The sequence below is a fragment of the Phyllostomus hastatus genome, unplaced genomic scaffold (genome assembly GCF_019186645.2).
Source record: "Phyllostomus hastatus isolate PE091 unplaced genomic scaffold, TTU_PhHast_1.1 phas_scaffold_200, whole genome shotgun sequence".
NCBI classification, from domain to species: domain Eukaryota; kingdom Metazoa; phylum Chordata; class Mammalia; order Chiroptera; family Phyllostomidae; genus Phyllostomus; species Phyllostomus hastatus.
Window position 1 is genome coordinate 9,169,714 of NW_025334016.1, and position 70,640 is coordinate 9,240,353.

The 70,640-nt window shown below is 37.8% G+C and overlaps 1 non-coding gene and 1 pseudogene across 1 annotated transcript; both read right to left on the reverse strand.

Moving 5' to 3' along the window:
• Window positions 1-18,422: 18,422 nt before the first annotated feature.
• LOC123832865 lies at window positions 18,423-18,553 on the reverse strand. The gene has a single exon (XR_006788123.1). It is a non-coding gene; the product is annotated as a small nucleolar RNA SNORA1 (small nucleolar RNA).
• A 3,942-nt stretch (window positions 18,554-22,495) lies between these two features.
• Window positions 22,496-40,455, reverse strand: LOC123832699 (annotated as a pseudogene).
• Window positions 40,456-70,640: the final 30,185 nt, after the last annotated feature.

The following is a 70,640-nucleotide window of genomic DNA, read 5'->3' on the forward strand; positions in this document are numbered from 1 at the left end:
CTTGTTATAAGTCATTGTTGCTGTAGACCTAATATTCTTCTTGTCTTTCTTTATGTAATGAACAGTAGATTCATTGATCCTGTAATGGCGGCCTACAGCTAAGTAGCTTTTGCCTTCCTTTAACATGTTGAGAAGTTGCACCTTTTCTTTGATGGTAAGCATATTCCTTTGATGCTTGGGTTCACTGCCAGAAGCCTTAGAAGGCACAGAACATTTGGGTGGCTTTGTAGGGCTTTAAATAAATTCAAAGTTTTACAAAAATTTCACAAAAACCCAACACCACAGAGCAACACTACGCACAGCAATCAGACGTCGATGTAAAGTGGACAAGGAGAGATGCTGAACATATGGGCACAGTGTGGGAGAGCAAACAGACCGATGCTATGGTCACTGAGCCAATCAGCACCCAGGATATAGAACATAGTGCTGTGGTTGGTCACCTTCCATTCCATCAGCCAATAGTGTGCCATGTACAATCTCACATTGGCAAACTTGCACAAGTGTAGTGGCATACTGGATTTCCATTGTATACAGTACGGTGTTCATCTGCTGATGAAATACATACTGTATTTTATTTTGATTTAATATTATTTTAATATGTTTGAATTAATATTTTCATATTTTTATATTGTTTTAAATTGTTTAGGCAAAAATAATTAAAATCATAAATATTATATAAATACTTATATACTGCAAAATCCCATGATATAGGGAAAACTCTGTGATACAGAATTAGATATATATATATTTAAGAACCCGCAATAAGTGAAGCTGCAATAAGTGAACCGTGATATAGCGAGGGACAACTGTACTCATTAAGAAAATAACAGGGTCCCTATGAAAATGATAACTAATTGTATATTCAAATTTGACTGAATTGGATGAACAAAATTGTTCCATTGCTTTTTCCTCTGAATCCACCACACCGTCTACAAACACACTCTCCCCATGCTATCACTATCCCCAGGAATCTCCAGTTTACAATGCATACTTTAGAAGCATAGCACTACAGTACTTTAGTTTAATTTTCTCATTTTTCTTTTATGCTTTAAAGTCTTAAAATATTTTATTTATTTATTTTGAGAGAGAGGGGAAGGGAAGGAGAAAGAGGTAGAGAAACATCAGTGTGTGGTTGCCTCTCACATGCCCCACATTGGGGACCTGGCCCACAACCCAGGCACGTGCCCTGACTGGGAATCGAACTGGTGACCCTTCGGTTTGCAGGCTGGCTCTCAATCCACTGAGCCACACCAGCCATGGCTTTTCTTCCTTTTTTAAAGGTTGATAATACTGAGCATAAAGAGATATTTGGGGAGACTATGTTAAGGAATTATGAAGGTGAGCTGCAGAGGAAAGCTCATAGAGTGCACCTTACTTCTGTTTCCCAATCACAAGTGGTAGCAGGACCTCAGAGTTAACTCTGGTCTATCTCTTCTTTTACAAATGAAGGACCTAATTTTCAGTGGGTTTTTAAAAGTCATATGATGAATACAATAGATTGTTCCATTGATGGCCCCAGTGAATCATACCTCCTGGTATCCAGGCCCTAGTATTGTCTCCTTTCATATTTACTCTGGGTTTGACCAGGTGACTTGTTTTGACCAAATTAGCAAATTAGACATGAGCAGAGGCTTAATAAGCCCTCATGCACTCATGCTAGCTTTCTTGAAACCCTGATACCCTTGTGCCAAATACTTATGCTATGAAGAAGCCAGGATGAAAGACCACATGGAGGTGTGTCCTGGAGCTCCAGTCCAGAGCCTGCACCAAGGGCTTGACATGTAAATGAGGCCATCTTGGACACTGCAGCCGCAGTTGACCCTTCAGTTGACTGCAGTAGCAGGACTGACTCAGGCCACACCAATGGAAAAACTGGTCAGCCACTGAATTAGGAAAAATCATAAACTGTGACAGGACATACTGTGCAGTAGCTATTCCCAGATAGCAGCTGGACAGCAGCCAGTCCCAGATAAGCAGTTATCTCAAGGTCATATGCTAACCCTGCTTTCTGCTCCTGTATGCCTGCTTTCAGCAGCTGCATTCCTCCCCCCTCCTCCTCTGCCTTGTAACAAGAATATAAATCAGCCCCAGTCTAAAACTCAGTGCCCAGAATTTGGAATTTATCTCCTCTGGGTCTGCATGCGTGAATAAACTCCACTTCGTAAACTCCCAGGCTGTCTGAGTCGTCTTTCCCGTAAAAAAATCATTATTGTTTTAATCCATTAAGTTTTGGGTGATTTGCTTTCCAGCAATAGATAACTAATACAGTGAGTTTCTGGCAGAGTGAAGATGACCCAAAGCCAGTTCAGAGAGCATAAACTTTGAATTCAGACAAACATGAGTTAAACCTTAACTTATTAACTTACTTAACCATATAACCTTGTGTAAGCTCCTGAATTTTCTGAGCCTCAGTTTTTCTTTCATAAAATGGGAATAATTGTAACTGCCTCATGGCATTGTCATGAGTGACAAGAGTTCCCCAGCTTACATGTATGGGGGGAGGTAAGAGATGAGCAACTCAATGGGATAATTAGAACGTGGGCTTATAAAACATCTTAACAAAGAACAATAGTATTTGGGGAAGTGATAAGACAAATGAAGAGTTTTAAGCTTCCAAGTGCAGTAAACCATGCGAAGGTAAATATATGGGGAACACTAGTGGAAGCAGAAGATCATTTCAGTCAGGTCTGTTTTGGAGACTCTTCTTGGGTCAGTGTCTGGGCTGAAAAGAATCTCCGTATCCATCTCTCTCTCTCTCTCTCCTCTCTTCTCTCTGTCTTTTGAGCACACATGCACCTTTTTGCCCTCTTCTTCACTCAAGGTACATACCTTTGTTCTCTCTCCTGAGCTCCAAAGCCATTCTTTTGCCTGTAACTTGTTTCCTGGGCCCATGCAGCCCAACTGGCTAATTTTTTCTACTTCTGTGACTTTCCAAATAACCTTTTACTTGTATTTGGAAAAAAAAGAGTCTTTTCTCAGGTGATTAATAGTCTCAGCCTACTTTAAGGCAGGAAACTTATGGAAGACAGAGAAGAGAGCTTTTTGTGGTGTCTGGTGTTTCTAATTGTCTTCAGCTCAAAATAATCACAATCTTTATGCCAAAATGGCATATTTGGTGGTATGTGTTGATCCCTTACACATGCATTATGCTTAGAATACTGCCTGGCACATATTAAATATCCAATTTATATCTGTGGGTATTTGTATTAGAGTATTAGTATTAATAATCACCATTGTAAGGTATGTGGCACATAAATAATATTCAATAAATAGATGGTGGCTATCATGATGACTTCTCTCCTGAACATTTATGGGACCCCTCTTGTTTCTGTGTTTCTTGTAGTTATCATTATGTTGCCATTAGTTATACATATCCTCTTGTCTCTAGATTATAAATATCTTCAGGGCAGGGTGCATCTTACTCCTATTTATGTTTCCCATTGTGTAAGCCCTCCATACAAGTGTACTAAATGACTACATGTTAGTAAAACTAGGCTACTGATCATGGGATTACACTTTCTGTAAAAGACTGTACTATTACACTATGAGCAAATATTAACAGCAGCCTTCCTTACAAGAGGGAATGCAATAGGTCCTGGCATTCCTTAAAGAAAATACTGTACTTAGTTAAGTAGTTGTCCACTGAAACAATAGCAGGTCCAACCAACAGATTTTTCCCCTTACCAGAAAATTAAAGATTTATTAAATAATTGTTCTCTTTTTCACAGTAGTACTATGTTCAAATTCAAACTATTTATAATGTGGTGTGATGCTTTTTATATTTCTCTGACTAATCCAACTTATATAAGGAATAATTCAAATATCAGTAGGTGAAAATTTATTTCTCTTTTCTCTAGAAATGATTATACTACCATATTAATGAAAAAAGTTAAAAATATATAATGCTAAATCAGGGGGCTAAGATGGTGTCAGAGTAGGAAGGAGCAGAATCGGCTTCCCTCTGCTCAGGGGAGAAAATCCTGGCCGATCTATGGAGTAGAGAAGCAACCAACCTATGGAGTAGAGAAGCAAGCAACTAACATACTTCAGCATTTATGAAAATAGGGGACCAAGGATTGTGGCAGAACTGAAAAACCGGACCCTAAGAAGAGTGCTGCAGCAAGGTAGGGTCCCGGGGACCAGCATGTCATCCGGGGGCTGCAGCCCCAGGCCCAGGGCCCACTGCTGGGTTTTCCACAGAGTCCTTGGGAGAGAGCCGGGACAACTGCTCCCTCCCCAGCCAAACAAGTTCTGAGCGGCACTGGGAGGAATCCAGGTGCTAGCAAACACACAAGGGCTGTGAGCACCTTTGGAAGCTGTGGACAACAGAGGGGCTGGGTCGTACAGCAGGCCCTGATGCCCACAGTCACCAGTCTGGCTGAAGAGTTTGGCTGCAGGAGAAATCAAGCCATTGTGTGGAGAGGGAGGTTTGAACAGGAGGAATTTCTCAAGAGGAAGGAGTGAAAAGACAGACACTGTTTGGGGAATTCTCCTAAAGTGCTCAATTGCTCCAGCCTCCCAGCCACCCAGCCGAAGGCACACAGGCATGCACTTGCGAGGGGAGAGCATCCCCGCACCCCAGTCCACAGCAGTAACCCTGGGGAAAGGCGTGACTCCCACACCCAGGGTGCAAGGCTGAGAAGCCACATTAGCTTCCCAGACAGTGCGGGAGCCAGTGCTCGTACCACTGACAGAGGAAGAAAAGCCATACCAATCACCCCTCAGCCTGCTGAAGCTAGCAAGGGCACAAAAACCAGTTTGGCCATTTTGAAACGAAGAAAATTTTTAATGTAATTTTATTTTTTAACAATTCTTAATTTTTTAATTTTTATAGTTTTTATTCTCTCTTAATTTCATTTTCCTCTTTCCTGCTTTCTTGTTTTATTCCTTCTTCCTTTCCTCCAATTTTATCTCTTCTTCCTTCCTTCATCTGCCTTTTCTATTTTTACGTCTTTAAATTTTTTCTAAACACCTACAAGTGAGACAAAATCCTGGATCTGTGAAAAGACCAAAGTTGAACCCAAAGAAGGGGCATCACAACAGCTGGGACAGTGAGACAAATTTCATTTTGCTATTACAGAGAACCTGCAAGCTATTGTATATTTGTATTATTATTATTTTTTCCAGTATTCCTACATCTTTTTTAAATAGTATTTTTCTTGCCCTCTTCTTTTTGTATAGTCTGCTTTGCTAGGCTGGATATATTGTATGATCTGACAGCTTTCCCCTGATATCTCTTTCCATACTGTATTCCTAACCTACTGTCCTTTAATTCATCTGTATCCCATTAGCACACTACTTGAGGTTCTGTACTCCCTATTCTTCTTACCTAGATCTCATACATTCTGTCATATGATTCTTGCCATAATATTATTGTAAATAACTGCTGTTCCATGCAATTCTAGTTACTTCACAACAGCCCCCCACAAGATCTTAGCCCATTTCAAAGTTTCCTGAACTCTATTACTGTAGTGGTTAACTCTATTCTCTCACACACTACACCTATTTACTATCCTTTACTCTCACCTTACCTCAGAATCTGACCTCCCACAACCTCCCTGCTTTATAGATCCAACTCACAATCCTTCCTTCCCGAACAAGAGTCTCATCTTCTTTCCATCATTTCTAAAACTCAGCTAGCTGAGTGGAAGATCACAGTTCACACTATACACAGTCAAAGAATCTCCTATCTCTTCCCTCCTTGCTACTACTGTAAATAGCATAGAATTCTCTGTTGCTGTCTTAAACCATTTTGCCTTACCCCTCCAACTGATGACAAAAAAGAATAGGTGGAGGTGGTGAACACCAGGATACCCACTGGAAAAAGAAAGCCAACAACAAAGGAACCACTAACAGATAACAACAGAAGAAGGTAAAGCAGAGAGTAGTAACCACACGAACCTCAATCCAGGACCTATCTGGAAATACAAATAAACAGTAGAGACAGTACTCAATATAAAAAAACTGAACAAGAGCAAGAGAGAATTCTTTAAACCTTATACACATGGAAGAACCAGCTTCAACAGAACCTTCCCTCACCAGCACAACAAAATACAAGAGGTGGTGGTCAGAGTGACCCTCATTTAACCAGCTGGTGGGAAGGAACCACCAAAGAAAGACTCAACAACAATCAAAACCCAAAGGCAATCACAAAGCCAACTTAAATGACAGCCCAAGACCAGTGAGCTTGTGAGTCAAGGAAACTGCAATACTGAAACTCACTGCTATTCGACTAAAGACGTTCACACCACAAACCCAGGGAACCAGAACAGATCAATTTAAGAAACTGAGGCTAACAAGAAGAGTCTCACAAACAATGGGAAGACAAAGAAACAATCCCCAAATGAAAGGAAAGGAGGAAGCCTCAAAAAGAATGCCAAATGAAGTAGAGGGAATTCAACTATCAGATATTGAGTTAAAAGCAATGATCATCAGGAAGCTCAATGAGCTCACAATGAGCTACCAGAAACTACAGGGAAGCTTCAATGAACTCACTGAAAACTACATCAGCATGAAAAAGGAAATAGAAACTATCAACAAGAGCCAAGAGGAAATGAAGAATACAATTTCTGAACTGAAGAACACAGTAGAAGGAATCAAAAGCAGGACTGATGAAGCAGATCAGATCAGCAAGCTAGAGGACAAAGTAGAAGAAAACACCCAGAAAGAGCAAGACAAGGAAAAGAGGCTCAGAAAAAATGAAGAGGGATTAAGAGAAATGCAAGACAATATGAAACGTAATAATATCCGTATAATAGGGATACCAGAGGGAGAAGAAGAAGAACAAGGGATACAAAACCTATTTGAAAAAGTAATGATGGAAAACTTCCCTAATTTGATAAGAGAAAAAGTCACACAAATCCAGGAAACACAGAGAGTCCCAATCAAGAGGAATCCAAAGAGACCCACCTCAAGACACATCATAATTAAAATGGCAAAATTTCAAGACAAAAGGAGAATCTTAAAGGCAGCAAGGGAGAAACAGGAAGTAACATACAAGGGAGCCCCAATAAGGCTAACAGCTGACTTCTCAATGGAAACACTCCAAGCCAGAAGAGAATGGTAAGAAATATTCCGGTAATGAGAACCAGAGGTCTGCAACCAAGGCTACTTTACCCAGCATGGCTCTCAATCAAGACAGAAGGCCAAATAAGAAGCTTCTCAGACAAAAGAAGTCTAAAAGAATACACATCCACTAAACCAGCTGTGGAAGAGATGCTAAAGGAACTGCTTTAAGGAAAGAAAGTAAAAGAAAGAGTGAGAGAGGAACACACATACATAAAAGGCAATGAATAAGTACCTATCAATAATAACCTTAAATGTATATGGATTAAATGCTCCAATCAAAAGACATAGAAGAGCTGATTGGATAAGAAAACATGACCCACATATCTGCTGTCTACAAGAGAGCCAACTCAGGATAAAAGAACTGCACAGGCTGAAAGTGAAGAGCTGGAAACAAACCTTCCAAGCAAATGGACAGGAAAAAAAAGTTGCAGTAGCAATACTCATATCTGACAAAATAGACTTCCAAAAAGGGACCGTAAAGAGAGACCCAGAAGGTCATTTCATAATACTCAAAGGAAGAATCCACCAAGGAGACATAAATATTGTAAATATATATGCACCCAACATAGGAGCACCCAAATACATAAAGAAAATCTTAGAGGACTTCAAGAAAGATATTGACAGCAGCACAATTATTGTGGGGGATTTTAACACCCCACTATCAAAAATGGACAGATATTCGAAACAAAGAATCAACAAAGATATTGTGGCATTAAACAATACCCTAGATGAAATGGGCTTTACTGATATATACAGAACCCTCGATCCCAAAGAAGCTAAATACACGTTCTTTTCAAATGTACATGGAACATTTTCAAAGATTCATCACATGATAGGACACAAAACAAGCCTCAACAATTTCAAAAAAAATGAAATCATACCAAGCATTTTCCTGGATCACAAGGGACTGGAGCTAGAAACCAACCCCAAGGAAAAAAAACAAAACACTCAAAATCATGGAGATTAAATTGCATGCTATTAAACTATGAATGGGTCAAGAATCATATTACGGAAGATATCAAAAGGTTTCTGGAAACAAATGAAAATGAACTCACAACAATCCAAAACTTATGGGACACAGCCAAAGCAGTCCTAAGAGGGAATTTCATGGTGATACAGGCCCACCTAAAAAAGTTAGAAACATTCCAAACAAACACCTAATCCTACGTCTACAAGAACTCTAGGAACAACAACAAAGACAGCCCAGAGCAAGCAGAAGGAAGGAAATAACCAGGATCGGAGCAGAATTAAATGACATAGAGACTAAAAGCACAATCCTAAGGATCAATGAATCCAAGAGCTGGTTCTTAGAAAAGATAAACAAAATGGACAAGCCTTTAAGCAGACTCATCAAGAAAAAAAGAGAGAAAACCCAAGTAAACACATCAGAAGTGAAAGAGGAGAGATTACAACAGATACCTCAGAAATACAAAGGATTGTAAGAAATTACTAGGAAGAACTGTATGCCAAAAAATTTGAAAACCTAGATGAAATGAACAAATTTCTAGAAAAATATAACCTTCCAAAACTCAATGGAAAAGAAGCAGAAAGCCTGAACAAACGAATAGCAGCAAAAGAAATTGAAGCAGTAATCAAAAAACTCCCAACACACAAAAGCCCTGGACCAGGTGGTCTCACAGGAGAATTCTACAAAGCATTTAAGGAAGAGCTAATGCCTATCCTTCACAGACTATTTCAAAAAATCCAAAAAGATGGAAGACTCCCAAACGCTTTTTATGAGGCCAACATCATTGTAATTCCAAAACCAGATAAAGACACAACAAAGAAAGAAAACTTCAGGCCAATATCGCTGATGAACATTTACACTAAAAACCTCCACAAAATACTGGCAAACCTCATCCAACAGTACATGAAAAAGATCATACACCACGACCAAGTGGGATTCATTCCAGGGATGCAAGGATGGTACAATATTCGCCCAAGTCTCTACAGTCAATTAATATTTGACAAAGGAAGGAGCAACATAAAATGGAATAAAAATAGCCTCTTCAACAAATGGTGTTGGGAGAACTGAACAGCTACGTGCAAAAAAATGAAACTCGAGCACCAACTTACACCTTATACAAAAATAAATTCAAAGTGGATAAAAGACTAAATATAAACCGTGACACCATTAAAGTCCTAGAAGAGAACGTAGGTAGGACAATCTCAGATGTTTGACGCAGAAACTTTTTTACTGACATGTCTCCTAGAGCAAGGGACATACAGGAAAGAATAAACAAATGGGACCTCATCAAAATAAAAAGCTTTTGCACAGCTAAAGAAAACAGTATCAAAATAAAAAGAGAACCAACTGTATGGGAAAACATATTTGCCAATGACACCTCACACAAGGGTTTAATCTCCAAAATATATAAATAACTTACTCGAGTCCACTCTAAGACAAGTAACCCAATTAAAAAATGGGCAAAGGACTTGAACAGACAATTCTCCAAGGAGGACATACAGAAGATCCAAAGACATATGAAACAATGTTCAATATCGCTAGCTATCAGAGAGATGCAAATTAAAACCCCAATGAGATACCACTTCACACCAGACAGAATGGCCATCATAAAGCAACAAACAACAAGTGTTGGAGAGGTTGTGGAGAAAAGGGGACCCTAGTGCACTGTTGATGGGACTGCAGACTGGTACAACCACTATGGAAAGCAGTATGGAACTTCCTCAGAAAACTAAAAATGGATCTGCCTTTTGACCCAGCAATTCCACTGATGAGACTATATCCTAAGAACACTAAAACACCAATACAAAAGAACCTATGCACCCCAATGTTCATAGCCACACAATTTACTATAGCCAAGTGTTGGAAGCATCCTAGATGCCCGTCAGTAAATGAATGGATCAAAAAACTATGGTACATCTACACAATGGAATTCTATGCAGCAGAAAGAAAGAAGGAGCTCCTACCCTTTGGAACAGCATGGATGGAGCTGGAAAGCATTATGCTAAGCGAAACAAGCCAGGCAATGAAAGACAAATACCGTATGATCTCACCTTTTACAGGAACCTTATCAACAAAACAAAGAAACAAGCAAAATATAACCAAAGAGACTGAAATTGGGGACAGACTGACATGGCCAGAGGGGAGAGAAGAGGGAATTTCAGGGGAGAATGGGAAGGGTTTACAGGAATGAATTTAAAGGACACATGGACAAAATGTAGGGGGAGGGTGGTAATGGGAGGGAAGTGGGGAGGGTTGGGTTGGTGGGCTGGAAGGGGAGTAAAAGGGAGAAAACTGTACTTGAACAGTGATTAAAATAAAAAAATATATAATGCTAAATCAGAACTGATATCATATGCCATGTTGTTTTGCTTTTAATGCAAAAAAGATGTTTGTGTTATCAATAAATGCAGAATGCATTATGACCACAGATGTAGTACACATAATAAATACAAAGATTCATTTAGTCAATGTGAGTTTCAGATTATAAACAAATTAAAAGAATGCTGTATTTTGCTCTTGAGAAGGCAACAGTAACACTTTGCTTATTAGGATGAAGAATTTCATACCTGTCCAAAAGAATAATGAAGTTAAAACTCAAATACAATGACAAAATTCATATAAAACTGGTTCTAAATTTTATACCAATTCATGTAGAAATTTACACATAGCTATAACCATAATCCAGGCAGCATCTGCAAAATTTGGGAGTCAAGAGGCTGAAAGGAATTATAGAAACCCATCTAAAATAAAGGTTGTTTTACAGGATCACCTACTGAAAGATGACTTAATTTAACAATACAGCAATGAAAACACAAGGAAACAAAGATGGCCCCCACCCTGAAAGGATTAGAGTCTGAAAAATGCAAACTGATATGTCTCAGGCATTATTAATAACTATATTAGAAATTTAAACTAAACCTTGTACCATCATAAAAGATGACCTCCTAAACAGCAATAGCTGATGATGTAAGACTTTTTAAAATTAACATACATAAAAGGTTTATAGTTTCTATTGGATATGCTTCTAGTTTTTCATTCTAACAACATTTAAGGTGCTTCATATTGTTTGTACACTGTATATTGTTGTTCAGTTTCCTTCTTATGTTTTTTGTAAATATAAGAAGAAAATCTTTAAAGATAAAGTTTAAGGTTTTTTTGTTTCTCACCCCACTTGTGGCAGGAAGACAGTAGGATGCACCTCTGTATCCCCACCCCCTGTATATGTCCCTGCCCTTGAGTGTGGATGGCACCTGTGACTTTCTTACTAATAGAATATGGCAGAAGTGATGGGATGTTACTCCTGTGATTACATTACATCATATAACTCTATCTTGTAGTGAGTGCTCTAGACCAGTGATTTTCAACCCTCTTCATCTCATGGCATACATAAAGTAATTACTAAAATTCTGTGGCATGCCAGAAAAGATGTTTTTTACCAATCTGACAAAAAATGGGTGTAATTTTGATTCATTCACACTAGACAGTTATTGTTCTGTTGGCTGTTGTCATTTTTTTATTTGGGTAAATACCTAAGAATGGTGTTGCTGGGTCATAAGGTAGGTATAGGTTCAAACCACAGGTAGCACACAAGACTGCGGACAAAATCCAGCCCTCCACTTTTTATTCTCCAGCCCGGCACCTTGTTTCTACAGCACAAAGCTCTCACTTAACTATTAAAGAGTACCATAGTTACATTTATGCAGTCTTAAAATTACATTTGGCCTTTTGAAGACAACCACAAGGCTGATGTGGCCCCTGGTGAAAATGAGTTTGACACCCCTGGTTTAAACTATTTTCCAAAGTGGTTGTACAATTCAAAATTTCCCCTAGCAGTGTATGAAAGTTCCAGTGGTCCCTCATCCTTGCCAATAATATGGTCAGGTTTTTTTTACATGTTAGACATTCCAATACGTGTATAGTGATATCTCATTGTGATTTAACTCACATTTCTCTAATGATTAATCATTTTCAGCATCTTTTCATGTGTTTTTTTGCCATGAAATGTTGTATTTCTTTTTTTTAAATTTTATTTATTTATTTATTTATTTATTTATAAAGAGCCTCATTATTTTTTGTTTTTAAATTTATCCTTGTCCTTTTTTTGGTTGTTAAAGGAAGCAAAATATACCTACCTGTACTTCCATCTTCGCCAGCTATAATTTTTTTCAATGAGTTTATATTCAATATTATTTTATATTAGTTTGAGGAGTACAATATAGTGGTTAGATAATTACATACTTTACACAGTGTTCCCTCTGATATTTCCAGTACCTACCTGGCACTGTACATAGTTATTACACTATTATTGACTATATTCCCTATGCTGTACTTTACAACTCCATGACTATTTTGTAACTACTAATCTGCAGAAGTTCTTAATTTTGATGTCGTACAATGTATCACTATTTTTCTTTGTTGGATTTGTGCTTTTGGTACTATATCTTAGAAATCTTTCCCTAATCAAAGATCACAAATATATTCTCCTGTTTAAGTTAAATGAGGTTTCTAAGTTTTACTAATACAACGACTGTATATTCTTGTGTATTATTATTTGTATATGTGAATGAAAACTTTAGGTTTCTTTCAATGAAGGGAATTTGTAAGATCAGACAGCATGTGCATATTGTATGTGCACTAGAAATTGCCAAAGTGGTTGTACTCATTTACAGGTTTATTGACAAAGAATGAAAATTTCTATTTTATCATAACCTTACTTGGTATTGTCAAATTGTTTAACTTTTATCAACTTTATGGTTATGAATATACTCATTTGATTTTACATATTAAGCATCTTTTCATACCCTTTCACATTTTAATTGATTATTCAGTTTTCCTTATCTATAAAAAGCTTTTTGTTCCCTTTTATTTTTATTCTTCCTTGGATTTATAAGAATTCTTTATATATCTGTATACTGATCTTCAATCAGTTATATAGATTGTAAATAGCTTTTCCTTAGTCTCTTACTTTTTTCATTGTTTATGATCTTTCTTGTATATATTTTTGAAAGCTGGAATGGGAGTAAGTGGGAGAAAACTGTACTTGAACAATGATTAAAATAAAATTAAAAAAAAGTTTAATGAAGTCAAATTTATTGGTCTTCTCTTTGATGATTTGTATTTAATTTTTTATGTCTTGCTGAAGAAACTCTACATTCTATAGGGTTTTCTTCCCATATTTAAGCCTTTAATTCATCTGGAATTCATTTTTGTTAAAGGATCAGATGGTTTATTTCTATTCGCCCCAGTTGACCCAGTATCAGGTAAGCCTTTTGCTGTTGATTTATAATGCTGTCTCTGCTATACATCAACTTTTCATAATTGTTCGTGTCTTTTTGTAAATTTTTTACTATGTTAATCTATTTATCTGTCTCTGAACTATTAGCACAATGGTTTGTTTTACTGTAACCTTAGAATAAGTCTTTATTTGGTAAGCAAATTTCACCTCCTTCTTCAGGAGATTTTTGGGTATTCTACAACATTTCTTTACACTGCAGACAGAATGATTTATTCTTTCTATTGCAATTTTACCATAAATGAGCACTAACTAGCTTTAAAAGCATTAATCAGTTCTCACCACACTTAGAAATATGTCTAAATTCCTATTTGACTCACGAAGTCCTCTGTAATCTATCTCTTTTACCTTCCTTCCATCCTGTACTTCTACTGCTTCACAGGAGTTTCCAAAATGGGTTATCAACTTTGAAGGAAATTCACAATTGTTTGCTTTTTGGGATTGCATCACATTTGTAAATTTCATCTATTCTACCATGCTATAGATTGTAAGACTCATCATTATTTTATGTGTCACTAAAGAAAAAATTACTGCCCATTAAACTATGACATTATGTTTTTTATTACTTAGAAGTTTTATTTTATACTGTTTGTAAAAGCTCCTTTGGACTTATTTAGATATATGCTTTTATCATATATTTTTCTTGTGTGTCCATAAAAATGAAAATATAAGTGAAATAAATTGGTTAAGATATCCCTAAAATTTCTTGACATTCAGAGTCTGACTTTTCTGAATTACTATAAAATTTTATTATCTGTGTTTTCCACATGGTAATAAACTGTGTGTCATCAAGGATATTGGTAATGTGGCATTTATTATAATAGTCCATCCATCCACTACTGTCTCTGAAATGTTCTTCCCAGCCACAGCACCAAAACATAATTCAGTTTCACCTACTTGTCACTATCTTCTTTTCTTGGTTTCTTGAATGTTCTTTACAAGAAAATATGCACTTTCAGTCATTCTTCTCATAAAAAAGATTTGTTTCTTTGATACTAGAAATTTATGGTCCTTATTCTGTTTCTGTGCCTTTCTGCACACACAGTACATTTTCATTTGAATGCTATATCATAGAGGCATTTTAATGCTATATCATAAAGACATTTTATTTTCTTAAAGAAATTTTGTAATGTATTTTAATCCTTTATCTAACTAAAATTTCTTATTAGCATATGCATTTTAAAATTCTTTTTAAATTATATTGTATTGATTATGCTATTATAGTTGTCTCAACTTTCCCCCTTTATTCTCCTCCACCCAGCACCCCCACTCCCTCAGGCAACCCCCTCATTGTTCATGGGTCATGGGTAGGTTCTTTGGCTACTCTATTTCCTACACTGTACTTTATATTCCCATGGTTATTATGTAACCACCTAGTTGTACTTCTTAATCCCCTCACCTCTTTACCCATTTCCCCATAACCCTCTCCCATCTAGCAACCACCAAAACACTCTCCATATCCATGATTCTGTCTCTGTTAGCTTACTTTGTTTTTTAGAGTCAATTGTTGATTGATATGTATTTATTGCCATTTTATTGTTCGTACTTTTGATCTTCCTTTTCTTAAGTCCCTTTAATATTTCATATGATAATGATTTGGTGATGATGAATTCCTTTAGTTTTTTTTCTTCTCTGAGAAGTTTTTATCTTCTCTTCAATTGTAAATGATAGCTTTTCTGAGTAGAGCAACTTGGCTGTAGGTTCTTGCTTTTCATGACTTTGAATATTTCTTGCCAATCCCTTCCACCCTACAAAGTTGCCTTTGAGAAATCGACTGACAGTCTTATGGGAACTCCCCTGTAGGTGGCTAACTGATTTTCTCTTGGTGCTTTTAAGATTCTTTTTTTTTTATCTTTAACCTTTGGCATTTTAAGTATGATATGTGTTGGAGTGGACCTCTTTGCATCCATCTTTGTTTGTGACTCTCTGTGCTTCCTGGACTTGCATGTCTATTTCCTTCACCAAGTTAGGGAAGTTTTCTTTCATTATTTTTTCAAAGAGATTTCCAATTTCTTGCTCTTTCTCTTCTCCTTCTGGCACCCCTGTGATGTGAATGTGATCTCGTGAAGTTGTCCCAGAGGCTGCGTATACCATCTTTGTTTTGTCTTTTTTTTTTTTGTGAAGGGATTCTTTTTTCTTCTTGTTTTTTGATTGTTTTTTTTTCCTTATGTTCCAAATTATTGATTTGGTTCTTGACTTTGTCCACTGTACTGTTGTTTCCCTGTAAATTGTTCTTTATTTTAATTAGTGAATCCTTCATTTCTTAATGGATCTTTATTATGCTGTTGAGGTCCTCACTAAGTTTCTTGAACATCATTATAACCAGTATTTTGAACTTGCATCTGATAGATTGCTTATCTCCACTTTGTTCAGTTCTTTTTCTGGAGCTTTGGTCTGTTCTTCCATTTGGGCTGTGTTTCTTTGTGTCCACATTTTAGCAGCCTCCCTGTGTTTGTTTCTATGTATTAGGTAGAGTTTCTATGGCTCCCTCTCTTGGTAGTGTGGCCTAAAGTAGTAGGTGTCTTGTAAGATTCAGTGGCACAGTCTCCCCTGTCACCCAAGCTGGGTACTTGTGGTGTGCCTTTCATGTAGGCTGAGTACCCTCTTCTTGTAGTTGAGCTTTGATTGCTGTTGGCAGGTCAATGGGAGGGATTTACCCAGGCCAGTCAGCTGCAAGGACTGATTGTGATCACTGACCACCAACCTCCACCCTCCATGGAGGATCAACTGTGGGGGGGCAGGATGGTGGTGCTCCAATATGGTCTGTAGCTCTCCACTGGAGGCACAGACCCTGGGGTTTCCTGTGTGGTGCAAGTCAAGGTCAGCCACCACCTGTGTTTTGCTCAGGGTCACCCTGCCTGAGCTGTAAAGCAATCTGAGATGGTTGTTACTTGTGCTGAGCTTGAAGATTCCCAGGTAAAGCCAAACTGTGAACCTAGGTTGGCTGCTGCTAGTGCTTGGCCTAGGGTCATTTAGCAAGAAGTATGGGGGCTGGGGGTTCATTGAGGCTGGCTGTTGCTTGTTTGAAAAGATTTAGGAAGTTGTGAAGCATGAGCCAACACCAGCCATTCATATGGAAAAGCAGGTTGGGTGGCCCATAAGTTGGGTGGGATGGTGTCTCTGGGGATCTCCAGGACAGGGCAAACAGTGTTAGCCAGGTTGATGGAGTCTTAAATATGCCATCAGCCTGCTGGCCCTGTGCCTTGTAAGGGGAGAATTCGGGAAAAGAACAATGACCTCTGCCAGACCATTCAGTTCCCTTCTGTAGGCCACTGGTGCTTTTCAAGCAGCTACCCTGGTTCTGGAGCTCAGAGGGAGTGAATCTGAGTAAGTCTGTGTGTGGTTTTTTTAAGAGGAACTGCTTGAAACTCCAGAAGTTTCTTCCACCAACTCAATCCCCACTGGTTTTTGCAGCTAGAAGTTATGGGGACTTACCTTCCTGGCACTGGAACCCTGGGCTGGGGGTCCTGGTGTGGAGCTAGGACTCCTCACTTCCAAGGTATACTGCCTGAATTTTTATCTACCACAGGTGATGTGGGACCCACACATTCCACATCTGTGTCCCTCGTACCAGTCTGGATGGATGTGTTTTTTTAAGACATTTTAAACAGTCCATTAAACTCAACATGTAGTCCAAAAATGAACAGAACTCAAGTGAAGTATCATGAACAGCTATGACCAAAAGTTTACCCATGGTCAGGCAATGACAGCTACATCACAATCTATGCTTGGAGGCAAGAAGAAGCCATTGGTTGTAAGACACATCTTAATCTTAGAGATGCTTTAAAAATACATTATAATGACCCTGGCTGGTGTAGCTCAGTGGATTGAGCTTGGGCTGAGAACCAAAGCATCACAGGCTTGATTCCCAGTCAGGGCACATGCCTGGGTTGCAGGCCACTGCCCCCAGCAACTGCACATTGATGTTTCTCTCTCTCTCTCTTTCTCCCTCCCTTCCCTCTCTAAAAATAAATAAATAAATAAAATATTTTTTTAAAAATACATTATAATGCATTAAAGGTTGTATTTGTAGCAGATTGTTATTTTTTAAATGGAGTTATATAATTTTTAATATCATAAGAAGAGATTTTAAATGGGTTTACTTTTTGTCTTTTAATAATGTTTAGTATTTTCTCTTATATTTTTCATTATTACAAATGTTATATTTATACAAATTGCATTTTATAATTGATTATCAGACTTAGGAGTATTACTGTTGTTTATATATTGATCTTGTGTTTAAGAATCCTGCTAAACTTTTTTACTAATTCTCAGATTTTCTTAGATTTTCTATCTAGACATCATGTTGTTGCCAAATGACAGCACCATGTCTCCCTTGGCAATCTGTGCTTCCTAATTACTTTCCCTTTCTTCTTTCATTGGTTAGGACTCAATACAATTTGGAGTAGATGTGATGATAATGGGCTTATTTGTCCTGTGTAAAAATTAATGCTTCTTAAATTTTACCATTAAATAGAAAATTTGCCCTAGGTTTATTCAAGTTAAGGCCATTCCCTTATATTCCCAGTTTGCTGTAAATTTCAATCCTGAATCAGTGCTGAATTTTATCACTTGCCTTTTCAATCTACTAACAGGAACACATAGTTCTAATTCACTCTGTTAATGTGCTGAATGCTGTTGTTAAAATTTTCTGATTCTGGACAACACTTGCACTCCTGGCATAAACTCTTCCTAGTCAAAATATATTATTTTTTTAATGCAGGGTTGCAGTTAAGTTGCTAATATTTTATTTAGGATCCACAGTTAGATGGAAGATTAGCCTATAATTTTTCTTGTACCTCATAAAAATAAGGTGACTGTCTTTCTCTATTCTCTGATGCAGCTTGCATAAAATGAATTTTGGGGATTTCATAAAATCACCTGTAAAACTACCTTAACCTGGGACATTGGTAGGAGAATATATATTTTTTATTAATAATTACATTACTATTTATTGTAAGTAGCCTGCTCATGTTTTCTATTTCATCTTGAATCAACTTTGTATATCTATCTATCTATATATCTTAAATTATACATTGTATGTGTTGTTTAACTTATTGGCACACACTTATTAATAGTATTATCTTCTTTTTTTAATGTTACAAGTCTCATTGTCACCACTGCAATAATCACTGTGATAAAAGCATAACCTGTGTTTCAATGTAGCCACAGTAATAATTTCTGGACACCAGTATTATCTTCTTATTTTTAAATTTCTTCAGTCACTTAATAATAATTACTTTTTATTCTGAATTTTCTTTCACTTATTTTTTTCTTGACCAGTCTTTCTAGAGCTTGGTCTTTTTTAATTTGTGAAAAAAATTTTCATAAGTGTTCTGCAGAAAAATATTGTCTGTTTCTTTCGTGGAAATTAATTTTGTTATTATTTTTAGTATCTTTATTGTTGTTTTCTTCTTTTTTTGGCTCTGCTACTGTTGTTTTCTAATTCAAAAAGTAATATTTGCTTAACATTTAAAATTTCAAAAGTAGCCCTTTATGGTGTGGCTCAGTGGATTGAGTGCCAGCCTGCGAACCAAAGTGTTGCTGGTTTGATTACCAGTCTAGGGCACGTGCCTGGATTATGGGCCAAGTCCCCAGTTGAGGGCACATGAGGGGCAACCATACATCACTGTTTCTCTCCCTCTCTTTCTCCCTCCCTTCCCCTTTTTATAAAAGAAAGAAATAAAATCTTTTTAAAAAAGAGAATAGCTCTGGCTGGTGTGGCTCAGTACATTGAGTGCTGGCCTGTGAACCAAAGGGTCACTGGTTCTATTCCCAGTCAGGGTACATGCCTGGCTTGTGGGCCAGGTCCCCAGTAAGGGGCACATGAGAGGCAACCACACATTGATGTTTCTCTCCCTCTCTTTCTCCATCCCCTCCCCTCTCTCTAAAAATAAATAAACAAAATCTTTTTTAAAAAGAGTATAAATGTTTTTTTTTAATTTCAAAAGTAATTGATGCATTGAATATAGCAAGTGACCTATTTGCATATTTATTATTAGCTTTAAAAACATGATTTTAGCACTGGCTTGTGTGGCTCAGTGGATTGAGTGCCAGCCTGTGAACCAAAGGGTCACTGGTTCTATTACCAGTCAGGGCACATGCCTGGGTTGCAGGCCAGGTCCCCAGTAGCGGGTGTGCAAGAGGCAACCACACATTGGTATTTCTCTCCATCTCTTTCTTCCTCCTTCCTCCTCCCTCTAAAAGTAAATAAATAAAATCTCAAAAAAAATAAAATAAAAACATGATTTTATAGTACATATTGTTTTACCACTTGTTATTACCTTATTTGATATTTTTTTCAAATAGGTATATTTTACTTAGAGCCAGGTAATTATTAACCTTAATGGTAGCTTTTTTATTTATTTATTTATTTATTTATTTATTTATTTATTTATTTTCTAAGCACTTTACTGTGATAAATGCATTTAATGCTCATGAAAACTATATCAGGCAGACTGTTATTATCACCATTTTACAGACAAGAAAACTGAGCCACAGAGCACCTAAGACACACAGCCACTTAGGGACAGCCTGTTGGTTCCAGTGGGGAAGAAGAAAGAACTGCCAAGGTTGCTGGGGATGGCCCTGAAGGAGCAGCTGGTGTCCTCGGAGAGTGTATCTTCATGGCCTTGGACTCCATTTTTCTTGGCATCTTGCATGTGTACTGGGATCCACTATACTGCCTAGGGGAGGCTGAGGACAAAAAAGGCCAGGGTCAGGAGGTGTTGGCATTGGGAAGATTGCAGGTCTGGCTTAGCATCCTGGGCAGGAGCCCATTACATTCAGGCACCCCTGTTCCTTCAGACTTCATCATAGCCATGGCTGTGCTAGACTTCATGCTCATGCACCTCAACCCCTACCCCTTCACGTGTACCATCTACAACTAGATCTTCAATGTCTGCAAGAGCAGGCAAGCCCTCAGACTCAGTCAGGCCATGGCTGCCCACCCTGGTGTGCGGACAGAAAAGGAAGAGGGACAGAGGCCTGGGTGCCTAAGTAATGTGCTATGACCTATTCATGGGATGGGAGAGAAGTAGAATGCAGACTTCACCCAGCTTCTAATGAGCCTTCTGTCACCTACTAGGATTAATCTCTTCATTTTCTAGAGAGGGGTTGGGGCTGTCCCAAGTCACTAGCAAATGAGGGATCTCCTGCTTTCAGTGTCAGCTCTGGTTCCTGACACAATTCTAACCACTGCTGAATCAGCTTCCCTCTCAACATCTGCCCACAGCTTCCTAACCATCCTCCAGGAAGTGACTGGAACCCTAGCAGAGACCTGGCCCCTGTGAGCCAGGCTTGGCCCCAAATGGCCAATCTTCTTCTCTGGTGCCCCAGGCACTGTTCCACTAATCTGACCTCAAGCACTTCCAGAACACCATTTTCATCCTCTTCACCTTGCTCACCCTGGACAACTGGTCCCTCATCTATATAGGACAGTGGAGCCCAGGGTATGTTAAGGCCCAGGCTGACTGGAGGACAGGAAGCTGGCTAGGTGGACAGACCCTGTGGGATTTTTTATCCCATCTGCAAAGTAGGGCTTCCGAGAGTCAGCAAGGAACTCACAGGTCAAGCAACTCCCTCCTTCCCAGGAACCTGGTACATTAACAATAGCAATTTCAACTTAAACAAAATTAATGAATTTGCTAACTGTTATTTTGCCTACAGGCATTAATCTACCTTCTGCCATATACATTAATTTCAAGATAAATATTGCCTGTAAAAATTTAACTCTGCTGTTTTAACTTGCAGGCATGTATATTAAAAGGTTTCTCTTGTTCTTTTGGATTGGCTTAATAACAGCTCACATTCACTCTTTACTATATTGGTTCTGAATTTAATCATTTTTAAAGTAATTACTTTGTTTTTATCTTTAAAATATTTGGATTTCTCTTTTGTGTTTTAGAAACCTAATATACTCTCCATGTACATCTGTCCTAGCTTCTCCAGAGCAAGGGCATTGGATCTTCCTGTTTATGAGTCTCAAGCTTCAGGCACAGTGCCTAGACCAAGACAATGGCATTACTGATAATCACCATTTGTCAAACATGTGCTGTTTTCTAGGCATTGTGCCCAACATTTTATGTGCATCATCAAAATTTATTCAGACAAAATTTTTAAAGCAATAATTACTTTCTGAAAAGTCATCCCTTTTAAATCAAAACTATAATGAGATACTACTTCATATCCATTATGATGGCCACTATAAAAAAATGAAATAAGACGTGTTGGTGAGGGTGTGGAGAAATTGAACCTCTTTGGCACTGTTAATAGGAATATAAAATAGTGCATCTGCTATGGAAAACAGTATGGAAGTTCCTTAAAACATTAAAAATAAAACTACCATATAATCCAGCAATCCAACTTCTGGATATATATCCAATAGAATTGAGAGCAAGGTCTTGAAGAGATATTTGCATACTCATATTCATAGAAGCATTACTCACAAAAGCCAAGGGGTGAAGCAACCCAAGTGTCCATGATAAAGTCTTTGTATGACAGAATGCATCTTCTTCACCTTCTAGCTCTTTATAAATAATCAACTGCACAAAAGAGATATGAGAGACCAGGGCTGGAAGCAACTCCTTCTGCCCTTTTGTTCTGCTCAAGGAACACAGAGAACATTTGTTATAGTTTTGCAATTCATATACTGTAATACCATGATAAACAAACTGTGATGTATTTATTGGAATATTTTATTTAAGTTTTATTTATTTATATCCAGAGAGAGGGGAAGGGATGTAAAAAGAGAGGGAGAGAAACATCAATATGTGGTTGCCTCTCATCTACCCCCAACTTGGGTCCTGGTCTGCAACCCAGGCATGTGCTCCAACTGGGAATCAAACTGGCAATCCCTGGCTTAAAGGCTGGCACCCAATCCACTGAGCCACACCAGCCAGGGCTGGAATATTTTGTTTATTCAGCTTTAGAAAAGAAGGAAATCCTGTCACATGCTATAATATGGATGAAACTTGAGGACATTATACTAAGTGAAGTAAACCACTCACAAAAGGACAAATACTCTGTGATTCCAGAGTCATCAAACTTTTTTTTAAGGACACAAAAGTCTCTTTAAATATTTTGGGGGAAGAAAGGGATACCACACTTCTACTCAGGAGAAACATTTTTATCACTACAGAGATTTTTTTATTATTTTTTTACACTTATCATGCCATAAATTCCTAGGGAATGGGCTCCATCAGCTCAGGTTCCTTCCCATTGGTTCTCACACAGTGTGCTTCTCTGGGCAGAACAGGCTGTTGCTTCAGCTGAACCCAGATACCTTTCTCTTTGGCTTCATTCTTTTTCTGATCATTTTCTTTAAAACCAAAAAAGATTTTATTTATTTATTTATTTTTAGAGAGAAGGGAAGGGAGGGAGAAACAGAGAAAGAGAAACATCAATGTGTGGTTAACTCTCACATGCCTGCTACTGAGGATCTGGCTCACAACCCAGGTGTGTGCCCTGACTGGGAATTGAACCAGCAACCCTTTGGTTGGCAGGCCAGCACTTAACCCACTGAGCTACACCAGCCAGGGCTGATCATTTTCCTTCACATGCTATAGGAAGCTATCTTGGCTCTTAGAGTGCTTAATATGCTCAATAAGTACATTAATTCTCTTGGCGAGAATCTTGCTCATAACTTGTTTGTAACAATACCCACCACATGCTAGGTGACATTGTCAAGTCTTCCAGTTTTACCCTGGGAACATTTGTGGGGCTTTCCTTTTTGAACAGTGTGCATTCCCTTGATGTCTACAATATCACCTTTCTTGTAAATTTGCATGTATATGGCCAAACGGACAGCTCCCTGTTTTCTAAAAAACTTAGAGAACATAAATAATGTGCCTCTTCTCTTCCCTTTGTGTTAGTCATTTTGTGAATTACTGGAAGATGGCAGATCCTCACCAAAAAGGTAAAGTAGTCAAACTCTTAGAAACAGAATGAAGAAGGGTGGTGGCCAGGGGCTAAGGGGGTGAGTAATTGTGGGGTGTTCAATGGATATAGTTATAAATTTGCAAGATGAAAAATTCTGGAGATGTGTTGTATAACAATATGAACATAATTAACATAAAAGAACTGTAAAAAACAGGTTAGGATGGTCAACTTTCTGTTATGTGTTTTTTTACTACAATAAAAAATAAAAATTAAAAAAAAATCAGGCTCTCTCACGTTAAGGATTAAGAAACTAAGACTCAGAGGGTTATGTATCTCATCCAAGTTGTCAAAGAGCCAACATCAAAGCACTGCTTTGAGGCCTGAGAATACTTGTGCCACAAAATGTTTTAACTTACTTTAAATTTAGATTTATTTCCCTTGGAATTTAACAGAATTTGGTGCATTTGGAAATTTTCTCTTAAATATTTTAAAGGGGGAAGTATACCTTTTTATTCCTATTTTTAGTAAGCATGACAACGGTTTGTCTTTCTACAATGGTTCACCTTTGAACAAAGGCAAAATGTGGATGTTTCAAAACCCAACATTCACTTTCACATAAAATGATAGGATAAAAATTAGTGGATGAGATCATTTAAACCTTCAAGTATGGTATATGGTGAATTTTTTATGATATAATTGACATATAACTTTATTTTTCAAGTGTACAACATAATAATTCAGTATTTTTATATATTGGGAGACAGTCACCATGATTAGCCTAGTTAACATCCAGGGTGATATTTTTTATATTAAAGTCTAATGTTTAAACTAGCTGACCCAGAATATATGAGTTGTGCTGAGGAAATCAAAATATGTTCCTCAAGCAGAACTTCAATCTCATTGAGTTTATATTAGCCTCTCTTCATTGACTGCAAAGAATTACTACTTTCTTCTTCCTCAATTAATTTTTAAATCATTTTACTCCTTCCATTATAAGAATTTTTATAACTGGATTTTTCTAAATAGTTTTAACTCTAGTGTGACAGAGAAAGGGATTAATTCATCTGTATTGTAGTAGGTTGACTAACTTTCACCCAAGGATAGATATCAAAAATTCTGATCTCTGGAATTTATAAATGTTACCTAATTTGGAAAAAGGATCTTGGCAGATGTGGTTAAATTCAAGATTTTGAGAGGAGTCAATAACCCTGGATTATCAGGCAGGACCTAAAGGCCATCATATGTGTCCTTATAAGTGAGAGCTAAGTCCTTATAAGGGAGATACATACATACAGAGGAGTAGATAACATGAAGACAAAGGCAGAGATTGGAGTGATGTGGCCACAAACCCAGGAGCTCTGGCAGCCACCAGGAATTGGAAAAAAAAAGGAACAGATTTTTCTTTGGAGCCTTCTGAAGACGTATAGCCCAATTTCAGACTTCTGGTCTCCAAACTGTGGGAGAATAAGTTTCTATTGTTTTACATCAGTAAATTTGTGGTAATCTGTTACAGCATCCTCAGGAAACTAATAAAGGCATATTAATGTATACCCTGTTCACATTATTAACTGAAATTGACTACAAATAAGCAGTAGGAATATAAAGCTTATCTATAAAACAATTTATAAAACATATGCATGACTAGAGTCTGGGAAATTTAGTAAAAATTCATAATCAGAATATCAAAAATCAATGCATGACATATTAAATGCATTTCCCTGGCCTCTCAAAAGTTCCTGTAACAATGTGAAACCACAGGAGTTATGCTCAGAAGAAAGTTCTATGAAGAAATTACTATGGCTTTGATTCTGTTGGGATCTATCAATAAAGGACATGAGTAGCCAGAAAATTATGGCAGATTCCATTGTTACTGTTATCAGAATTTCTGAGGCCAAGTACCAGCTTTGGTCAGGTCCTAAGATTGCAGATTGCCTATCTATTCTCAGGGCCTATGGACCTAGGCCTCAGTCCTGAAAGCATTGAGTTCATTAAAGCTGATCCACATGGTCTCATTAAAGCTGATCCACATTATTGTTCTGGAACCCCTGAATTAGACCAGAACCATACCCCTTCACAGATAATAGCCTTAGAACTTCAGAGATAAATTAGGCCTGGAGTTGCCAGGTTTAGCAAATAAACATACAGACCACCCAGTTAAATTTGACGTACAGATACACAATGAATAATTTTTTTAGTGTATGTCCAATGTAATATTTGAGACATATTTAGACTAAAAATGTATATTAGTTAACCAAAATTCACGTTGAATAAGATGTTCTAATATGGAACATAGCAACAGAAATCAGGAACAACCTCTGCCCTTACAGACTTTACACTCTGGTCAGGGTGAAATAAGTACATGAAAGACATGCAGTGTAGGCCATAGGCTGAGTCTTGAGAGAGGTACTATCCAAATACTAAAGACCCACTGAGGCAGGAAGTTACTCATGTGTCATTTCAAAAATTTATTGAAGATGAGTAGGTGTCTTGTTTGTGCTGTCAGTAGGGAGGCCATATGTTAGCATAGCCATATGTGGGTATATGTTTTTATGCTTTTAAGAGTTCAAAAAAGGGCATCTTCCAAGAAGCCTTACTTGCTCATCCAAGTACAATGTAAGAGCAAAACAAGAACTGAAATCCTAGCCATGCCACCTTTCTATTTATTTCATATATTTCCAAACATTAAGTTTAGAGTGTAAAATCTAAGCAAAATAAAACAAAGCAGAAACTAATTTTGTTATGCAGCCAGAACTGTATAATTTGGTGCCTAAGAATACTATGCCTGAATGTTCTGAGCATAATAACCACTCTTAAAGTCTAATCAAACTCTACACTAGTACAGCAGTCAGACCCCCCAAATATTATTTCCCTTAAAAAAAAAGAGGGGAAAACTGAGAAGTGTTTAATGTTCTTTGATTTAATAACAGGTTTTATCTTTGATACTACTTATAAATGTATATAGTAACCTTCCCAAGGTAAAGGCTGAATTGAAATAAAAAATAATGAAAAGTATTTTTCATAACACAAGAAGTCATTTCTTTTAAAACTAGAAGCCTATTCCCTTGAGTATTTTTCAAACTAGATTATTCTGATTCTTTACTTCTCCCTTTCCAAAACACTTCTTCTTTACCCTTTAAAAAGAAACTATGGGTGAAACTGGAGACAATTGTAATTGAACAACAATAAAAACAGAAATAATGCATCTGCTGTTTTGAAACCACAGGGTCCAGCAGAAGTAAGACCTGCTAGAGTATAGTTGGTAGGGTAATAATGTGGGTGCAATAATTTATAGTTTTAATTTGAACATTTCACCTAAAATGTCATATGGTGTGCGTGAGTGTGATATTGTTATGTTACAGCATGACATGCTTATGATTTTGTAATAAAAGATTTTATAATAAAAAGGGGCATTATTTGTGCTAGACCCTGTATTTCAAGGTCTTCTTGGAAATACACATATTATATTCTCAAATCTTGAAATAGCTGGAGTTCTGGAATATATACCAGAATTATTTACTTCTGAAGATCATAAACCCTTTAATTTCCTCAATTTTTGCATGTTTTCAGTTTTTATGGTCCTGGGTTTCTGAATACTATATTCTAAGCCATCATTTTCCTCCTTCAGTGTATCAGGTTGTGATACTCCCAAGGTAGAGTCACTGGAAAACATCTTCTATGTTAAGTACTTGTCTTAAGCCTTTGTCATGCTGAGGCTAAGGTTCCTCTGGACTCATTAAAAGATCAGAAGTCTATAGGGTGGAGGCAGAGATTAATATGAGGGAGTCTTACATTAGTATTACTTTTCTGTCATTAATTTCCTGAAAATGGTTGAAACTCCTAAATCTCCACACATGATGCCTACTTGTTGATGTAATTTAGAGGGATTTAATGTTTCCAAAGGAATTTACTCAAGAATATGCAGCTCTATGTGTTTGGAATATCTGCTGCTGATCAGTATCCCTTGAGTGGCTGTTCAGTGATTTATTCAATCTGCTCCCTATTGATGAACATATGGGTTACTCCCAAACTTTTTGTGTTCAAATAATGCTCAATAAATAATCCTGTGCATTTTTCAAATCTATTAAAGTGTAGTTCAAATTTGATTCTTAAAAGTAGGATTCCTGGGTTAATCTATAAATATATTTGCATTTTTGCTAGGTATTGCATTCCCCACCCCTCAACACATACACACTTTAAAAAATATATTGTATTGTTGTTCAATTATAGTTGTCTGCATTTTCACCCCACCACTCTCCCCTACACCAGCCAAACCCACCTCCCTCCACTGCTTCTACCCTTCCCCTTGGTTTTGTCCATGTGTCCTTTACAGTAGTTCCTGAATACCCTTCCCCCCATTGTCCCCTCCCTCCCCCCTCTGGCTATTGTTAGACTGTTCTTAATTTCAATGACTCTGGTTACATTTTGTTTGCTTTTTACTTTTATTGATTATGTTCCAGTTAAAGGTGAGATCATATGGTATTTGTCCCTCACTATCTGGCTTATTTCACTTAGCATAATGCTCTCTAGTTCCATCTATGCTATCCCAAAGGGTAGGAGCTCCTTCTTTCTCTCTGCTGCATAGAATTCCATTGTGTAAATATACCATAGTCTTTTGATCCACTCATTTACTGATGGGCACTTAGGTTGCTTCCAGCACTGGGCTATTGTAAATTGTGCTGCTATGAACATTGGGGTGCATAGGTTCTTTTGGATTGGTGTTTCAGGGTTCATAGGATATAGTCCCACCAGTGGAATTTCTGAGTCAAAAGGCAACTCCATTTTTAGTTTTCTGAGGAAATTCCATACTGGTTTCCACAATGGTGCACCAGTCTGTACTCCTACCAACAGTGCACTAAGGTTCCCTTTTCTCCACATCCTCTCCAACACTTGTTTGTTGATTTGTTTATGATGGCCATTCTGACTGGTGTGAAGTGATATCTCATTGTGGCTTTCATTTGCATCTCTCTGATAGCTAGTGATGTTGAGCATCTTTTCATATGCCTCTGGGCCCTCTGTATGTCCTCCTTGGAGAAGTGTCTGTTCAAGTCTTTTGCCCATTTTTAAATTGGGTTTTTTGTCTTCCTGGAGTGGAGTCATCATAACCACACTTTTTAAAAAATGGTTTTATTTATTTATTTTTAGAGAGGGGAAGGGAGGAAGGAAGAGAGGGAGAGAAACATCAATGTGTGGTTGCCTCTCAACATGGCCTCCACTGGGCACCTGGCCTGCAACCTAGGCATGCGCCCTTACTGGGAATCAAACTGGCAACCCTTTGGTTAGTAGCCCGCACTCAATCCACTGAGCTACACCAGCCAGGGTCATACACACTTTTTAAACACCTAAGCCTCACATGAAACTCTGGAGCATGATTTGTGTGTAGGTTTTCTCCCCTCCACAGTGATACTAGAGCACTATGGCTATTCAGGGATATGATGTTGGACTCACTCTGGAAAGGACAGGCAGGCAGGACCCTCACTGTGACATAGACAACACTTGCCTTCATTCCTCTGTTGCTTTCTTCCTCCATCAGCATCTATTATTGACTGAATGCTTGTGTCCCCCTAAAATTCATGTTAAAATCTAAGCCCCTAATGTGATGGTATTAAGAGGTAGGGCTTTATAGTATTTGTCTTTCATTGCCTGGCTTATTTTGCTTAGCAAATACCATATGATCTCACCTTTAACAGGAACCTAAAGAACAAAACAAAGAAACAAGCAAAATATAACCAAAGACACTGAAATAGAGAACAGTCTGACAATGTTCAGAGGGGAGAGGAGAGGGAATTTCAGGGAAAAAGGGGAAGGGTTTACAGGAAGAAGTATAAAGGGCACATGGATAAATCTAGGGGTGGGTGGAAATGGGAGGGAGGAGGGGAGGGCTGGGTGGGTGGGTTGGAATGGGAGTAAAAGATAGAAAATTGTACTGCAACAACAATTAAAATAAAAAATATTTAAAAAAAAGAGGTAGGACCTTTGGGAGGTGATTAAGTCATGAGGGTGGAGCCTTCATGAATGGGATTAGTGCCCTTATAAGAGAGCCCACAGAGCTCTCTCTCCCCCTCTCTCCTGCTTTCTCTTCCTCTCTCTCTCTCTCTCTCTCTCTCCCCACCTCTACCATGTGAGGATACAATGAGAAAATGGCCTGTCTTCAACCAGGGAATGGGCCCTCATCAGAAACTGACCATGCTGACACTCTGATCTTGCTCTTCCAGCCTCCAGAATTGTGAAATATAAATGTTGTTTATAAACACCCAATCTATGGTACTTTGTTATAGCAGCCCAAACTAAGTGTCACTCTCTTCAGGACCTTTGTGAGGCCCCAACATTTGTTTCCCAGGGAACCCTGGTGATGCTGCATCTATCCCCATCCTCTCTCTGGTAACTTAGAAAGATCCTCTGACTTCATCAAAAAACATCTCTTACTTCCTTTCCAGAGGCCTTGTCTGAAGATTTAGAGATAATCCATAACATCAGGTATTACTGAATGGAGATTTCAGTTCAACACTGCCTTCTTACCCAAAGGACCAATCTTAATGGTGGCTTAGAGACAAGTCACTGCTGTGTATGAAAGCTTTTCTCACACTCCATTCCTCCCCTTGAAGAAAAAGTGCTGAGTGCTCCCTTCCCAGCCTTCTCTAATCATGGGCCTACACAAAGAATGCATTACTTGCTCCTTTACTATTGAGATAATTCCTGGATGGTTAGGTCAGATAATAGAAATATGGCCTGGAGGCTTGTGAAAAAGTCTCCATGCTCATTTTTTAAAAGATTGTATGTAGTTAGTTTTAGAGAGAGACAAAGGGAGGGAAAAGAGAGGGAGACAAACATCGATGTGCATGAGAAACATAATTGGTTACTTCTCACATGCCCTGAACCGGGGACCTGGCCTGAAACCCAGGCATGTGCCCTCACCGTGAATCAACTGGTAACCTTTCAGTTTCCAGGATGACATCCAACCCATGAGCCATACCAATCAGGGCTCCATGTTAATTTTTGAATAAACTAACCATAACCCTGCCAGAAAACTATTTTTCAGTGAGTTGACCTTATTAAGAGTTTAGATTTGATGGCTGGGTTAAATTCATTCCATTTTCTTTGCTGTCCCCACCCCTCTTCCTCCTGCCTCTCCAGCCATGGAAGTCCTGAGACAGAGTAGATAAAGCTTCTATGGGACACACTCCCACAGATGGAGAAAATTATTGCACTTAAAGGTGGGCAGCTTGATAACATACTCGGGTAATGATTCTCTACTTCTCTGCTTTTCTTCCTTGGTGAGGTAACAGCATATACGACCTCTGCCTCAGGCTCTGCTTTCTGGGGAAACCAGTCAAAGACATGAAAGGAAAAGGGAGTGACAGTAGCTACCACATAGCTAAAATCTCTGATTTTAATTGAGAAGGGCTCCTAGGAAGAAAAGAGTCAGATATTGGTGAGTAATGACTCAGAGAAAGATATATAGTTCAGGAAGGCTCCTTAGGCTGGAGCATCATCAATCTTTGTGTGTTAAAAACTGAATGGAAAAAAATCACCACTTTTGCATGGTAAAAAGCCATAGACATAACCAAAATTAAAAAAAGAAGCCGAAAAAATATTTACAGATTATATATTGCAAAAGCTTTTAACAATCAAAGAAAAAAAAAGTAGAAAAATAGGTAAAAAATATGATCGGAGAGTTCTTTAAAAAAACAGGAAAGAATCTGAAACATAAAAAAATGTTCAACTTCACTCATAACAAGGGAAATACAAATTACAACTACCTTGAAATAGCATTTCTTGTTTATCAGATTGGCAAAAACTCAAAATTGAAAATGCACTGTGTTGGTGAGCTTGTGGATGAAATAATCACTCTTATTCATTGCTGGTGAGAGTGTAAAATGTTACAGCCCCCATGAAGGGGAATTTGGCAATATCTAGCAAAACTGTAAATACATGTACAGTTTTGCCCAGCAATTACCCTTTTAAGATTCAAATGTGAATTACACCTAAACAGATTTGAATGAACCTATGCACAAGGTCATTCATTGTGCATTATTTGTACAAAAGTTGGGGAGCAACTCACAAGTCAATAGGCAACAGATTGAGTAAACCGTTGTACAGCTATGTAATCATTAAAAAAAAAAGAGGATGATCTCTGAATTAGTTTAATGTTACTACTTTAACAAATTACCACAAACTAAGTGGCTTAAGGCAACAGAAATATATTCTCTTACAGTTCTGGAGGCCAGAGGTCCAAAATTGAAGCATTGGCAGGGTTAGTTCCTTCTGGAGGCTCTGAGGGAGAATCTGTCCCATGCTTCTCCCCTACTAGTGGCTGCCATCAATCCTTGGGCTTATAGCTGCATTGCTGTTATCTCTGTGTGTGCCTTCATATGGCTTGTCCTGCTGTGTATGAAACCCTCCTCTCCTTTCTCTTAGAAGGATACTCATGATTGGATTTAAGGTTTGCCCTAATCCAAGATGATCTCATCTTGAGATCCTTACCTCAATTATTTTTCTATAGACCCTTATCCCAAATAAAGTCACATTCTGAGGTTCCAGGTAAACACATCTTCTGTGGAACACAATTCAACCCACTATAATCTCCATGACGTGATATGGATTAGTTTTCAGAATGTATCATTAAGTTTAAAAAGCAAGGTGAAAAACAGTGTCTATAGTATGCTATATTTTGTATGAGAAAGGAGGGGAAACAAGAATACACACACATATGTAGGTGTATACAAGTGCACATATTTTCAAACAGTAACACCAGAATAATGAACCAGAAATTAATAGAAATGGTTAATTCTGGGGTGGGGAGGGAGGTGAGAAGACAGGGATAAAAGGGAGACTTCTGAGTAGTATACCTTTTATATAGTTTTGGCTTTTGAAACATGTAAATGTTCTACTACTCAAAAATATAATTTAATATTTTAAGAACCCTAAAATGGAAAACAAACCTAAATGAATGACTTTAAATTTATATCATGTAATAAATATTACTACACAGAGGACATAATTATTTGATGTGACATTATAATACTGAAATGTATATGACCTTATTTGTGCATGTTCTAAGACAAAAACAATACAAGCAAATCTTTAACCTCATTTCATAGTTTGTTAGTAGTAATATACTATTATAATTTGAAAACCATATTATGTATATTGTAAGGCAGAGCAAATACATAATTATGTTAACATTAGGAACCAAGATTTTCAGTGTAACAGAAAACAGATTCAAGTAAAAACACTTTAATGTTGTATTTTACCCAGCTTTATTGAGATCTATTTCACATATGACATCGTGTATGACATAACACAGTTTAAGGTATGCAATGTGATAATTTGGATACACATATATGTTGCAATAAGGTTAGTTAATAAATCTATCACCTCACATAATTACCTTTTGTGTGTGGGTATGGTGAGAACATTTCAGATGAACTTTCTTTCCAGCAACGTTCAAGTATATAATACAGTATTGTTAGCTATAATCATCATGCTGCATATTAGATCCCCAGAACCTGCTCATCTTCTAACTAAAAATTTGTAGCCTTTGACCAACATTGCCTCATTCCCCCCAACCATTCTACCCAGCCTCTGGCAACCACCATTCTACTCTATGAGTTTGGCTTTTTTAGATTTCATGTGTGAGAGTGTACAGTATTTGTCTTCATACATACAGTATGTGTGAAGTATTTGTCTTATTTCATTTAATGCCTTCAGGTTTTATATTTGTTATATCAAATGACAGGATTCCCTTCTTTTTTATGGCCAAATAACATCCTATTATATATCTATATCATAGTATCTTCTCACTAGCCTTTTAATGTCTGTACAATCTGTAGTAATGAACCTTCTTTAATTCCTGATATTGATATAGATGTTGGTATTGATTTTGTGTCTTCTGTCTTTTTTTATTGATCAGTCTGGTGCAACTTTTGTTTCAGAAGCAAGATACTCAAAGATTAATGGAAACATGCAGAAAGGATAAAGGAATTAAATAGAAAAGGTTCTCACTGATTGACTAACTTTGGGACAATTTGAGCATAGAAAATAATTAATGTAATTGAATAAAAAACATAAAATTTTTAAAAAGCCCCAAACATAACAAAACTTTAGAGGTGATTATTATATATACTCTTAACTTGAAAACTTGTAATTAAAGGGAAAGATCTGGTAACTTTTTGTTTGTTTGTTTGTTTGTTTTGCCTTGTCAGTAGAAATCGTGAGTCAGGTACAATGAAATAGTCCAAGCTGTAAGGGAAAGCTCTTCATTTCTGCAAAATGTCTGCTAATAACTGAAGAAGAAATGATAAAATGAGAACATTCTGACTGGTGTGAAGTGATATCTCATTGTGGCTTTCATTTGAATCTCTCTGATGGCTAGTGATGTTGAGCATCTTTTCACATGTCTCTGGGCCCTATGTATGTCCTCTTTGGAGAAGTGTCTGTTCAAATCCTTTGCCCACTTTTTAATTGGGTTGCTTGTCTTCTTAGAGTGGAGTCGTGTGAGTTCTTTATATATTTTGGAGATCAAACTCTTGTCTGAGGTATTATTGGCACATATGTTTTTCCATATAGTTGGTTCTCTTTTTATTTTAATACTGTTTTCCTTAGCCATGCAGAAGCTTTTTAATTTGATGAGGTCCCATTTGCTTATTCTTCCCTTTATGTTCCTTGCTCTAGGGGACATACTGGTGAAAATATTGCTCCATGGAATGTCTGAGATTTTGCTACTTGTGTTTTCCTCTAGGATTTTTATGGTGTCACGACTTATATTTAAGTCTTTTATACACCTTGAATTTATTTGTGTATGGTGTAAGTTGGTAATCGGGTTTCATTTTTTTGCATGTAGCTGTCCAGATCTCCCAACACCATTTGTTGAAGAGGCTATTTTTACTCCATTTTATGCTTCTTCCCACTTTGTCAAATATTAATTGACCATAGAGACTTGGGTTTATTTCTGAGCTCTCTATTCTGTCCCATTGATCTATGTGCCTGTTTTTATGCCAGTACCAGGCTGTTTTGATTACAGTAGCCTTGTAATACAGTTTGATATCAGGTATTATGATCCCTCCTGCTTTGTTCTTTTTTCTCAAAATTGCTTCAGCTATTCAAGGTCATTTATGGTTCCATAAATTTCTGAATTACATAAATATAAAATTCTGAAATGTTTGTTCTATATCTGTGAAATATGTCATTGGTACTTTAATAGGGATTGCATTGAATCTATAAATCGCTTTGGGCAGTATGGCCATTTTGATGATGTTAATTCTCTCAATCCATGAGCATGGTACATGCTTCCATTTATTTGTGTCTTCCTTAATTTCTCTCTTCAGTGTTGTATAGTTTTCTGAATACAGGTCTAACCTCCTTGGTTAGGTTTATTCCTAGGTACTTTTATTTTTCTTGTTGCTATATCAAATGGGATTTTTTTTCCTGATTTCTGTTTCTGATATTTCATTGTTGGTGTACAAAATTGCCTTTGATTTCTGAGTATTGGCTTTTTATCTTGCTGTTTTGCAAATTCATTTGTAAGGTCAAGTAGTTTTTTGGTGGAGTCTATAGGATTTTCTATGTACACTATTATGTCATCTACAAACAGTGACAGTTTTACTTCCTCCTTTCCAATTTGGATGCCTTTTATTTCTTTTTCTTGTCTGATTACTGTGGCTTGGACTTTCAGTACTATGTTGAATAGGAGTGGGGAAAGCAGACATTTTTGTCTTGTTCCTGATCTTAGTGGGAAAGCTGTAAGTTTTTGTCCATTAAGTATGATGTTGACTGTAGGTCTCTCATATATGGCCTTTATTATGTTGAAGAATGCTCCCTCTATTCCCACTTTGCTGAGTGTTTTTATCATAAATGAGGGCTTCACTGTATCAAATGTTTTTTCCACATCTATAGATATGATCATGTGATTTTTGTCTTTGCTTTTGTTTATGTGGTGTATCATGTTTATTGATTTGCAAATATTGTACCATCGTTGCATCCCTGGGATGAATCCCACTTGGTCATGGTGTATGATCTTTTTAATGTATTGCTAGATGTGGTTTGACAATATTTTGTTGAACATTTTAGAGTCTATGTTCATCATTGATATTGGCATGAAGTTTTCTTTGTTGTTTCTTTAGAATTCACCTGTGAAAACGTCTGGTCCAGGGCTTTTGTGTTCAGGGAATTATTTGATTAGTGCTGCAATTTCATCATCTGTTATTTATCTGCTCAGACTTCCTGCTTCTTCTTCATTGAGTTTTGGAAGACTATATTTTTCTAGAAATTTGTCTATTTTACCTAGGTTTTCCAATTTCTTGGCATATAGTTCTTCATAGTAATTTCTCACAATCCTTTGTATTTCTGTGGTATCAGTTGTAATCTCTCCTCTTTTATTTCTGATTGTGTGTATTTAGATCCTGTCTCGTTTTTTCTTGATGAGCCTGCTTAAAGGCTTGTCAATTTTGTTTATCTTTTCAAAGAACCAGCTCCTGGATTCACTGATCCTTAGAATTGTGCTTTTAGTCTCTATGTCATTTAATTCTGCTCTGATCTTGGTTATTTCCTTCCTTCTACTTTGGGTTGTCTTTTTTGTTGTTCCTTGAGCTCTTGTAGGCATAGGTTTAGGTTGTTTATTTGAAATGTTTCTGTCTTTCTTAGGTAGGCCTATATAGCTATGAATTTTCCTCTCAGGACTACCTTCACTGTGTCCCATAAGGTTTGGAAAGTTGTGCATTAATTTTCATTTGTTTCCAGAAATTTTTTGATTTCTTCCTTTATCCATTCATTGTTTAATAGCATGATATTCAATCTCTATGAGTTTGAGTGTTTGGGGTTTTTTTCCTAGAGGTTGGTTTCCAGTTTCAGTCCCTTGTGGTCAGAGAAAATGTTTGATATGATTACAATGTTCTTGAATTTGTTCAGGCTTGTTTTGTGACCTATCATGTGATCTATCTTGGAAAATGTTCCATGTGCATTTGAAAAGAATGTGTATTTAGCTTCTTTGAGATGAAAGGCTCTATATATATCAGTTAAATCCATTTCATTTAGGGTACTGTTCAATGCCACAATATCTTTGTTGATATTTTGTTTGGAAGGTCTGTCCATTTTTGACAGTGGGGTGCTGAAATCTCCTACTATACTTGTGTTACTATTAATACCTTTCTTCAAGTCCTCCAAGATTTTCTTTATGTATTTGGGTGCTCCTTTGTTGGGTGCATATATATTTATAATTTTTATGTCTTCTTGATGGATTCTTCCCTGGAGTATTATGAAGTGACCTTCTGGGTCTCTTTTCATGGCTCTTTTTTTGAAGTCTATTTTGTCCAATATGAGTATTGTTATTCTTCTTTTTCCTGTCCATCTACTTGGAATATTTGTTTCCAGCCCTTCACTTTGAGTCTGTGTAGGTCTTTTGTTTTGAGGTGGGTCTCTTGTAGGCAGCATATATGTGGGTCATGTTTTCTTATCCATTCTGCTATTTTGTGTCTTTTGATTGGAGCACTTAATCCGTTTATGTTTAAAGTTATTATTGATGGGTACTTATGCATTGCCATTTTTTCATACCTGTGTTCCTCTCTCTTTCACTGTTTTTCTTCATGTTCTTAAGGGAAACCCTTTAGCATCTCTGCAGAGCTGGTTTGTAGGAGGTATATTCTTTGAGGCTTCTTTTGTCTGGGAAGCTCCTTATTTGACCTTCTATCATGATTGAGAGCCTTGCTGAATAAAGTAGTCTTAGTTGCAGGCCTCTGGCTTTTGTTACTTGTATTATTTCTTGTCATTCCCTTCTGGCTTAGAGTGTTTCCATTGAGAAGTCAGTTGCTAGTCTTACTGAGGCTCCCTTGTATGTTACTTCCTGTTTTTCCCTTGCTGCCTTTAAGATCTTCTCTTCATTTTGAAATTTTGCCATTTTAATTATGATATGTCTTTTTTTAAAGCACTATTTCTTTTTTTTAAAGATTTAATTTATTTATTTTTAGATAGGGAAGGGAGGGAGAAAGAGAGAGAGCGAGAGAGAGAGAAACATCAATGTGTATTTGCTGGGGGTTCTGGCCTGCAACCCAGGAATGTACCCTGACTGGGAATCGAACACTTTGGTTCCCAGCCCACACTCAATCCACTGAGCTACGCCAGCCAGGGCTTAATTATGATATGTCTTGACGTGACCCTCCTTGAATTCCTTTTGATTGGAACTCTCTGTGTTTCCTGGAATTGCGTGATTTTTTCTCTCAAATTAGGGAAGTTTTCCATCATTACTTTCTCAAATAGGTTTTCTATCCCTTGCTCTTCTTCTTCTCCTTCTGGTATCTCTATTATATAGATATTATTACGTTTCATATTGTCTTGCATTTCTCTTATTCCCTCTTCATTCTTTCTGAGCCTCTTTTCCTTTTCTTGCTCTTTCTTAGTATTTTTTTCAAGTTTGTCCTCTAGTTCACTGATCCAATCTTCTGCTTCATCAATCCTGCTTTTCATTTCTTCTACTGTGTTCATCAGTTCAGATATTGTATTCTTCATTTTCTCTTGGCCCTTGTTGAGACTTTCTATTTCCTTTTTCATGTTGATATAGTTTACAGTGAGTTCACTGTAGTTTCCCTGTAGTTTCTGGTGGCTCATGGTGAGCTCATTGAGCTTCCTGAGAATCATTGCTTTGAACTGAATATCTGATAGTTGAGTTGCCTCTATTTCATTTAGCATTCTTTCTGAGGCTTCCTCCTTTCCCTTCATTTGAAGATTGTTTCTTTGTCTTCCCATTGTTTGTGAGACTCTTCTTGTTTGCCTCAACTTCTTAAATTGGTCTGTTCTGGCTCCCTGGGTTTATGGTGTGAACTTCTGTGATAGAATACCTGTGAGATTCAGTGGTGCAGTCTCCTTGATCTCCCGAGCTCACTGGTCTTGGGCTGTCGTTTAAGTTGGCTCTGTGTTTGTCTTTGTGTTTTGACTGTTGTTGGATCTTTCTTTGGTGGGTCCTCCCCACCAGCTGGTTAAATGAGGGTCACTCTGACCACCACCTCTTGTATTTTGTTGTACTGGTGAGGGAAGGTTCTGTTGAAGCTGGTTCTTCCATGTGTATAAGGTTTTGAGAATTCTCTCTTGCTCTTGTTCAGTTGTTTGTACTGGGTAATGTCTCTAGTGTTTGGTTGTATTTCCATATAGGTCCTGGATTGAGGTTTGTGTGGTTTCCATTCCCTCCTTCACCTTCTGTTGTTATCTGTTAGTGGTTCCTTTGTTGTTGGCTTTCCTCTTTCAGTGGGTATCCTGGTGTTCACCGCTTCCACCTACTCTTTTTTGTGATCAGTTGGAGGGGGAAGGCAAAATGGTTTAAGACAGCAAGAGGGTATTCTATGATATTTACAATAGCAGCCAGTATACAAGAGATAGGAGATCCTTTGGCTATGTATAGTGTGAACTGTGATCTTCCACCCAACCAGCTGATTTTTAGAAAGAATGGAAAGAAGATAAGACTCTTGTTGGGGAAGGAAGAATTGTGAGGTGGATCTAGAAAGCAGTGAGCTTGTGGGTAATCAGATTGTGAGGTAAAGTGAGAGTGAAAGGTAGGAAATAGGTGTAGTGTGTGAGAATAGAGTTAACCACAACAGTAATAAAGTTCAGAAAACAGTGAAGTGGGCTAAGATCTGGGAGTGATGCTGTGTAGTGTTTGCAATTATATGGAACAGCAGTTGTTTATAATAATAATGGAGCAACAATCATATCACAGAATCTATGTGATCTGGATAACAGGAATAGGAAGTATAAGACCTAGGGTAGTGTGCTAATGAAACACAAGTGAAGTGAAAGACAGTAAATTAAAAATACACTATGAAAGAGAGAATGAGGGAAACCAGTCAAACAATGGAATTCAACCATCCAAGTGAAGAAGACTAAACAAAAAAGAAGTTGTTGTATACAAAAATACAGTGATACCTCACCTATAGTGGGAGTTATGTTCCAGAGACCCACGCAATAGGTGAAAATCCACGAAGCAATGACATTATATTTATTTTATTATTTATATATATTTTGAAGCTGTATAAACCCTTCCCACACTCCTATAAACCCTTCCCACACTCTTATAAACACTTCATATGCTCTTAAACACTTTCTACACTCTTAAACCTACATAATTTTAACAACATATAATATTCTATATGGGTACTCACCAGTGAAGTATACAGTTGTCCCTCACTATATCGCGGTTCACTTATTGTGGCTTCACTGTATCACAGGTTACAGTGTACCCATGATACAGTTAAGCTGCAATAAGTGAACCACGATATAGCGAGGGAGAACTTTACTAATAAAATGAAAGATATAGGAATAATGAACAAATAATAATACAAATATACAATAACTTGCAAGTTCTCTGGAGTAGCAAAGTGAAATCTGTCTCACTGTCTCAGCTATTGGGATGACCCCTCTTTGGGTCCAACTCTGGTCTTTTCACAGTTTCAGGTTTTATTGTCTCACTTGTTGAAATTAAAAAAAGAAGAAGGAGGAGAAAGGAAGAAGAGATATAAAGGGAAAGAAAGAAAGAAGGGAAGAAGGAATAAAAAGGAAAGAAGGAAAGAAAGGAAGGAGTTAAAACAAAAAAAAAATTACTTAGAAAAAAGAAAGCCTCCTGCTGGTTTCAAACTGGCCAAACCAGTTCTGCTGGTCTTCCTGGCTGCAGCAGGCTGAGGGGGAATTGGTTTTGCTTTTCTCCTTCCTGAGCAGCACTCACCCAGCCTTCAGCCCAGTTCTTCAGTTCACTGCTGGCCCCCCAGTGCACTTCTGCACCCAGCCTAGGCCATCAGTCCACTAATTGTGCTGTCCTTGGTGCATCAATTAGGGACAACTCATACACCACCTTCTCACTCTTTGCTGTCCTAGATGCTAGGGACTCTCAGCACCTCTTCAGACTAGTTCAACATCCACACTGAGTTAAGTCTTTCTGGGAATTGCTGACTCCCTGAGCCCTGCAGTTCTCCTCTGCAGGGGCATCTCCATCTTCCTCTTAGAGAGCCAGTCAGCCCTGCAGGGAAGGGGTGCCACCTTGGCTGCCACTGCAGATGCCAGTGTTCACATCCTCTGCTACTTCCCTGGGGGCACAAGGGTTGGGCGTGTGATGCCTCTGGGCAGTGGGGTCAGGTGCACTCCATTCCAGGCCTGCAGGTGTGGCAGGATGGGCAGCTACTGGTCCTTCAGGTTCAGATGTCCACTCTCCCCTGGGATTCTGGTGTGAGTTCAGGGATAGGGGTACAGGAGGCCAGGCGGCTGCTGCAGCTAGCATCCACAGTCTCCATGGGTGTATACAGCCCCTGTGTGTTTGCCCCTTTGTCCTTATTCTCCTCCCTGCAACTTCAAGCAACTAGGTCTCTCCTGGTGCTGTACGAACCTTGTTTGGCAGGGTAGGGAGCCCTTGACCCAGCTCTCTCCCAAGAACCCTGCAGCAGACCCAGTGGGCACCAGACCTGGGGCTGCAGCCACCCTGGTCCCCATGTTGGACCCAGGGACCTTATTGTCCTGAAGCACTCTCCATACTGTCTGATTTTTCAATGTCCTATACAATTTTTGGTCCCCAATATTCATATATGCTGGGATACTGTTGGCTGTTGGCTCTGTTCCTCAGAAGATAGGCTAGGTGTTTCACTCATGTGCAGGGAGAAGTGGACTCTGCTCCCACCTGTCTTGCCGCCATCTTCCCTTTATCCAAAATTTTGTTCTTATTGATGCTCATTTCATGTTTTATTAAACTTTACCTGGATTTTGTAGTCAAATATCAAGTGGAAGAATTGTGAAGTCCTGAAATGTGTTGGGGAAATTTTGAGATTAAAACTATTTCACATAAAACTTATGTTGACATAAGGTATGAACCCAAACTACAATGAACTGAATTAATTTACCAAGGAGGAAGAGCCCCTCCCTCCAATAAAATAAATACAAAATAAAAAATTTTTAAAACCAAGATAGTGACTCCTTTGACTTGAAATTGAACTTCCTTTTGTTTTCCAAATTCAGCAAACTGGATGGAAAAAAAAAAGAATCACAATACACTCAAAACAGGCCAATATTTCATCCTATTTAAGACCATACAGGTGAACAATAATATGAATCACAGTGCTGTGGTTAACTGGAACCCATGACGGTTGTGAATATTTAGGACTTTCTGTACTCTTAAGATAATATAGCTATCACAGTTTGCATTTATTTTACCAACCAGTGTTCAGCCGATATGCTTTCATTTATTTTAGAGGTAGGAACATAGAAATAAAAACTATATAAAATGTTCTAGAATATGCTCAGTAGTCCTGAAATGCTATGGAATATCCATTAGTTTAATTCTCAGCTGAGTACCTGCTAAGTGACAGATTGTGTCTGACATTGTGGTAGGTACCGTGAATGAAAAAGGGGGCATGTAATATACCTAATAAACTCAGGGGAACCACATGGTAGGCCTGATAAGCTCAGTTACCAAAAGTAACCACACAGGATTATCTGATCATAAATTCTTATGAACTGAGCAGGTCAAGTGAGTAGTCATGTCTCAGGCCTATAGCTTCATTAGCAAAGGTCAATCTTTACCTTAAGTGAGCCCTGTGCACTCTTCTTATGCACTGAGGATAACATACCTTTGAAACATCAGTATTTCTTTTCTAGAACCCTTAAATGTGCAACCTAAAGCACAAGAGCACAAGACCACCAGAGCAGCAGACTGCAGAATTTCTCATTGTTATCTTGTTCTCTGTATACCATCTCTATTTGTTTGTTGTAAATGTAAATTATTAACTATCTTATACCCACTAATGTAAAAGAGCAGTGTGTTTCTCCATCATGATTTTTATCCAATCCTAGAGACTTCCCTGCTTTGCTTTCTTCTGCCTCCTTAATGTACCACCAGTGGATATCATGTAACTGTCCTTACTCTTCTCCTTTGATTTTAATGTATAAAGTGAATTGCGAAACTGCCATTCTACAGAGCATTTTCTCAATTTATTAAGATGTTGCTTTCACAGCCTAGGTGCCCACCAGTAAATGAGTGGATCAAAAAATTGTGGTACATTTACACAATGGAATTCTATGCAGCAGAAAGAAAGAAGGAGCTCCTACCCTTCGCAGCAGCATGGATGGAACTGGAAAGCATTATGCTAAGTGAAGTAAGCCAGGTGGTGAAAGACAAATACCATATGATCTCATCTATAAGTGGAACCTAATTAACAAAACAAACAAGCAAGCAAAATACAACCAGAGACATTGAAATTAAAAATAGACTGACAGTAACCAGAGAGGAGGGGGGAGGGGATAATGAGGGGAAAGGGGGGAAGGGTTTTCAGGAACAACTATAAAGGACACATGGACAAAGCCAAAGGGGGGTAGAATTGAGGGTGGGAGGTGGGGGTGAGTGGGGTAGAGGAAAGTGGTGATGGGAAAATTGAGACAACATTATTCGAACACTAATTTAAAAAAATGATTGAAAGAGAGAAATAGAAAATTAAAAAAAAAAGATTTTGCTTCCAGGTATGCCCTCAAGGTTAGACTCAAATAAACTCCTATAAAACATTTCTATAAGCTGTATATTCTTTCATCGACATTACTAGAAATAAAGTATCCTAATTTCAGTTAGACATTTGATAGAGTCTCATGATATCATGGACAAAAGGTAGAAATATTGGATGGTATTCAAGAAGAATTTGACAAATTTATAATTGATTAATTGATTATATAAAAAATTAATTAATGGATCAACATCAACCAGGGTAGAAATCTCTTAGATCATACCTATCTTCAGTCAGTTCTCTTTACTTTTACTAATAATTTAAATGAAGATACAAAGCCTTTTTAAAGTCACAGGGTTTGTGAGAATAAAGCTCAGAAAGACAATATCCTCAGTGTAAAGATATAAAGAGAATTCCACAGGCTGGAATGATGTGCCCAATAAGCAAGATGAAATTTAAGAGGAATAAATTTTATATACATTTCTGTATGTAGTCAAAAAATTCAATTATACAAGTTCAGAATGGAGAAGATAAGGTAGTTTGAGTATAAAACAAATTAAGAATTTTATTTTACTCATTTCCATAAAGGATCAACCTGAGCTAATAGTTTCATATGGCACATAAAAACCAGCTCAAACCAGAGTCCTGTTAAAAGAAGCCAGGTATCAAGATCACTGATTTACAATTTCTATACCAACACACTAAGAGCTAAGACAATCAGAAGCAGAGACATATTTTTATCTTAGAAGCACATCATAAGGAAGTAAAGGAAAGGGAAGAAGGGTCATAGGCAAGTGGAGTTTTAAAGTCTCTTGGATGATTGATCCTTGAATACTTTCTCACTCTGATCTAGATCCAAGTGGGCAATTGTCCCATGATACTCTAGTTCACTGCATTTTAGGGAGTATATTGACAACTGAAGTGAGTTCTGAGGATAAAAATTAGGATAGTGAAGCACTTGGAAAATCCTAAAATAAGAACTAGAGGAAATTATTTTTTAAAAGACTGAGAATTAAAAGAAAAGATGCAGCTTAAAAGGAAAAAAATGACTTGAGAAGATTCATAAAACAGCATATCATAGTGGATCACAGCCTAAATGCTTGGCTCAAGGACATCTGTGTTCAAAGCCAGCTCTACTAGTTCATGATACATAATTAAATAGAATATTCAAGGATTTCAGAGTCCATTTGGGGGTAAAAAGAGTTAGATACTACCTGAGTAGGGTTGCAGATTTACAGCTATCCAAATCAAGTGGTTAAAACTTTGTATTGAAATGTATGTCATTGGGGTTTGCCATGAAACAAGGGACTATTAAAAAAGAGGAATCCCTTTGTGCTCAGTAGCTAAGGTAGACTCATTTAGGAAGGCTAAAACTCTTAAATATTATGTCTTGGTCTTGAATCTCTGACTAATAAACAAACACACTCTGATAGCCAAAGCCACTTTCTAACTTCAGCTCCATTACCTACTAGGGTAGGTAAATCTGCTACCTTTACTTGAGTAAGTGACTTTTCAATTCTGAGGAGAATTTAGAATGATATAATGAGGTAAATAACTATTGTAGTAATGCTTCTGTGTAAATAAAACTAATCTCTTTGTAATGTTTAAGAGAATCTGCCATTTTAAGAAATCTATCAGATTAGACTTGAGTAATTGATTTTGAATTAAATTTTCACATAGAAAAGTATAAGAGAATTTCAGCAAGTTGTAGTGATAGTATTAAAATGTTTAAAAGAAGTCAAGATTCAAAAAACTTACAGGCTTAATTTATTATCTTTACCAAAGTGATTTAACCACCTAGCAGGATTTTGTTTGTTAGGATTATGTTTATGTCTTGTCAGGCATTTGAAGGGCTTGAAAGTTCAAATACATTAAATGTATGCATATAGTTTAAAGGGGAAATTAAATAAGTTTATATTTGAGATTAATTGTTTAAAGTAAATTTAATCTATTTGAATTGTGCTGACTACTAATCAGAGAATAGATGAAAGTAATATTTCTTATTTTATACAGCAATTATAAAATTTATAAATAGCATAACTATTCAAAAATTGAACTTAATATTTTAAGAAAAATAAAATATGTCAGTTTAAAAATTGAATATAAATATATAACTCATCTACTTATAGATGGTCTAAGAGTCCCCCTAAGTCACTAACAAGCTTAAATTGACATGCCTATTGGTATGTCATCTTAAGATGAGCTTCATTAGCCTCATCTATAAAATCCCTAGAGTTTTGGTGAAGGTTAAATAAGATAATCTAAATCACTGAGTGCATTATGTCCCATAAAATTTTACTTGACAGATTATTTTGTATATACAAGTCCTCAAAAATATGTATTTAAATGCATGGATTCTTTGTCAGGTGAAGAGGATCGAAATATGTTCTGTAATGCCCTGGAGAATGGAGCTGGTAGTTTCATTAAGATGAAGACTATAGGTTTGGAGATTCTGGGTACTTATATATGTTCCAGGCACTGCACTAAGTACTTTACATACATTATTTTGTTTATTCCTCTTAATAAACTGGTATCATTAGGGTTTTATCTGAGAGGCAAAACCACTGTGAGTAATATAAAAGATTTAATCAAGGGAATAGACCTTATGAAGTAGTGGGAGCTATAGAGCTTTTGTATAGCTCTTGCTTCTGTAGCTGGTGCTGGGCCAAAGTCAGCCTGGCCAGCAGTTGAGAAGGAAAGATGGATATGAAGTCAGAGAGAGCAAGAGGGAGCTGAAATCCACATCTATCTCTCATCAGAACTCATACTGATCAGACTGGTCTCTGACTTTGAAGATGCATGTGACCTGCAGAAGAGGTGGTACACTTGACCCTGGAACTTCACATAAAGATAGTCCAGAATTCAGAGATGCTGAACAAGATCTGGTAGGAGCTGAAGGAACTGCAGGCCCAGTTGTTGCCCTATACAAATAAAGTAAACCAGGTTTGTGACAACACAGGAAAACTGCAACAGAATCAGCCCTATACTCTGCCCTTCCATTTCTTTGTTATTTTTTTTTAATTTATAGAAGGGAGGGAGAGAGGGGGGAGAGAGAGAGAGAGAGAGAGAGAGAGAGAGAGACAGAGAAAGAGACAGAGACAGAGATTGATTTGTTGCTCCACTTATTTTTTTAATATTTTTTATTATTATTATTTTTTTAGTCATTGTTCAAATACAGTTTTCTCCTTTTTACTCCCAATCCAGTCCCCCCTACCACCCCTCCCCACTTGCCTCCCATTACCACCCTCCACTTAGTTTATGAACATGTGTCTTTTAAGTTTGTTCCTGTGAACCCTTCCCACTGTCCCCTTAAATTCCCTCTACTCTCTTCTGTGGGCACTGTCAGCCTGGCCTCTATTTCAGTGTCTTTGGTTACATTTTGTTTGTTTCTTTGTTTTGTTATTTAGGTTTTGGTTAAAGGTGAGATCATATGGTATTTGTCTTTCACTGCCTGGCTTGTTTCGCTTAGCATAATGTTTTCCAGTTCCATCCATGCTGTTGCAAAGGGTAGGAGCTCCTTCTTTCTTTCTGCTGCATAGAATTCCATTGTGTAAATGTACCATAGTTTTTTGATCCATTCATTTACTGATGGGCATCTTGGTTGCTTCCAGCATCTAGCTATTGTCAATTGTGCTGCTATGAACATTGGGGTGCATAGGTTCTTTTGAGTTGGTGTTTTAGTGTTCTTAGGATAGAGTCCCAGCAGTGGAATCACAGAGGCAAAAGGCAGATCCATTTTTAGTTTTCTGAGGAAGTTCCATACTGTTTTCCATAGTGGTTGTACCAGACTGCAGTCCCACCAGCAGTGCGCTAGGGATCCCTTTCCTCCACAACCTCTCCAACGCTTGTTGTTTGTTGCTTTGTTTATGATGGCCATTCTGTCCAGTGTGAAGTGGTATCTCACTGTGGTTTTAATTTGCATCTCTCTGATAGCTAGCGACATTGAACATCGTTTCATGTGTCTTTGGATTTTCTGTATGTCCTCCTTGGAGAAGTGTCTGTTCAAGTCCTTTGCCCACTTTTTAATTGGATTCCTTGTCTTCTTAGAGTTCAGTCTTGTAAGTTCTTTATATATTTTGGACATTAAACCATTGTCTGAGGTATCATTAGCAAATATGTTTTCCCATACAGTTGGTTCTCTCTTAATTTTGATACTGTTTTCTTTAGCTGTGCAGAAGCTTTTAATTTTGATGAGGTCCCATTTGTTTATTCTTTCCTTTACGTCCCTTGCTCTAGGGGACAAGTCAGTAAAAAAGTTTCTGCGTGAAAATCTGAGATTTTCCTACCTACGTTCTCCTCTAGGACTTTAATGGTGTCACGTTTTATATTTCAGTCTTTTACCCACCTTGAATTTATTTTCGTATATGGTGTAAGTTGGTGCTCAAGTTTCATGTTTTTGCACGTGGCTGTCCAGTTCTCCCAACACCATTTGTTGAAGAGGCTATTTTTACTCCATTTTGTGTTGCTGCCTCCTTTGTCAAATATTAATTGACCATAGAGACTTGGGCTTATTTCTGGGCTCTCTGTTCTGTTCCATTGGTCTATATGCCTGTTTTTATGCCAGTACCAGGCTGTTTTGATTACAGTGGCCTTGTAGTATAGTTTAGTGCTGGGTATTGTGATCCCTCCTACTTTACTCTTCTTTCTCAAAATTGCAGCAGCTATTCGGGGTCGTTTATGGTTCCATATAAATTTTTGAAGTGTTTTTCTATGTCTGTGAAATATGCCATTGGTACTTTAATAGGAATTGCATTGAATGTGTAAATTGCTTTGGGTAGTATGGACATTTTGATGATATTAATTCTTCCAATCCATGAACACGATATATGTTTCCATTTGTTTGTGTCTTCCTTGATTTCTTTCCTGAGTGTTATATAGTTTTCTGAATACAGGTCTTTTACCTCTTTGGTTAGGTTTATTCCTAGATATTTTATTTTTCTTTTTGCTATTTCAAATGGAATTATTTCCTTGATCTCTGTTTCTGCTGTTTCATTGCTGGTGTACAGAAATGCCTTTGATTTCAGGATATTGACTTTGTATCCTGCTGTTTTGCCAAATTCATTTATTAGGTCAAGCAGTTTTTTGGTAGAGTCTATAGGTTTTCTATGTATACTATCATGCCATCTGCAAACAGTGACAGTTTTGTTACCTCCTTTCTCATTTGGATGCCTTTTATTTCCTTTTCTTGTCTGATTGCTGTGGCTAAAACTTCCAGTACTATATTGAACAGAAGTGGTGAAAGTGGACATCCTTGTCTTGTTCCTGATCTTAGTGGAAAAGATTTTACTTTTTGGCCATTGAGTGTGATGTTGGCTGTAGGTCTCTCATATATGGCCTTTATTATGTTGAGGAATGCTCCCTCTATTCCCACTTTGCCGAGTGTTTTTATCATGAATGGGTGCTGTACCTTATCAAATGCTTTTTCTGCATCCATTGATATGATCATGTGGTTTTTGTCTTTGCTTTTGTTTATGTGATGTATTACATTTACTGACTTGCGAATATTGAACCATCCTTGCATCCCTGGAATGAATCTCACTTGGTCATGGTGTATGATCTTTTTAATGTACTGTTGGATGCGGTTTGCCAATATTTTGTTGAGGATTTTAGCGTCAATGTTCATCAGTGATATTGGCCTGAAGTTTTCTTTCTTTGTTGTGTCTTTTTCTCCTTTTGGAATTAGGATGATGTTGGCCTCATAAAAAGAGTTTGGGATACTTCCATCTTTTTGGATTTTTTGGAATAGTCTGTGAAGGATAGGGGTTAGCTCTTCCTTAAATGCTTTGTAGAATTCTCCTGTGAAACCATCTGGTCCCGGGCTTTTGTGTGTTGGGAGTTTTTTGATTACTGCTTCAATTTCTTTTGTTGTTATTGGTCTGTTCAGGCTTTCTGCTTCTTTTTCATTGAGTTTTGGAAGATTATATTTTTTCTAGAAATTTGTCCATTTCACCTAGGTTTTCAAATTTCTTGGCATACAGTTCTTTGTAGTAATTTCTTACAATCCTTTGTATTTCTGTGGTATCTGTTGTAATCTCTCTTCTTTCATTTCTGATTGTGTTTATTTGGGTCTTCTCTCTTTTTTTCTTGATGAGTCTGCTTAAAGCCTTGTCTATTTTGTTTATCTTTTCAAAGAACCAGCTCTTGGATTCATTGATCCTTAGGATTGTGCTTTTAGTCTCTATGCCATTTAATTCTGCTCTGATCTTGGTTATTTCCTTCCTTCTGCTTGCTCTGGGCTGCCTTTGTTGTTGTTCCTCGAGTTCTTGTAGACGTAGGGTTAGGTTGTTTCTTTGGAATGTTTCTAACCTTTTTAGGTGGGCCTGTATCGCTATGAACTTCCCTCTCAGGACTGCCTTGGCTGTGTCCCAAAAGTTTTGGGTTGTTGTGAGTTTGTTTTCATTTGTTTCCAGAAACCTTTTCATTTCTTCCCTAATAGCATTCTTGACCCATTCATTGTTTAATAGCATGCTATATAATCTCCATGATTTTGAGTGTTTTTGTTTTTTTTCCTTGGGGTTGGTTTCTAGCTTCAGTCCCTTGTGGTCCGAGAAAATGCTTGGTATGATTTCAATTTTCTTGAAATTCTTGAGGCTTGTTTTGTGTCCTATCATGTGGTCTATCTTTGAGAATGTTCTGTGTACATTTGAAAAGAATGTATACTTAGTTTCTTTTGGATGGAGGGCTCGGTATATATCAGTAAAGTCCATTTCATCAAGGGTATTGTTCAATGCCACAATATCTTTGTTGATATTTTGTTTAGAAGATCTGTCCATTTTTGAGTGTGGGGTGTTAACATCTCCCACTATAATTGTCTTGCTGTCCATATCTTTCTTGAAGTCCTCTAAGATTTTCTTTATGTATTGGGTGCTCCTATGTTGGGTGCATATATATTTACAATATTTATGTCTTCTTGATGGATTCTTCCCTTGAGTATTATGAAGTGACCTTCTGGGTCTCTCTTTATGGACATTTTTTGGAAGTCTATTTTGTCTGATATGAGTATTGCTACACCGGCTTTTTTTTTTTCCTGTCCATTTGCTTGGAAGATTTGTTTCCAGCCCTTCACTTTCAGCCTGTGTAGGTCTTTTATCCTGAGGTGGGTTTCTTGTAGACAGCAGATATGTGGGTAATTTTTCTTATCCATTCAGCTATTCTGTGTCTTTTGATTGGAGCATTTAATCCATTTACGTTTAAGGTTATTATTGATAGGTACTTATTCATTTTGTTTTATGTATGAGTGTTCCCCTCTCCCTCTCCCTCTCCCTCTCCCTCTCCCTCTCCCTCTCCCTCTCCCTCCCTCTCCCTCTCCCTCTCCCTCTCCCTCTCCCTCTCCCTCTCTCTCTCTCTCTCTTTTCCTTCCCTTCCTTAAAGCAGTCCCTTTAAGATCTGTTGCAGAGCTGGTTTGGTCCAGGTGTATACTTTTAGACTGCTTTTGTCTGGGAAGCTTCTTATTTGGCCTTCTATCTTGATCAAGAGCCTTGCTGGATATAGTAGCCTTGGTTGCAGACCTCTGGTTCTCATTACCTGGAGTATTTCTTGCCATTCTCTTCCGGCTTGAAGTGTTTCCATTGAGAAGTCAGCTGTTAGCCTTATTGGGGCTCCCCTGTATTTTACTTCCTTTTTCTCCCTTGCTGCCTTTAAGATTCTCTCTTTGTCTTGAAATTTTGCCATTTTAATTATGATGTTTCTTGAGGTGGGCCTCTTTGGGTTCCTCTTGATTGGGACTCTCTGTGTTTCCGGGATTTGTGTGACTTTTTCTCTCATCAAATTAGGGAAGTTCTCCTTCATTACTTGTTCAACTAGGTTTCGGATACCTTGCTCTTCTTCTTCTCCTTCTGGTATCCCTATTATACGGATATTATTACATTTCATATTGTCTTGCATTTCTCTTCATCCCTCTTCATTCTTTCTGAGCCTCTTTTCCTTTTCTCACTCTTTCTGTGTGTTTTTTCTACTTTGTCCTCCAATTTGCTGATCCAATCTTCTGCTTCATCGATCCTGCTTTTCATTCCTTCTACTGTGTTCTTCAGTTCAGAAATTGTATTCTTCATTTCCTCTTGACCTTTGTTGAGAGTTTCTATTTCCTTTTTCATGTTTATATAGTTTGCAGTGAGATTGATGTAGTTTCCCTCTAATTTCTGAAAGCTCAATGTGAGTTCATTGAACTTCCTGGTAATCATTGTTTTGAACTCACTATCTGATAGTTGAGTTGCCTCTATTTCATTTAGCAATTTTCCTGAGGCTTCCTCGTTTCCCTTCAGTTGGGGGTTGTTTCTTTGTTTTCTCATTGTTCGTGTATTTCTTCTTTTTTCTTCTTGTTTGTTAATTTGATCTGTTCTGATTCCTTTTAATTATGGCGTGAACTTCTGTGGTAGAATACTTGTGAGATTCAGTGGTGCAATCTCCTTCGTGTATCCTGGTGTTCACAGCTTCCACCTACTCTTTTTTGTGATCAGCTGGAGGAGTAAGGCAAAATGGTTTAAGACAGCAAGACAGTATACTATGATATTTACATTAGCAGCCAGTAGAGAAGAGATGGGTTATCCTTTGGCTCCTTATAGTGTTAACCATGATCCTCCACCCCACTATCCATGTTTTAGAAAGGATGGAAAGAAGGTAAGACTCTTATTGGGGACGAGAGGATTGTTAGTTGGATCTAGCAAGCTGTGAGGCTGTGGGAGGTCAGATTCTAAGGTAGGGTCGGATTAAAGATTAATATATAGGAGTAGTGAGTAAAAGAATAGAGACGACCCCCACAATAGTATAGTTCAGAAAATTGCAAAGTTGCCTGAGATCAGGTAGGGGTATTGAGAAGTATTTACAACTGTATAGACTAGGTCTTACTAACAGTAATAGTAAAGTGACAGTCTTGTGGCAGAATCGATGAGGTCTAGATAACAAGAATAAAGAGTATAGAACCTTGAGAGGTGTATTAATGGAACACAGATGAAGGATAGTAACTTATCAACACCTTGTGACTGAGATACCAGGGGGGAACCTATTAAATGACAGTATAACCAGCCAAGCAAAGAAGATTATACAGAAAGAAAAAGAATACCAAAATATCATTAAAATAAAAAATGTCAGAAAAGTGAGAAAAAGATAATACAAACTTACAGTAACTTGCAAGATTAAAAAAAAAGGAAAGAAAAGCAGAAGATGGAGTGCAGGAGAGATAAATTTGGAGTGGAAAGAATAATATTAGGATGAATGGAAGAGAAACATAAGGGATTGCGAGATAAAAATAATAAGAATTGAAAAATAAAATGTCACATAAAACACAAGATAAAATCAATCAACTAACAACAGCCACAAAAACAAAACCAAACAAAACAAAAAAAAAAAAGAGAGAGAGAGAGAGGAAAAAAAAATACCTCTTGTTGGTTTCTAACTGGCCAGACCAGTTTTTCTGATCTTGCTGGCTTCAGCTGGCTGAGGGACCTTTGAAATGCTTCTCTCTCTCCCAGCCAAATCTCAGCAAATCTGTCAGGTACACTGGGCGCTCCAGAGCACACTGGCTCTCTGGATCTCACTTCCACGTTCTTCCGGACTCCAGGGTCCTGCAGGGTTCCAGCTCTATGATCTCAGGAGGCATCCCCAACGTTTTGGGATTCACTGTGCCCTCCCTGGGAATCGTAAAAGGGCGAGCTCCTCCCCCAAACTTTTGAAATTCGGGGTCTAGGATCACCCTAAGCACCTCCCGCGACTGTTCTGGGTTCCCAGCTAGCAGGAGACAGTCTTCCCGATGGTGCTCGAGCCAAGCCCTTTCTAGTTCCGTGATCCCCGCCGAACTGCACTCTGACCAGGTGTTGGTGCCTTTCCCAGCTCACCGCCGCCCCCCCTCCATCGGGCTGGCTGGAAATTTCTGAGCCACTACTGTAGGAACGCACCAAGCACCATGTCCCTCCCAGGACCACGGCACGAGTGATTCAGGCCTCCCTATGGGGTGCGAGCCCAGCACAGCCCAGCTCTGTGCTCTCCACCGATCTGCACTTCCACTGGGCTAGGGGTACGGGCGCTCTTCCTGGCTGCCCCTGGTCCTGTTGGCTAGAGGCCCTCACTTCTCCCAGGTCTCTGGGTGGGTGTTCATAGTCCCTGGGTGATTTTTTCCCAGTCCAACTGGCCAACCTGTTCCTTCTAGCAACACGTTCTCCCCTGGAGTTGCTCACCCCCGTATTCGGGGGAGGGAGCAGTGACTCCCCTCTCCCGGGAGCCCCGAGGCAGACCCGGGAGCAGACCTGGGTGCACCGGGCCTGGAGACTGCACACCCCTAGTCCCCGCGCTGATCCCTGGGCCCCTTTTGTCCTGAAGAAGTCTCCTTACCATCTGGTTTTTCTGTGATCGCAATAATTTTTGATGTCCTGCTTTCAAAAGTGATTCGGTAACCTAGTCCACTTGCTGTTTCTCCACCGATCCGCGAGTTTCCCTCCTCTTCACAGAAGCCGAGAAAAATGCTGCCTAGAGCAAAGCCTCCATCTTTCAATAGCTGTTGCTCCACTTATTTATATATTCATTGGTTGCTTCTAGTATGTGCCCTGACTGGGGATTGAATCTGCAAACTTGGTGAACCTTGGTGTACCTTGGTGTACCCTGGTGTGTCGGGACTACATTCTAACCAACTGAGCTACCTGGAAAAGGCCCATTTCTCTTCCAGGTAACCCTGACCCAGAACCAACCAAGGAAGGGGCTGGGGAACCTTAGTTCCAACTCAGCAAAGTTGATACAATGCTAAGTTACCACTGTCCTATTATCCTCATTTAACAAAGTGGCTCAGTGGGTTGGATATCATCCTGCAAACTGAAAGGTCACTGGTTTGATTCTGGTCAGGGCAGATGCCTGAGTTTTGGGCCAGGTCCCTGGTTGAGGGCATACAAGAGGCAACTGGTTGATGTTTCCCTTGCATGTTGATGTTAGTCTCCCTCTCTTTCTCCCTCCCTTCTCCTCTCTTTAAAAATAAAGAAATAAAATCTTTTTTAAAAAGGTTAGATAACTTGCACAAGGGCACAAGGGCACACAGATTATAAGTGGGGGAACTGAAATGTGAACAGAGACTGTCTGGCTCAGAACCTAGGATCTTCACTACTGCCCTCTATTGCCTTACCCTAATGTCTGAAAAGCAAGTTTTGGCCCAATGGGAGATGACCTGTTTAGCAGAATGAGCTTGCCTACATTGAAACAAGCTGCCTTGCAAAGCAGAGGATTCCCTGTCCTAGTTGATGCTCAAACACAGGCTGTGTAGCCATTTGTCAGATACATTACACAAGAGGGTGCTCACTGGGAGGGAAAATGAACTAGGTGACTACTAACAGCACTTTCAGTTCCAAGATTCTATGTTTCCAGAACATAGTTCAGAGCAAGAGTGTGCATTCACAATGTATAAGGAACATAACAGAAGGGATGGAGAAGACAGAAGCACTCAAGGGTGAGCAGGAAAGAGACTTAGCCAAACTGTGCCCAATGGTACCAAAATCCACTGTGAGAAAGATAAAAATTACAGTCAATCCAAGAGCTATTTGACACACAGGACATCATATAATCAGCTATATAGTGGTAATTTTTTTCCCTCATGAGTTGATTTGATTTCACTGAATTGATGGGCAATTTTTGTGTAGATGTGATCTTTAAAAGTTCTACAGAAGAACTTCAAATTCAGGCACACTTTGCATATAAACTCTTCAAACTAAAAGTGTACTCAATTAAGGGCATGACAAAAAGTTTGAAGCAAATATCCAAATATTTCAAAAAGCTGCTTAGAAAAGAATTTTCGCATTTGAAGCTTTGCCAACATAAACACATAATAATGAACCTTATGTCTTGGTAACAGTTTAAAAAATTGAAAGGAAGAGGCAGTTACTAGTCCAATGTTTTTGCAGCAGATGCATCCTGATGACATATTTCCAAAGCAGGCATTACAATAATTTTCTTTTTTCCCCTTCAAATTCTACACAAGCTGGTTAGTCAACTATACAAATTAGAGTTCATATGAAATCTATATAAAGATATTAGACGAAATAGATTTCTTACCAAGATAAATCACAAATTAGTAAAGTCAATGGGTTAATGTTTAAAATGTCAAAGCTCATAGATGGAAATTCCATGAGAAAACACTTGCAGTATGCAGACATCTTTCTCCACCCTTCTTCCCCTGTTCTCCTCCCAGAAAGCTGACCTAAATAGAGCACATTAGTGGGCACTAGTGCTTTCTGGCTTTGAGCTTAGCCAACGAGCCTCTCTCTCTCTCCCTCTCTCTCTCTCTCTCTCTCTCTCTCTCTCTCTCTCTCTCTCTCTCTCACACACACACACACACACACACACACACACACACATCCCAAAGGGAGGAAGGAGAGTGAATTTATGGTATCTATTCTGGCACTCTCCTTACAGTCACCTTGGGTTAACTGGGTCCCTCAACAGAAGATTGTGTTCTCAAAGTGTAGCTCTACAGTGCGTGCTCTCTCTCTCTCTCTCTCTCTCTCTCTCTCTCTCTCTCTCTCTCTCTCCCTTCCTCCCTCATACTATGAGCCTAGTGGTGGTAAAAGCTTGCTGCTGTTACCAGCCTCAGTGTACTGCACTCTCCCTATCCCACAACTTTGTTGACAGTTAGCTTAGTAAACCCTCCTCAAATTATCTTAATTAGAGGATTGCTTTTGTTTCCTGCTGGGACACTGAATGATACACATGGAATAAGTAAAATGCTAGTAATTATTAAATCTCAACATCAATGCTATGTCCACAATTTTTAGAATGTTAGGGCATGATTTTTGCATTTCCACTGCTGAAAATTATAATTATGAGCAAGATGATTATACCTAGAGTTGTGTTTTTAATAGTTTGATTTCTGGAACCAGAATGCCTGTATTGAGTCTCAGCTCTGATGCTTACTAGTTGTGTGAATTTTTGCAAACCATATAATTCAGTTGTTCTCCACCCTGGGGCAGTTTTGCCTTTTCAGTGACATTTGGTAATGTTTAGAGATGTTTTTGTTGTCACAACTGTGGACAGGCAGTTGCTACTGGGACTTAGTTGTGAGTAGAGGCCAAAAATGCTTCTAAGTATCTTACAATGCACAGGACAGCCCCACAACAAAGAATTTTCTGGCCCAAAATGGCAATATTGCCAAGGTTCAAAAGCCCTGATATAACCCTTGTTTGCCTTAGTTTCCTAATCTATAAAATGAAGTTAAGATTAGTATATGCCTCATAAGATTATCTAAGAGTTCAATGAGCTAATACATGTAAAGTATTTAGAACAAGGCCTGGAATATATGCTTAAAAAGTGTGAGGTGGCATCACCATCTTCATCATCATCATAAGGTTCTCTAAGAGCTCAGAGCACAAAGACAACTTACTAAAAGGCAAGAAGTTATAAATTCATTATGAAAGACATTTAATTCTACTATAGTACAATAAAAGCAGAGATCTTATCTGGCTTTATTCCACTGCATCTCCTACACATTTATGTCTAACATATATTTTATTTGATTAACACATTTAATATGGCACCTGTTTGTTCATTAATAAGATAATAAATGTAATAAATCTAGTAGAATTCCTAGCATTCAGTAGATAAATGCTCCATGGTAGTGGTGGCTGTGATGGTTACAGTGAATGTTATACCAGTATATCATTTGAGCCTGAAAATAAGAACTAGTAGGTATCTTCTTTCAGTTTCTTTCTCAAATCTTATTAATTTTATTCACTAACTGTTCAAAAACTCAAGGCCAAGAAGAACCTCACAAAAGAGTTATATGATTTCTTAAACTACAGAATGCATGTTTATGTTATTCACATATTATCCCAAGTAGCAATTTTTAAATCATTAGTTTTATCTTGCTTCATTACAACAAAAAGATTTAAGTTGGATTGACATTTTGAAAAATTAAGCAAGATGATTTGGGGGAAGGGAAAATGAGGGTAGAAAAAAATTGATGAAGCAGGAAGTTAGGTTAGAATTCCCCCAAAATATGCTATAAGAATCTGTCTACTTGCTAGAAGTCCACTTGGCACAAATTTGGCAGGTAAAGGCCCAGAGTCATTTCCATTCCATCATATATATCACAGGGCCAAACAGTGAAAAAACTATGAGAAAAGAATGATTATTCTTAGCAATGAAACATGAGAGAAAGTTTTCCTTATACAGAGGGCGCTGAAATGAAGTTAATCTCTTTAATGGTGAGCTTTAAATCTGTAGTTCCTGGGGTTATTTTTTAAATTTATTTTTAATTGAACTTATTGGTGTGACATTGGTTAATAAAATTACATAGGTTTTAGGTGTATAATTCTATAATATATCATCTGTATATTATATTGTGTGTTCACCACCCCAAGTCAAGTCTCCTTCTATCACCATTTATCTCCCCTTTACTGTCTTCTACCTCCCCCATCTCCACTTTTTCTCTAGTAATTACTATACTGTTATCTGTGTCTATGAATTTTTTGTCCTTGTTTTTTATTTTTTTGCTTAATTCCTTCACCTTTCTTCACCCAGCCTGGGGCTATTCTTTATAATGTCTTGCAGTGTAGACCATATATGTGTAGTGTCAAAACCACAGTCCAATAAAAGGAACTCTACAAAGGGCTAAAAGAACACAGTTCAGATAGAAATCTCTCTGGAATAAGGAATGACCAGATAGGATGTCCTTGGGGCAGTCCTCCTTAAGCCTTATTGCTCACACACAAACTCAGCTAGGGCCTGGGGAATCTGTGGTGGTACCTGGGTATGGTGATCTTTATAACAAACAAATGCAGACACATATTCTTTAGTGGTCCCCTCATTGGGTTATAAAGCTGACAGCAACTGGTGGAAATTGAAGGACTTAATATCACAAAAAAATATATAGGGTCTGGCAGAAGTAACACCTACTTGTGTGTGGTTGATAGGGTAATAATATGGGTATAATAATTTGATCATTTCACTTCAAATGTCATATGATGTGCTTGAGTGTGATATTCTTATGTTACAGAATTACATGCTTATGATTTTTTAATAAAAGGGGTGTTTTTTGTGCCAGACCCTGTATTTCACATTTATGAAGTAGTTCCTTGTACCAGACATTGTCCCAAGGGTTTTAGAAAAATAAACTATTAAATACTCACAGCAATCCATGAAAGGAGTATTATTGTTAAATTCCCCATTTCACAGATAAGGAGACTGAAGAGTTAAGGTAAGTATTTGCCCAGTATATATAGAGCTACCAAGTGACAGCACAAGGAACTGGATATGACAAACTGACTGCAGAGCCCGCATGTGTAAGGTGTATATCACATGCAAGGTATATATCACATGCATCAAAAGAAGGACCCATCCCCAACTTCACAAAGTTGTTAGGCCTCCAAGGTGAACTCAAGTCCTACTTATCCCAAAGCACTGTCACTGGCTCATCTCAAACTTTCATTTAGTTTTTCATTTCAAGAAAATGTGCATACACTGCAGGGGCAGCAATGCAATTGTATATCTTTATACAACAGTCCCTGCCTTCAAGACACAGAATGGAATCTCCAGAAAGTTCAAACTTCAGAAAGAAAGACCACAGACTTCAAAGCAGAAATGTCAAATTAGCGTTCCAGATAGGATATTGGAGAAGGAAGACCTAGATGAGTGAGACTATTAAATCAGGGGCTATGTAGAAGATGGGGCTCCAGATGGGCTAAAAGAAAAGGAAAGAGAAAAGGCAGCAGAGAGAGCCACCTTGGCAACATGGAATATTCAACCAAAAGCTTGCAAAATCATATACAGCACAATGCCAGGCAAGTTCTAAGTGCTTTACACATATTAATATATTAATGTTCACCACCACCCCACATGAAGTAGGGAATATTATTACTCACCTTTTATATATATGAAGAAACTAAGCACAGATAGGTTAAACAACTTGTCACACAGCTAATATGAGGCAGTCTGTCTCTAGACACAGTGCTCCTAATACCTAAGCTGTACTGCTCTCCAAAAGGGAAGTTCCCTGCAGTGGAGCAGGCAGAGGTAATGATGAAAAGATAATAGGCAGTGGAGAAGCCAGATTAATATTTACTGAGTATGGATGCTATAAAGAACATAAAGTTAAGAGTCAGGAGAACCTTAAGCCAGGAATTCTCTAATATGCATCCCCGCTATTGGGTCATAGTATCAAGTAAACTATTGCTGCATAACAAACTATCTCCAAAATTAATGGTTTAAAACAGTAACTATTTATTCACTCACAGTTCTGCAATTTGGCTGGATATTGGCCGAGACGATATTTCTCTGCTTCATGTGATGATTCATGAGGTCAGTCATGTGGCCACATTGAGCAGGAAGCTAGCTGGTTCTGAAATATCCAAGATGACCTCATTCACATGTTGTATATAAAGATACACAACACTTACATATCTGGCTCTCCAGCCTAGATGGCAGGAGTGATTTAACACCTACATTTTACTCCATCTGACTTTTCTCCTTCTTTCTCTATGTGGTCATTCATCATTCAGAAGTCTAGCTCAAGTTTCTGTACATAACAGTTGGCTTCTAAGAGGGTGAACCTGAAGTCACCAAGTTGCTTAATGCTTAAGCCTGGAATTGGCACCACATCATTTCTGCCATATTCTAGTGGCCAAAGCAAGTCCCAAGGTCACACATTTTCAAGGGGAAGGAAATAGATTTCCCTTCTTGATGGGAGCTGCAACAGGCACATGTGGAGATAACAAAAGATTGTTGACAGCCATCTTCGCAATCAATCCACTTCAAGGACCAATGACACCAGAGGCCTCTGGATTTTTTACTTTTGTTTTCTCACTCTCTAATGTTCTGTCATGAATGACATTTTCTCCATGGATCCCCATATTCATGCAAGGACATCATATCAACATCCCCTGTACACTCACTCTCATCCAAAAGACTTCTGAGCTAAGAGGAAAGCATATCTGGACTCTTATCAGAGAAAGGCATTTCAGATATTACAGCTGTCCCATGGGAGAGCTTGGCTCAGGTTGAGAGCCAGAGCACTAAAGGCCACAAAGTACTCTGTGGCATGAAGTTATAGAGCACTGTGAGGATTCTGATTTTATTCTAGGGAACAGGTGGGCCAACTACAGCCTTCTGGCAAAATCCTGCCACTTGCCTCCCCCTTTTTAAAATTTAATCTTTATTGTATTTTTTACATTGCCTTTTAGTCCCCTCATACCCCTCTCCCCACACTTGCCCCTTTTACAGATAAAGTGTCATTGGAACACATCCATGCTCAATCATTTATATATTGTCTATGGCTGCTTTAGCACTAAAATAGCAGAGTTGAGTAGTTACAAAAGGAACTGCATGGTCCATAATACCTAAAGTATGTACTGCCTGGCCCTTTACAGGAAAAGTTTGGCAACCGCGACACTTGCAGTAATATTAATGTGACTCTTTCTCATACTCAATTTTGCTTTCAGAAATTAAATTGACCCCAGGCTTCACATTTTAACTGGGAGATATAGGCAGCTCTTGGGCCAGTCCATACAATGCCTTGAAAAGGCAGGAGAATGCAAAGCTTTTAGTAATAGAATTATAAGGTATAAATCTACATGATGCTTTTAAGTCAAACCACTTTATGCCCTTAGCTGTTTTAGAAATTGCCCTCAAGTCTCCATTGACAAATCTTTCCATGTGAACCTCATGCTCTTCCCAAGAGAGAGAGTTGCAGTAGGTTTTCTATGCTCAGAGATTGTCTTTTTAGATCATTCAATAGACAAATCTGTCATCCTCGGTGAATAATCTCTATACCAGTTTACAACCCAGGGAACCCAACAGAGCTCTTAAACTCTGTTAACCTAGTAGTATTGTACTTGAACTTTCTGAAAATCACAAGGTAATTATAAAAGCCTGGCCTTTTGCCTTCACTTGGTTTTATACACAAAAGATTTTTTAATACCTAATTTTGAAATACCTATTAAAGAACATTTAATAATGCAAAATTGTGTTCATCCATAGGAAACTATTTTGAACATGTTTTCATAAGCAAAATAAATCCAAAAGATGAAATTTAGCACCCCATTTCCTTTGAACCCTTGAAGTTCTGCTCTCTCATCCATCAAAAATATATTTTTGAAATTTTATGTTTAAAATGCTTTTAAGCACACATGCTCACTGACACACCAATTTCAGTTCTTGAATTTTATTCCAAGTTTTTAAAGTATATTTTATTGATTATGCTATTACAGTTGTCCCAATTTTTCCCTTTACCTCCCTCCACCTGGTATCCTCTTTTCCTCCAGGGATTTCCCCCTTTAGTTTATGTCCCTGGGTCATGCATATAAGTTATTTGGCTTCCCCATTGCCTATATTGTTATTAACATCCCTCTGTCTATTTTTTTACCTACCCAGTTATGCTTCTATATCTCTATACATTTTCTTCTATTCTCCCTCTTTCCCCTCCCAGCTGATAACCCTCCAAATGACCTCCATATGTATGATTCTGTTCCTGTTCTAGTTGTTTGCTTAGTTTGTTTTTGTTTTTTAAACTCAGTTGTTGATAGTTTTGAGTTTGCTCTCATTTTACTGTTTATAGTTTTGATCTTCTTTTTCTTAGATAAGTCCCTTTAACATTTCATATACTAAGGGCTTGGTGATGATGAACTCCTTTAACTTGACCTTATCTGGGAAGCACTTTATCTGCCCTTCCATTCTAAATGATAGTTTTGCTGGATAGGGTAATCTAGGTTGTATATCCTTGCTTTACATCACTTTGAAAATGTCTTGCCAGTCCCTTCTAGCCTACAAAGTTTCTTTTGAGAAATCAGCTAACAATCTTATGGCAATTCCTTTGTAAGTAATTGTCTGCTTTTCTCTTGCTGCTTTTAACATTATTGCTTTATCTTTAACCAATGGCATTTTAATTATGATGTGTCTTGACGTGGTCTTCTTTGGGTCCATCTTGTTTGGGACTTTCTGTGCTTCCTGGACTTGTATGTCTATTTCCTTCACCAAATCAAGGAAGTTTTCTTTCATTATTTCTTTCAAATAAGTTTTCAATTTCTTGCTCTTCATTTTCTCCTTCTGGCACCCTTATGATTTAGGTGTTGGAACATTTAAAGATGTTCCAGAGATTCCTAAGCCTATCCTCATTTTTTTTTAAATATTTTTTCTTCCTGTTGTTCATTTCTTCCTTGTATTCCAAATTGATTATTTGATTCTCACTTCATCCTTTCCACTGTTGGTTCCCTGTAGATTTTTCTTTATTTCACTTAATGCAAACTTCATTTCTGCCTGAGTCTTTTTTATGCTGTTCAAGTACCAAAATGAGTTCCTGGAGTATCCTGATAACAAGTGTTTTGAACTATGCATCTGATAGGATGCTTATCACCATTTCATTTAGTTCTTTTTCTGGAGTTTTGTTCTGTTCTTTCATTTGGGTTATATTTCTTTGTCTCTTCATTTTGGCAGCCTTCCTGTATTTGTTTCTGTGTATTAGGTAGAGTTGCTTTGACTCCTTATCTTAGTAGTGTGGCCCATCTGGATAAATGTGGCTTCTTTAGATCCTTGGCTTTCAGATTTCCACATAGCTTGATTGTCTTACAATTCTGAGTGATATTTGTTTTATAGTCTAGTTGTATTTTTTGCTATAGTTGTGCATAAAGGCATGGCGTGTTTACCTATGCCTCCATCCTGACCAGAAGTCTCTTATTTTTAATGGCTACATAGTATACCACTAAAAATAAGGCATTTTTCAAACATGTACTGTTGGAAATTTAAGTCATTTCTAGTTCTTCCCACTGCCTTCCTGGTCCTTTCTCCAAATCCAGCTCCCTCCTTCAAGTCCTCATATATGTGTGTGTATATGCATAATTATACATATATATGCATGTGTGTATATACACACATATATATGTGTCTATGTATGCATGTATACACACACATACACAGAAGCAGTACTTCTAGGTGAGACATGGAAATCCCAAGATAAATGTCACAAGGAGAGATCTAAAGAGAAAATAATTAAGTTATTAGATTTGAGTTTTAACACTAACACAGGCATAAGAGGAGGAGTCCAGAGGGGAAGATGAAAGATCTGGGTCCTTGATGGCATTGAGTAACCTCTAATTTAACCAACTCAAGGGCCACCTATCTCTCAATTTCTTGTTAATGGGAAAATTATTTTTTCTGGATGGATTAGGCCAGTTGTAATTGTGTTTTCTGCTACAGTCTAATCTTATTTGATATGATCTCCATTTTAGATGTTTATACTGTCCAACATCTTAGCCTCATTATATTTCAATGCCCCCCTAATTATCATTAAACATATGCAGCCATTTATTATTCAACTTTACTTATGTATTTATCAATGTCTTTGCTTACATGTTTCTTCCATGTAATTTCTAGTTTCTTTGTTCAAATATCTTTCTTTCTTATAAAAATCCTTTGCCTCTTTCTCAGCACTAATTTGTTAGTGGTATATTTGTCTAAGTCTTTGTCTATAAGTGTTTTCATTTAACCCTCTTGTTTGAATAGTGGTTCAGCTACATAATGAATGCCTTTGACTTGCATGATGCAAGGAGCTAGAATTGTCATATTCCACATAAATTCAGAGCATTCTTCCCAGTCTCTATTGACTGGAAGAAACAAATGCAAAAATGCTTTGGAGATTTACATCCCAAGTCTTAGATGCACAGAATTTCACAGGTAAAGCTCCACTGACATTGAGTTTAAACTTCAAATTATAAAACATAAGAGAAAAACATTTCATTATGAATAAAAGTGGGCACACAAATAGTAGCTCTATATTCCCACAGTACTTCAAGGTACTAGAATAACCTAATGCAGAGGATAAAATAAGTATGTTTAAAGTGGTTAAAGATATAAAGCAAGCACTGTAATCTATAAGAATAAGTCACTATTTAAAAAGTAACAAGCAGATTTTGGAGCAAACTACTTTCTTAATAATTAAATATATAATTATTGAAATTTAAAACTCAGTGGACTTTTAAATCAGATTCTACATTGCTAAAGAGAATCACTGAAGCCTCTGGAGAATGTATCTGAAGAATTACTCAAAATGAAACACAGCAAGATAAAAAGATGGAATATTGAATTACAGAGTATATGAAAAAGAGTTTATAAGATATCAAGGATAGAATTATATAGTCAAATATATCTCTAACAGGAACTCCCCAAAGAGAGCATAGAAAGAGTGTGGGGATGGTGGGATGATAGAAAATCAATATATTAAGACATAAATGACTGACAATTTTCTCTGTATTCCATGCCAAGAGGGAAAAATAAAAATAAACCCAAACCTAGACACATTGCAAAGAGACATCAAAATACCAAAGTTACATAAATCTTAAAAGCCATCAGCAAAAAATAACAGAGCACCTTAAAAACAACAACAATTAAACTGAGAATAGATATTACAACAGCAATGTTAGAGGACAGAAGATAATGGAATAACATCTTCACAGGGCTGAGAGATGATAGCTATCAGGTTGGAATTCAATATTTAACTAAATTATCATTTAATTAAGACATGTTCAGAAAAAGACAGAGAATTTACTACAAACAGATCCTTTGTGAAAACAAAACAAAACAAAAATACTATTGGAGATGAAGAGGGACATTTCATAATGATTAAAAGATCAACTAATCAGGAAAACATGTCCTAAGTTCATATGTACCAAACGGCAGAGCTTCAAAAGAGACGAAACAAAACCTAAGAAAATTTAAGGAGAAAGACAAATTCACAGTTATTTTTCAAGACTTCAACATTCCTCTCTCAATAATTAATAAATCAAGTAGACAGAAAATCAGTAGGGCTATAGAAGACTTAAATGCCATCAACCAGACTGACATAATTGACATTTATGGAAATTCTACCTAACAACAGAATATACATTCTCTTCAAGTGCACGTGGAAGAGTCACTAACATTGATTATATGCTGTGCCATAAAAATGTCTCTATAATGGGGAAAATCAGAACAACTGTAATTGAAGAACAATAAAAATTTTTTAAATAAAAATAAAATCTTAAAGAACAAAAGTCTCTATAAATTTAAATGGATTGCAATCATACAGCATATGTTCTTTGACCACAATGGAGTAAAATTAGAAATCAGTAATAGAAAGATAAATTTAAAACTCTCCCCAATACTTGGATATTAAACAACATATTTTAAAGAAATCCACATGTCATCACATGGGAGGAAGATGGTGTCAGGGTAGAAGGGAGCAGATTCTACTCCCCCCTACACAAGGGGGAATATCCTAGTCAATCTACAGAGTAAAAGAGCAAACAACCAACAACACCTCAACATATGAAAATAGGGGACCAAGCATTGTGGCAGAATGGAAAAACCAGACCCTAAGAGGAGTGCTGCAACACGGTAGGGTCCCAGGGACCAGCGTGGGTCCAGGGCTGCAGCCCCAGGCCCAGTGCCTGCTGCTGGTTTTGCCACAGAATCCTTGGGAGATAGCCAGGGTAACTGCTCCCTCCCCAGCCAAACAAGGTCAGATCGGCACCAGGAGAAACCCGGTTGCTAGCAAACGCACAAAGGCTGTGAGGACCCTCAGAGTCTGTGGACACTGGCAGAGTTGAGAGTTGCCTGATGGGCTCTGACCCCCATAGTCACCAGTCTGGCTGGAGAATTGGGCTGTGGAAGAGGCCAGGCGCCACTGTGTGGAGCGGTAGGAGGAATTTCTCAAAAAGAAAAAGTGAAAAGACAGACACTGTTTGGGGAATTCTCCTACAGCAATCACTCGGCCTCCCTGCCATGCAGCTGGGCATCGATCCTGAGATTGCACAGCAGGTTGTGCTTGAGCAGAAGACCCTGCGCACCCCCATAGCACGAGAAGGGTGAGGCAGCCTAACTGAGTGCGCGCTTGTACCCACCCCCCCCCCCCCCCCCCCGCACACTCGCATCACTGCCCACAGTGGTAACCCTGGGGAAAGGCCTGGTTCCCACACCCAAGGTGCAGGGGCAAAGTGCCAGGATAGCTCCCCAGACAGTGCTCATGGCTGACTGAGTGCAAATCAGGAAGGCAGAAGAGCCATACGAATCACCCCTCAGCCTGCTGCAGCCAGCAAGACCAGAAAAACTGGTTAGGACACTTTGAAACCAAGAGGCTTTTTAATTTTATTCTATTTTAATTTTTAATAGTTTTTAATTTTTTAAGTTTTATTATTTTATTCTCTTTCAATTCCTTTTTTCTCTTTCCTTCTTTCTTGATTTATTCCCTCTCACTTTCTTTCTTCCAATTTTATCTCCTTTTCCTTCCTTCATCTGCTTTTTTTTTTAAATACCTACAAGTGAGACCAAAAACAAAACAAAACAGAAAAAACACCCCGGAACTGTGAAAAGACCAGAGGTGGACCCAAAGAAGGGGCATCAAAACAGCTGCAACAGTTAGACAAATTTCACTCCACTATTACAAAGAACCTGCAAGTTATTGCATATTTGCATTATTATTATTTTTTCCAGTATTCTTACATATTTTATTTTAATAGTATTTTTCTTTCCCTCTTCTTTTTGTATAGTCTGCTTTGCTAGGCTGGATATATTGTATTATCTGACAGCTTTCCCCCGATATCTTTCCATACTGTATTCCTAACCTACTGTCCTTTAACTCACCTGTATCCCATTAGCACACTACTTGAGGTTCTGTACTCCCTATTCTTCTTACCTAGATCTCATACATTCTGTCATATGATTGTTGCCATAATATTATTGTAAATAACTGCTGTTCCATGCAATTCTAGTTACTTCACAACACCCCACCCACAAGATCTTAGCCCATTTCAAAGTTTCCTGAACTCTATTACTGTAGTGGTTAACTCTATTCTCTCACACACTACACCTATTTACTATCCTTTACTTTCAACCTTACCTCAGAATCTGACCTCCCACAACCTCCCTGCTTTATAGATCCAACTCACAATCCTTCCTTCCCCAACAAGAGTCTTATCTTCTTTCCATCCTTTCTAAAAATCAGCTAGCTGGGTGGAAGATCACGGTTCACACTATACATAGCCAAAGGATCTCCTATCTCTTCCCTCCTTGCTACTACTGTAAATAGCATAGAATTCTATGTTGCTGTCTTAAACCATTTTGCCTTCCCCCTCCAACTGATCACAAAAAAGAATAGGTGGAGGTGGTGAACACCAGGATACCCACTGAAAGAGGAAAGCCAACAACAAAGGAACCACTAACAGATAACAACAGAAGGTGAAGGAGGAAATGGAAACCACACAAACCTCAATCCAGGACCTATATGGAAATACAACCAAACACTAGAGACATTACCCAGTACAAACAACTGAACAAGAGCAAGAGAGAATTCTCAAAACCTTATACACATGGAAGAACCAGCTTCAACAGAACCTTCCCTCACCAGCACAACAAAATACAAGAGGTGGTGGTCAGAGTGACCCTCATTTAACCAGCTGGTGGGAAGGACCCACCAAAGAAAGATCCAACAACAGTCAAAACACAAAGACAAACACAGAGCCAACTTAAACGACAGCCCAAGACCAGTGAGCTCGGGAGATCAGGGAGACTGCACCACTGAATCTCACAGGTATTCTATCACAGAAGTTCATACCATAAACCCAGGGAGCCAGAACAGACCAATTTAAGAAGCTGAGGCAAACAAGAAGAGTCTCACAATGGGAAGGTAAAGAAACAATCTTCAAATGAAGGGAAAGGAGGAAGCCTCAGAAAGAATGCTAAATGAAATAGAAGCAACTCAACTATCAGATATTCAGTTCAAAGCAATGATTCTCAGGAAGCTCAATGAGCTCACCATGAGCCACCAAAAACTACAGGGAAACTACAATGAACTCACTGTAAACTATATCAACATGAAAAAGGAAATAGAAAGTCTCAACAAGGGCCAAGAGGAAATGAAGAATACAATTTCTGAACTCAAGAAGACAGTAGAAGGAATGAAAAGCAAGACCGATGAAGCAGAAGACCAGATTAGCGAATTGGAGAACAAAGTACAAAAAAAAAAAATACTAAGAAGGAGCAAGAAAAGGAAAAGAAGCTCAGAAAGAATGAAAAGGGATTAACCAAAATGCAAGACAATATGAAACATAATAATATCTATATAATAGAGATACCAGAAGGAGAAGAAGAAGAAAAGCAAGGGATAGAAAACCTATTTGAAAAAGTAGTGATGGAAAACTTCCCTAATTTGATGAGAGAAAAAGTCACACAAATCCAGGAAACAGAGAGTTCCAATCAAGAGGAACCCAAAGAGGCCCACTTAAAGAAATCCACAGGTCAAAGAAGAAATCAAAAGGAAATTCAAAGTAAATAAAAATAAAAATGTATCAAATGTGTGGATGCTGTTAAAGTGTTGCTTAAAAAGAAATATATAAGTATAAATATTCATTTTACAAAAAAGAAAAAGTTTAAAAACAACTACCTAAGTTTCCACCATAAAAGGATAGAAAAAGAAGAGCAAACTAAGTCCATAGAAATTAAAAGGAAATAATAAAAATAAGAACAGAGGTCAATGACAGTCAATAAACAACTGGAAATTTAAATGTTAAAAAATATGAGGGCTGGGTGGGTGGGTGGGTGGGCTGGGATGGGAGTAAAAGACAGAAGATTGTACTTCAACCACAATTAAAATTAAAAAACAAACTCTCACTCAAAAAAATACAACTTACAAGCAGCAACAAAAAATGAAATGTGTAGGGAAAATTTTAACAGAATGCATAAAATCTCTACACTGAAAATGATAAGATATGGTTGTAAGAAATAAAAGAAGGCATAAATAAATGGAAAAAGTTAAAATGACTACAGTTGGGAACATTCATTACTGTTAAGGTGTAATTGCCCCTAAATTGATATGGTGATTTAATGTAATCTCAGTCAAAATCCCAGCAAGCTCTTTAACAGAAATTGATAAACAATTATAACATTTATATAAAAATGCAAAAGGACTGAAAATATCCAAAACATTTTTGGGAAACAAGAATAGTCTTCCCATCAGTAAATAAATGGATCAAAAACCTATGGTACATTTACACAATGGAATTCTATGCAGCAGAAGAAAGAAGGAGCTCCTACCCTTTGTGACAGCATGGATGGAACTGGAAACCATTATGCTAAGTGAAATAAGCCAGGCAGTGAAAGACAAATACCATATGATCTCACCTTTAACAGGAACCTTATCAACAAAACAAACAAACAAGCAAAATATAACCAAAGACACTGAAATAGAGAACAGGCTGACAGTGACCAAGGGGGAGAGGGGAGGGAATTTCAGGGGAAAGGGGGAAGGGTTTACAGGAACAAATATAAAGGACACATAGAGAAAAACTAGGTGGGATGGAAATGGGAGGGAGGTGGGGAGGACTTGGGGGAGGTGGTCTGGATGGGAGTAAAAGACAGAAAACTGTTCTTGAACAATAATTAAAATAAAAAAAAGAATAGTCTTGATGGTCTTACAAGACTTTTAATAAAGCTATTCATCAAAACAGCCTGCTATTGGTGTGAGGACAGACATAGAAATTAATGGGACAAACTAGGGAGCTCAGAAATAGACCCACATGTATACACTCAATTGATCTTTGAAAAAGATAACAAAGTAATGCTGGAACAATTAAGTATTCATATTTTTAAAAATAGATCTTAGTACTCACTACAAATATAAATATTAACTCAAAATGGATGATGTATCTCAATATGAAAATTAAACTATAAAACTTAGAAAACAGCCCTGGCCAGGTGACTCAGTTGGTTAGAACATCATCTTATACACCAAAGGCTTGCAGGTTTGATCCTGGTCAGGATGCATGTGGGAAGCCGCCAATAGATGTCTCTCTCTCTCTTCCTTCCCCTCTCTCTAAAATCAATAAACATCCTCAGGAGAGGATTTTTAAAAAACTTAGAGAACTTAGAACATTTGTGTAACTTGGGTAGGAAAGATGTCAGGACACAAAAAGCACTAACCAAAAAGGGAAAATATTGATAAATTGGACTTCACCAAAATTAAAAACTGCTATTTGAAATATATCTTTAAGAAAATAGCCCTGGTTGGTGTGGCTCAGTGAATTGAGTGCTACCCTGCAAACCAAAGGGTCACAGGCTCAATTCTCAGCCAGGACACATGCCTGGGTTGCAGGCCAGGTGCCCATTGGGGGCTGCACAAGAGGCAACCACACACTGATGTTTCTCTCCCTCTCTTTCTTCCTCCCTTCCCTTCTCCATAAAATAAATAAATAAAACCTTAAAAAAAGAAAAGAAAAAGGCAAGGCATAGACTTGGGAAAAATATTCACAAATCAGATATATAACAAAGGACTTTTATCCAGAATACATAAAGAATTCTTACAACTCAATTACAAGAAGAAAAACAAGCCACATTCTAAAATGGGATAATATTTAAATAAACCAGGAATTCTACTCCTAGGCATTTGTAGAAGAGAGGGAATATGTCTATACAATGCCTTATACATGAATATACAGAGGAGCTCCATTCATAATAGCCAAATAATGGGAAAAACTCAAATGTGCATTAACAGGAATGGATAAACAGATTGTGATATACCATGCCATAGAATACTATTCAGAAAAAAAAAAAGAATGAAGTACTGGTACATGCAACAACATATGTGAATCTCAAAATCCTTAGGCTGAGTGAAAATAGCCACACACAAGACAATATAATTCTGTATGCTTTCCTTTATATAAAATTCTAGAACTGTCAAATCTAATCTATATTGTCAGAAAACAGATCAATGGTTGCCTGGAGCTGAGGATAAGAGAGGAAATGACTTCAAAGTAGTAGGAGGGAACATTTTTTGGAGCTGGGAATGGAACTATTCTATGTCTTGATTGTGCTGATTACTGTTTCCAGTACCAATTTTCAAACCTCATCTAATCATACACTTAAAATGGGTATGTTATTGTAAATTATACCTCAATAAAGTTGATTTTTTAAAAAACAAAGAGTTTGGGTGGATTTGTCATTTGTTGACTTGGCTAAGCTGAACTGCATTTCCCAGTGTTCCCCTTCTTTCATGTTTCCA